The sequence below is a fragment of the Dipodomys spectabilis genome, unplaced genomic scaffold, assembly GCF_019054845.1.
Source record: "Dipodomys spectabilis isolate Male_0828 unplaced genomic scaffold, ASM1905484v1 ptg000089l, whole genome shotgun sequence".
NCBI classification, from domain to species: Eukaryota; Metazoa; Chordata; class Mammalia; order Rodentia; family Heteromyidae; genus Dipodomys; species Dipodomys spectabilis.
This window is the reverse complement of record NW_024870766.1, coordinates 20306248-20378336: the sequence shown is the minus strand read 5'-3', so window position 1 is coordinate 20378336 and position 72089 is coordinate 20306248.

The window sequence follows — 72089 nt, the reverse complement described above, 5'->3', positions numbered from 1 at the left end:
AACTTTTCCCAAAGTTCAGTTGAGCCATGTCATCCTCATAATTCTCTATGCTCAGTTTGAGTATATCATTTGCCTTGGAATTAACCTGATGTTTGGACAAGCCTGTCATACTTTGTGTGGAGCTCTAGAGAGGATGACCTCACTTTAGGTGGAGCCCTGCTTCTGACTTCAGCCTCACCAAGTTTCCTTTTCCTTTCATGGAGCTGGGTGGCCCCTCCTCCCATAACCACCTGTAACTGATTACTACAGTTTTCAGATCCCAGAGCAAGCCTTCTGCGAGAATCTTCCTGAAACCACCAGACTGGGCACATTCTCTCCTTCACAGTAACTATCAAAAGTAGTCATTTGTTATATCAAAACAAAAGCTAAAGTGCATCAGAGTTTAAAAAGCAATGCTGAGTTTATTCAAGAAGACTGCAAGAGGAAAAGAGGTTAGAACTCAGGTTCAGATCAATTCTACTTCATCATCTGTAGCTGAAGAGTTTTGTCTGAGCTGAGGTGGGAAATCAGGCCATCAGAGTTTGCTAATGACATTACCTAAAGGGAAAGTAAATGTTATCTTTCTTTAAGGCAAGAGGTAGTTTGACAACTTCAAGTTAAGGTCCAAATTCAAGTTAGACTCCTCCTATCTTCCCAGGAAGTATAGGAAATAGGGACTCATTCTTTTCTACTTTACATTTCAAAGGGATGCTTCTAAGTACTGGAGAATGGCTATCCTGTATTCTAATGGGGCAACTGACCTGTTAAAATATTTTAAATATCAAAGAGGCAAAAAGAAAACTTTCAATGTTGTCTAAAGGAAATTCTCTATGAAAAGAGTCTGGGACTGAGAAACTGGAAAATGACTATCTAAGATCAATCAATCAGGGTGGGGTAGGAAACATATCTCAATTAATTTGTTACCCTCTGATAAAGTTGCTCCTTTGGCTTCTAATCATATGCAGAAATTTAATTCAAAGTATTGACTATGCCTGGAAGGCCCTGGCAGTCCAGAATTCTCTGATACTGTCCCAGTTACTACTTCCTTGTCCTTCTACGGCCTCTCCTTGTGCCCTATGCCCCTGCCATGCTCATTCTGCTCTTTGACTAATTTATACCCACTGGTCTGCCTTCAAGTGGGCTCCATGAAGGCAAAGACGTTTATCACCTTTCACTTTGGTTTTCTGAGTACACCTGAGCAGGGATAAAGGAGTTTAATTAATGTTTATGGATTGACAATGGGAAAGATTAAATGACCTGCTGAGTGAACTCAAAAACACTATGATCACAATTCTTGGTTGGACAGCCAATCAATATTCTTGTTATAACTTTAAAATGTTCTAGCCTTTTTGATTTTGATTTCATAATTATCCTCACATGAAAATTCAACTTCTTCATATAATTAATCTTTTTTTAAAAATATACTGAAGTCTCATGAAAGTACTAAGTGCTAAGCAAAGTCTGATTCATAAGGGCTGTCTACAGAAAAACCAAGACAAGTACAAACAAATAAGTATTTTTTAATACAGAACAAACATGCATTGTGCAATGTATAAAAGGTCAAAGTCAGAGGCTCAGACAGCCACGTAGATTAAAGGCAAACCATGCAGGGGGGAAAATGCCCTATGAACATAGATTTCAGACAGAATAAATTCTGTGGCACAATATGAAATTAATAATGTCATTTCATTAGGAAGTAATACCTAGATGCCACACTAAGAATCTCCACTAGATGCTATGTTGGGAATGAACTATACAGATTGGGAGGGGGGGGGGAATAAGAGGGAGAAAATAAGGGAAGGTAGCATTGTTCAACAAGAAATGTACTCATGACCTGACTTACGTAACTGTAACCCCCCTATACATCTTTACAATAAAATTTAAATCAAAAAATAATGTTATTATGGATTCACAAAGTCACAACATCCCAGCTATGAAGCTGGATCAAGAAGAAAATAATAGAAAAATAATAGCATGAGCCATTAGTCTAGGTTTTACTGTCAGATGTAAGTCCTACTAAAGACAAAAGTGAAACAACTTATTTCCTAGTTCAAAACAATTCTATAGTCATCAATATAAAACCTTTCTTTTAGAACCTCTTAGAAGATTTAAATACGAATAACAGCTTAGCTAAGAGTACATACTTAAATTATTTGAACTTCATACATAAAATAAATCAAACACTGATTGCTTAGAATACTTATTTTCTGACTCTTTTCCAAATACCCTAAGACCTATAGACTGCATTTTTAATCTCCCAAAAAGATTTTCTGCCTTTCTAGTCTTTTCATCTTTGGAGTGAATTGGTGTTAATAACAAGAAGAGACATGAAGAGAATGAAGACTGATCACTCACTCATCATGTTGGCTCTCAGTGGTAGCTTTGACATTAGCCACCCAGAGAATATCCTGCTACAAATAATCACCGAGGAAAAACTTGAAGGTGGAGGTCAACGTGACACTTAACATGGTTTATTCTCATCAGGAAATAAAAAAAAAGAATATTCTTGATATTTCCCATTTTTCAAAGAGAAAAAAAGAATGAGACCATTATTTTAAATGGCACCATTAAATACTTGGATTTTTGAGCAAACCCACACATATATACATATATGTATATATTTAGTAAGCATTTCATTGCTGCATGTTTTTAGTTTTAGAAAATCTATCTAGATAACATGAATTAAAATAGTAGAAACACATTTGGTACTGAGGAAGTTCCAGGATTGATTAGAATGGAATAATGGAATGTATTATTATAAGTCAATTTTTCCTAAAAAGATTTGAACTCTACTTAAAGTCCTACATACCAAAAACCCTGCAAAGATGTATCATGATGTCAGACGTTTACTATGAATGTGGAGAGAGAGAGAGAGAGAGAGAGAGAGAGAGAGAGAGAGAGAGAGAGAGAGAGAGAGAGAGAGAGAGAGAGAGCATGCTTGGATTGGTAAAACATGCCTATTATCCCAGCACTCAGTAGGCTGGCTGAGGCAGAAAGCCAAGCTGAGGTACACAGTAACAGAGTGTTTTAAAACTAAACAAAGCAAAGAGAGCATACATACACAAGATAGATTTAAGGATGGATAAAGACATGTAGACATAAGAAAAAGGTGAATTATCTGACAAGCTATATTAAAATGTTAATTGTAGAATATTGGTTGAATAGTTATCTTGGTGTTCATTCCCCTAACATCAACTTATCTGACCTTTTCTGCTTGACTCAGACATATACTAGATATTGCAAATAAGGGAAACCATGAAACCTGTGTTTCTTTGGGCCTGGCTTACTTCACTTAATACGATTTTTTCCAAGTCTTTCCATTTCCTAACAAATGGGCAATGCCATTCTTTCTGATGGAGGCATAGAATTCCATTCCGAGATGTACAAGTCATTATGTCAAAAAACGAGCTTTACAACTTTGGTGGGGGGGAGGATTGGGTGAGGGGTGGGGGGAATATGGGAAGGGATGTGAAGGGGAAACAAAGAGGAGGCAACAATGCTTGATAAGAAATGTACTCATTATCTTGTCCATGTAATTGCAACCCCTCTGTACGGTATTCTCTCACACACACACAAAAGAATATAAGTTGAAGTTATATAAATGTTCATCACAAAAGCTTTCCAAATTACTATATGTTTGAAAATATCCAGGACAAAACATATTTTTAAAAAGGCAATGTAACTTGTTGTTGTTGTTGTTTTGTCAGTTATGGGGCTTGAATTCAGGGCCTTGGTGCTGCCCCTGAGCTTTTGCAATAAAGTAGTCTACCATTTTGAGTTACAGCTCCACTTCCAGTTTTCTTGTGGTTAATTAGAGATAAGAAGCTCATGGACTTTCCTGCCCAAACTAGCTTTGAACCATAATTCTCAGATTTCAGCCTCTTGAGTACCTAGGAAAACAAGTGTGTGCCACTGGTGCCTGTTTTATAAGTATTCTTAGAAATGGCAGTAACTGGCAGGTGCATACAGAGGTATGGGGAATTTTAGGAGCATTCTAGACCTCAATCAGGGTAGGTGCTATTTTAGAAGAATGTTTACTTTGTGAAAACTTTTCAAACTAAATATTTATAATGTTTGATTATATCTCTGTGTATGGTAAATAATTCAAAAATATTCAGAAATGAGAAAAGGTTACAAACATTATTCTTTGATAGAAAGTAATAGAATTCCAATCCAAACTAGCTTAAGGAAAATGATAATGACTCACAGTTTGAGGAGTTCTAAGGCACAACTGGGTTGAAACTAATCTATTTTAGATAGCATCACCCAGACTCTGTGTCTTGTGGTTTACTTATCCTGCTTTTTTACTGGGTAAGGGATGCATGCATACACACATAAACATACTTGAATAGGCTTTCTTCTCTTAGCAGGCCAGTAGACCCACATGTAACGTAACTTATATAGCTATAGGGTAGAGGAGTTGTCTATTCTGATATTTGGCAAATAAGTCTCTTAGATGACTTTGAGTCACATATTCTCATTGAAATAATTATCGAGTATGAGGAAGTTCTTTTATTGGCTCTTCTTAATCATCTGCCTGCATTTGTAGCCAGGGCCCTAGAGATAGGCCTGTCAAATTGAATCACAGCAGGTTAAATATAGGCAAGATTCTAATTAATATGACACATGCCAAGAAGAACAGAAAATGTACACACTGGGAGACATTCCTCCTCTATCCCCCACTCCTAGTGACATTGAGGTAAAACTGAAATGATGATAATCCAGGGACAACAAGTCTAAAGAAGAGAAATACATTTTCTGGGATCTGAAACAAAGCCCAATAATATTGTTACTGACCCACAGAAAACAGAAGAGTACTAAACCAATCATGATAGTAACAAGTAGCACATATTATGATGAGACTATAAAAACATATTTTACATTTTGCTGATTTTAATGCTTACCTCTGGTAACTGTTCATGCACATATAAATATATATATAAACATATAATATGTAAAATTTTTCATATCATCAGCAAGTTACTTCAGTTGACAATGCAGATAAAACTGCGACTCGGAATTTGGGAGATAAAGATTTGGTTGTTTCAACTCCATGTCCTAAGAGGTGTGAGGAGGGAGGATAAAGACATTTAAAATAGGTTCCAATTTGGAAAGTCAGTTCAAACTGTAGAGGGATTTATATACCCCAAATGAATGATGGCCAGACTTCAAGACACCCTAATTACCTACAGAAGAAAAACTGGAACAAAATTAATGTCTGTATGAAAATAAATAATGTGGCTTCTTCAAAAGGACAGCAATACATCCTGGGATTTACAAATTAGACAACACTCTGCCAGCTGGGCATGGTGGGAGATGGAGCAGGAGATGCTTTTGCCAGATCAATCCTGTGATGACTGTGGTGATTTATTCTTCACTCTACAAAGAAAGTCAGATGATATTGCCATCCTCCAAAATAGGCCAAACACAAGCCACAGAAATACCTAGATTTATAAAACATGAGACATTGTTATTTTATTGTTCTGAAAATCTACTATTGATTTATACAAAGATAATACAGTAGAATATAACAATTTTCTGATATGCAAGTACTCACTGAAAGTCCTATTAGTGTTCTTCATTACCCATATGTCATTAGAAATGATATCATATTTATCCTTTGGAAATTTATTAAAACTCTAAATTGACTTTTTACTATTACATAGATTTTTTATGTTCTGGATGATCTGTGAATTAGATGGCCATTATCATATTTACTAATATTTAATTATGGCTAATTTTGTTTATCCATACTACAGCTTGAACTCAGCACCTTTCACTCTTTCTTGGGTCTTCTGCTCACAGCTGGTGCTCTAGTGTTTGAGCCGTACCTCCAGTTCCATTTGTTTTTGCTGCTTGATTAGCGATCAGAGTCTCTTAGATTTGTCTGCTTAGGCTATCTTTGAACTGTGATCTTCAGATCTCTGCCTCCTATGTTGTTGGGATTACAGGTGTTTGAGCCACTGATGCTTGGCTAAAAATCATGCTTTGTATTAACAAAATTCCACAAGTTTGAAACCCCATTTATACAATTATTTAAAGATTATAAAAGCTATACTATATATTACATAACTACTATACAACTATAAATTTTTCCCATAGTTTGAAGCACCCTTTTCCATTATGTGTTAAGTATGTATCTTTTTAAAAATGATATTCATGGAAGATTTTCTTTTAAATCCACTGAAAACCACTGTCATTTAACAGATGGCTTAGTATGTTTTGAGCACTATTTAGATTTCTTTTCTTTTTTTTTTGTCAATCATGGGGCTTGAACTCCGGGCTTGGGTGCTGTTCTTGTGCTCTTCAGCTCAAGGCGAGTACTCTACCATTTGAGCTACAGTGCCACTTCTGGTTTTCTAGTGATTTATTGGAGATAAGAGTCTCTTGGACTTTCCTGTCCGAGCTGGCTTTGAACCATGATCCTCAGATCTCAGCTTCCTGAGAAGCTAGGATTACAGGCGTGAGCCACCTGTGCCCGGCTTAGATTTCTTTCCATTATATTTTTATTTATGAATTTTATTTATCCTGAAATGTTTTACTTGTCCTGTTTTCCTTTTTTAATGATACTACTTTAGATTGATAGATTTTTATCTTTTTTCCTATTTGAATGATACCTACTGTTTCCAGCCGTCTTATAATTTCACCTAATTATAAGAAATCATATTAAAATTTTAATTTCCAACTTTCTTCCAAAAGTGGATATGATTTATTATTTTGTCCTCTGTAAGATTTGTTTATATTAGTCTGTACAAAAATATACAGCTTGTTTCTCATTTCTTGCTCCAAATTAGTTTATTCGTCTGTGTTTAATTTCCTCCTCCTTCAGGAATCTTCTATGGAAGTCTTTTAGCCAGGAAATAGCTGCACCATTGTGTCTGTGATTATCTGAAAGTAGATGTCTCTCCAGATCTTCCTTGGATAATCATTTATTCCAGTGGAAATCATGCATTTTCGGTTTTTTAAATCATTAGTTTTAGAATATTTCTGTTTTGTTGCAATTTAGTCTATGGTGAAGATCTTATCTTTGTTCTCCTATGGTCTTTTCTTGGGCTGGTTGATGATACAATTTATCTAAACATGGTTTTTGGATACATTAGTAGGTACAGATCTAATACCACGTTCACTATTCTCAGGACAGAACACGCCAAAAAAAAAATTTCAAAAGAGAATAAATTATGATTTCTTCTAAAATGTAAAAAATTGTATTGTTTCTAGAAACACCATAAGAAAATTCAGCAACAAGATGTTATGTCCAGGTGTCTTGTATTGATAATTGCTAATGTTAGTGTTAGTAATGTGTCTCCTCTGATATAGCACAACTATTTCAGTCTCTTACCAACAAAGACCTGCGATCTTTGGTGTGTGGATGAAAGCCTTTTGTGTAACCAGGAGACCCCTCTAGAATGCTATTCATTGTTAAGCATCGGAATACCAGTGTCTATTCAGACTTTGGTGAGCAGAGTATCCACAGAATATCCCACAGGTTTCTTTTCCACCTGCTGTGTTGGGTTCTGTTGGCGGCAGATATGTGACAAAGATTTCTTGGTAAAACTGTGCATTGAAGTCCTTTACCCATTAAATTTTGAACACTGTAGTTTTTGTGCTGTTTACAAGAGGACATTGTCTAGTATAAGTTTTCTATCATTTTCATGGGGTTGACTGTCAAATATGTTCACTCAGGAATTACTCTGGTGTGTGGAAAAGCAAGACAAGCAATTCTCATCAACCTTCTCTGACAGCCCTTGGGTTACTTGATTTTAAATGTATACTCTGTCTTCAGTTTCTTGCCACATCACTTAAATATGGTGAAAGTTTATTTACTGAAAGTCAGACATGAGATTTTGTGTATTTCAAAATATAATCCACTTACTTTATTTTCCAGATTAATATTCTGATGAAGTTATGCTGACACTAACCCTAACATTTTCATATATATATATATATATACTTATAATTTCAAATTGCTTACTGGAGTTTGATGAAACTTCATATATTTGGATCTTGTTGTAATGTATTAAATGAAGATTAATTTCTATAGATTAGATTTACATTTTCTTTATTCCATGTAGCATAGGAAACTACTATAGAATATATAGATTTTGTATTGATCCACTTAACATTAATAATTTAGGTATTGTAAATTTATACTTCATGGCTGCATGCTTATGGTTACAACTTTCAGTAAGAAAATATTTCCAAGTCAGAGTTTAATAGAAAAAAAGCATTACTTGTTACCTCCCTATTATGGTTTGGACCTAGACTTTTCCCCAAAGTCCATATGTTAAAGCCTTTGTTGTCAGCTGACAGGACCATTGGAAGGAACCCCATCAATGGACTAATTCATTCCTGGGTTCGTAGTCTGATGTGTGACTGGAGATGATGGAAATTTAGGAAGTGGGACACCGTTGAAGACAGTGGATACTGGAGAGTGTGCTTTGGGTGGGGGGGGGGGGGGGACTGTATCTTTTTTTCTGTTCTCCATCTCTCTTCGTCAGTGTTTCCACTCAGGCCCAAAGCAATAGAGCCAGCCAGCCGTAAACGGAAACTTGTAAAACTTGAGCCAAAATGAACATCTCCTCTTTACATTGATTTCCCCCAGATATTTATTTTGTCACAGTGACAGAAGGCTAACTAATACTCATTTCTAGATATGAGTTCGATTTTTAATTATAACCTAGACATTCAATACTTGAGAAGACACCAACTTCAGGCAGTTGTTTTAGGGCCAAATCTCCAATTACACCATCAACAGCCTTCACTACTCTGTGGAGACTCGTAATTAATTGTCAATAATTAACTGCCAAGATTACAGTTTTCTGATCACAAAGACTGAAAAATTCATTCAGTGTAGCTCATAAAGCATTCTGATTTTAGGCAATATATTTCAAAATTTTTAAAAGAGTTCTTTCCTGGTGCATATAAAAGATGCTTTAAAAAGTTAAGAATCCTAATTGTATTGATACTTTTTTTTTGGGGGGGGGGGTCAGGTAGTGGGGCCTGAACTCTGGGCCTGGGCGCTGTCCCTCTGCTCTTCAGCTCAAGGCTAGTACTCTACCACTTGAGCCAACAGCACCACTTCCAGCTTTTTTCTTTCTGCTTTTGTGGTGCTGAGGAATCGAACCCAGGGCCTCAAGGATGCAAGGCAAGCGCTCTACCATTGAGGCACCTTCCCAGCCCCCTGTATTGGTAATTTTTTTTATTTTATTTTTATTTTTTGTGAACGTACTGTACAGAGGGGCAAGATAATGAGTGCATTTCTTAACAAGCATTGCAGCTTCCTCCTTTGTTTACTCTTCACATCCCTTCCAAGCCTCCCTGCCCCCCCCCACCCAATCATCCCCCGCCCCCATCAAAGTTGTAAAGTTCGTTTTCCACATGACAAGTACTTCTCATTGTTGCAACAGGTCAACCTGTATCCTTAAACGACTTGTTTTTCCCCATCTCCTCCACAAATTATACCGACATCAAATACAGTGAAAGCAGAGGTTATACTGTGGGGAGGGACATACAAAGCAACAAAGAAATAATCTTTTAAATGCTTTAGAAACAAATGCATGAAAGAAAAAAAACATTTAAATACATATCTAAGGGTTCATTTTCCTAACATCACATTATCTGACCTTTTCTGATTGACTCAGACAAATACTAGTTATTGCAAATAAGGGAAACCATGGGACCTATGTTTCTTTGGGCTTGGTTTACTTCGCTTAATATAATTTTTTCCAAGCCTTTCCATTTCCTAACAAATGGGGCAATGTCATTCTTTCTGATGGAGGCATAGAATTCCATTGTGTATATATACCACATTTTCTTGATCCATTCATCTACTGAGGGGCATCTGAGTTGGTTCCAGATCTTAGCTATGGTAAATGATGCAGCAATAAACATAGTTGTGCTGGTAGCTTTAGGGTGGTCTTGTTTGTAAACATTTGGGTAAATGCCCAAAAGTGGGATTGCTGGGTCATAGGGGAGCTCTATGTGAAGTCTTTTGAGGAACCTCCATACTGCTTTCCAAAGTGGTTGAACAAGTTTACACTCCCACCAAGAATGAAGTAAGGTTCCCTTCTGTCCACATCCCCTCCAGCATCTGTTGTTGGAGTTCTTGATTTTTGCCATTCTAACTGGGGTGAGGTGGTATCTCAATGTTGTTTTGATTTGATTTCTTTTATGGCTAGGGAGGTTGGGCATTTCTTCATGTGTCTATTGGCCATCCTTCTATCTTCTTCAGAGAAGTTTCTCTTTAATTGTTTAGCCCACTTATTTATTGGGCAGTTGTTTCTTTGAGGGTTTGTTGTTGGGGAGTTTAATTTTTTGAGTTCCAAGTGTATTTTAGATATGAGACCCTTGTCCGTTGTATGGATAGTGAAGATCTTCTCCAAATCCCTGGGCTATCTATAGATCTTGCTAGCTATGTCCTTTGCCATTCAGAAGCTCTGCAACTTCATGCAATCCCATTTATCCAACCTTTCTTTGATTTGTTGTGTTTCCGGGTCTCTATTAAGAAAATTTCGGCCTGAGCCAAGGAGACCTAGGGTTTCTCCTATTCCATCCTGTAATGTTTTCAGAGTGTCTGCTTTGACTCGAAGGTCTTTGATCCATTTGGAGTTGATTCTGGTGCAGGGTGATATATAAGGATCTAGCTTTAGTTTTCTACAAGTAGTTAACCAATTTTGCCAGCACCATTTACTGAAGAAGCTGTCTTTCTTCCATTCTATTTTTTTAGCTCCCTTATCAAAGATTAGATGGCTATAGGTCTGTAGGTTCATTTCTGGGTTTTCAATTCTATTCCATTGGTCCTGAGGTCTGTTCTTATGCCAGTACCAAGCTGTTTTAATTACTATGGCTTTATAGTAGAGTTTGAAATTTGGTATTGATATTCCTCCAGCAGTGTTCTTTCCATTCAGGAGCGGTTTTTTTATTCGGGGTCTTTTATTGTTCCATATGAATTTTTGGATTGCTTCTTCTATTTCCTTGAACAATGGGATTGGAATTTTGATAGGTATCGCATTGAATTTGTAGATAGCCTTGGGAAGTATTGCCGTTTTCACGATGTTAATCTTTCCAATCCAGGAGCATGGGAGGTTTTGCCATTTTCTAAGTTCTGTGTTGATTTCCTTTTTCAAGATTTTAAAGTTTTCATCATAGAGGTCCTTCACTTCTTTGGTTAAGTTAATTCCTAGGTATTTTATTTTTTGTGGGGCTATTACAAATGGAGTTGCTTTCCTAATTTCAGCCACACTTTTCTCATTGTTGGCATACAAAAAAGCCATTGATTTTTGGGGGTTAATTTTATAACCTGCTACTTTGCCAAAGTTTTGAATCAGCTTGAGTAATTTGAGAGTGGAGTCTATGGGATTCTTTAAATACAAGATCATGTCATCTGCAAAGAGGGAGAATTTTATTTCTTCTTTCCCTATTTGGATCTCCTTTATGCCTACATCTTATCTTATTGCGGTGGCTAGGCATTCTAATACTAGGTTGAAGAGAAGTGGAGAGAGTGGACATCCTTGTCTTGTTCCTGAGTTGAGGAAATGGCTTTAGTTTTTCACCATTGAGTATAATGCTGGCTGTAGGTTTGTCATATACAGCCTTTATAGTATTGAAGAATGTTCCATGGATTCCTAATTTTTCCAAAACCTTCATCATAAAGGGATGTTGGATCTTGTCCAATGCTTTTCGTGTATCTATTGAGATAACCATGTGCTTCTTATCCTTGCTCCTGTTGATGTGATGAATAATATTAATTGATTTGCTTATATTGAACCAGCTTTGCATCCCTGAAATGAATCCTGTTTGATTGTGGTGTATGATTTTTTGGATGAATTGTTGAAGTTGATTGGCCAAAATTTTGTTGAGAAGTTTTGCATCAATGTTCATCAAAGAAATGGGTGTATAGTTCTCTTTCTATGATGAGTCCCTGCCTGGTTTTGGGATGGCTTCATAGAATGTATTCGGTAGTGAACTTTCTCTTTCAATTTCTTTGAAGAGTTGGAGGAGTATTGGTGTGAGCTCTGCTTTGAAGGCCTTGTAGAATTCTGCTGTAAAACCATCTGGTCCTGGACTTTTCTTAGCTGGAAGGTCTCTTATTGCTGTTTGTATTTCAATGCTTGATATAGGCATGTTAAGATGGTTTGACTTGAGCGTTCCGGGAAGATGGTGGAGGAGAAGCTGGAATCTGAACAAGCTCTTGCATAGAAAACAGTTTCAGAGTTCCAGTGAACAGTCCCAAGCCAGAGAATCACACCAGGTGTGCCATCACAGGACAGAGAGTTAGTCAAGAGAGGGGAAGCCAAGCAGACACATCTGAGAGCCTGCCAGCAGCTGCCGCGGCAGCGGCAGGGTCCCAGCGGCGACCACCGCCCCGGGGCATACCTGAGACACAGTCCAGGACGAAGGAGCCAGACGCAGCAGGCGAGAGGATTCTACTCAACACCAGCAAGAACCGACAAGGAGCGGACAACTTCATCCTGCACTTTGCAGACCAGAGACGACCCAGGATCCAAGACTCGGCATGAGTAGAAGCCCAACTTCCTCACTCCTTCTCAGGGAGCAGAGGAGGGAAGGCCACCCCTCCCCCCCCAGCACCGGTGATCTCCATCTTGGATACCGACAAAGCTCAGAGGAGCTGCTAGCTCCAGCTCAGGCCTTGGAATAAAACGAGTCATTTAGCAGGTCACAAGAACTTAACGGCGAAGTGACCTCACAGACTCAGTTCCATACAGGGAAAAGTCACCCAGCTCAGGCGCCAGCCATTGGAGTGGCTCTCCTCACAGGTTAACCAGAGCCAGAGGCTGCCCCTCCCTCTAGCAGCCTCCACAATCAATTGAAAAACAGAAACCCTGAGAATGGCTCCAGGACTGGTGCTGTGAGTTTTTTTCACAAAATAGCCCCAGGGAAAAGCTACTGTTTGTTGAAAGGCCTCAACTCTACCCAGAACCTAGCCTCATCACTGCATCCCCCTCTTTTGTGATTCTCAAAGCAGATCACCCTCCCAGTAAACTAACCTGGGAGGGGGATCTCAAAATCTTGGGTAAAGCAGAGCATTTTTCTGCCTGTTCCAACAAACTGACTTAAGAAACCAATCAAGCCACAGGACCTCAAGCTGACCAGAGATTCCAACCAGACTCTGATTACAGACAAAAGGGAGATACAGGACTCTTCCCACCCCTCCCAAAAAAAAAAAAAAATCAAAGAACTTTTTTTTTTCTTCTTCTTCTTCTTTTCTTTTTTTCTTTTTTTTGTTTTGCTTTTTTTTCTCGTTTTTTGTTACCTTATATATATAAAATTTTTTTTTCCTTTTCTAAAACTTTTATTAATCTTTAATTTTTGCCTCTTCTGAAAAAACAATTGTTTTCCTGTAACTTTTTTTTTCTCTCCTCTTATAATTTTTATTTTAGGAATACGTGAATGTGTGTTTTCCTTTCTTTTCTTGTCTTCTTTCTCTTTTTCTTTCATTCTTAATTATCTTTTTGTTTTTTGTCTAGCTCTACTGAATTTCTGATCTTTTCTTCTCACTTTCCTATCCTTTCCACCTTTTCCTCTTTTGTTCTTCTTTATGTGACTTAACTCCTGTCCTGCACATCCTCAGATAAACCCGTAGTTAACTAGTAGACCCTATCCCCCATTGTGTACACACTTAATCCACAAACTTATTACTCAATTCAAAACCTCTGAGACTTAAATTCATTAATAGCAGTACTACCTCTTTATACCTATATAATATTTTAAGCATTTTTTTAAAGTTTTTCACATCTCCTCTATGGCCCTCCCTTTCTCTCAACATATTCACATTCCTCTCTAAATAGATGGTCTTTTAATATCTATAATAACATTAATTTTTACGTTTCTATTTTTTTTCTGGTCTCTTTTCATTCCCCTTTCCCTTTCTTCTTTTTCTCTCTCTCTCAACTTGCATCCTACCCAACCTATTTCCTGCATTGTGATTAGGACATATTTAACTCTCCCTGTGCCTCCCCACACCAATCTATTCCTATTTTTTACCCACATCTCTCCCTAACCCTAATAATTTCTAGTTTTCCAAATTCTTCTCTGCGGTTCGAAGTCCTTTAACATATAGTTGTTTGATGTCGAATAGATGTATCTGTTGAACTAGATTGTATCTGTAGACTATTGACTGTACAAATGCAAACTTTGGTTGATGGTTGCCTTAAGATAGTGTTCTAGCACAAAACTGGTGCTATCTTCATCTCAAATGGGCTGAGTAAGCCAGAAAAACACAAGAAAAATGACAAATTCGGGTATCTCAATTCCAAATCTTGATAATCAGGCCTTAGAACAGATAATGAATAATCCAGAGGAGAGTTCCCAAATAGCTCTACAAACACAGCTGGCAAACATGATAAATGAGAAGTTTGACAACGTACAAAGGACTCTGTATGAGCGTGATAGGGAAAGAGAGGAGACATCCCAGAAGTTTAAACAGGAATATCATAAGCGTGAGGAAGCTACTCAAAAACTGATACAGGATTTGCGTGAACAACTTGAGGATACTCAAAGAGAAAGGGAGGAATGGCGTGAGCAGGCTGAGAACACTCAAAGAGATCTGCAGGAATCCCACGAATGGGAGGAAGCTAATCAAAGAGTAATACAGGAATTGAGAGACCAGGTAGAGAACACACAAAGATCACTAAAGGTATTCATGGAATCCATTAACAAAGAGCTGAAGGAAGTCAGGGAGACCACAAAGGGAATGCTGAATGGAACCCAACAGAAGGAATGGGAGCCCAAAGAAACCATAACCAATCAACTAAGTGATTTGAGGACAAACACTGAACACCAAATTAAGGAAGTAAAGAAATTCATACAAGACCTAAAACAGAGCTTCAACAAAGAACTTGAAGCCATCAAAGTTGACCAACTAGAAGGAAAAGAGATAAAAAACAAAGTAGAGAGTCTTGACAGCAGGTTATACCATGCAGAAGATTGAATCTCAGGGATTGAATACAGCCTAGATATTATAGAGAAAGAACATACAACCATCCAAGACAAGTCCAAGAAATATGATAGATCTATCCAACACCTGGAAGACACCATCAGAAGGCCTAATCTAAGGATAATGGGTGTAGAGGAGCACCTAGAAGCAGAAGTTAATGGTCTAGGAAATTTGTTTAACAGGATCCTAGCAGAGAACTTCCCAAACATGCAAAAAGATAGGCCTGTCCAGATACAAGAAGCCTTTAGAACCCCAAATAGACCAGACCAGAATAGGACATCCCACCGCCACATTATAATCCACACAGGATCAACTCAGAACAAGGAAAAGATCCTTAAAGCTGTGAAGGAGAAAAGGGTAATCACCTATAAAGGGAAACCAATTAGAATCACCTCAGATTTCTAAGCAGAGACAATCAAAGCAAGAAGAGCCTGGAATGATGTATGCCATGCCCTAAAAACAAACAACTATCAACCAAGAATACTGTACCCAGCTAAACTCTCCTTCATAACTGAAGGCCAAATAAAAACCTTCCATAGCAAAGAAAAATTGAAACAATACATCTCCACCAAACCAGCCCTACAAAAGATTCTTAAAGATGTCCTACACATAGAAAACCAACAAGACCACAATAAAGGTCAAGAAACTGCACCCAAACTGAGAATCCAAGAACCATAGGAAGAACCCAGTTTTCGCAGCCCCCAAGAAGGTAGATAACATGGCAGGAACTCCCAAATACCTCTCAGTCCTATCTCTTAATGTTAACGGACTGAACTCTCCAATTAAGCGACATAGACTGTCTAGTTGGATTAAAAAACAAGACCCTTCTATCTGCTGCCTGCAGGAGTCACATCTTACCCGTAAAAAACAAACACATTTTCAATGTTAAAGGCTGGAACAAAATCTACCAAGCAAACGGCCCCCATAAACAGGCGGGAGTTGCAATCCTAATATCAGATAAAATAGACTTCAAATTAAAATTTGTGAGAAGAGATAAAGAAGGTCGCTACATACTCATTAAAGGATCTCTCCTTCAGGAGGATATTACAATTCTAAATATCTATTCGCCAAACAATGGAGCACCCAAATTTATCAAAGAAACACTACTTTCCCTGAAATCCCATATAGATCCAAAGACATTAATTGTTGGGGATTTTAACACACCACTCTCCCCACTAGATAGATCAACGCGGCAAAAACTCAACAGAGAAACCGCAGATCTAAACAGCTGCATAGATCAACTCGACTTAACAGACATTTACCAAACATTTCACCCAGCAGCATCAGAATACACGTTTTTCTCAGCAGCACATGGAACGTTTTCTAAAATAGACCACATTTTAGGCCACAAAGCAAACTTGTCTAAATTCAGAAACATTGAAGTTATACCTTGCATTCTCTCTGGCCACAAGGGAATAAAATTAGAACTCAACACCAAAAGCCACCAAAGAAAGTCCGGTATCACATGGAGGCTGAACAACACACTGCTCAATCATGAGTGGGTCATGGAAGAGATTAGAAAGGAAATTCAAATGTGCATGCTATTCAACAAAAATGAACACACAAAATACCAGCTCCTCTGGGACACAGCAAAGGCAGTACTCAGAGGCAAGTTTATAGCTCTGAGCTCCTACATCAACAAATTGGAGAGATCTGAAACTAACAACTTAATGACACATCTAAACCTCCTTGAAAAAGAGCAGCAAGATAAACCCCAATCCAGTAGACGGAAAGAAATAATCAAAATTAAATCAGAATTAAATGAATTAGAATCCAAAAAAACTATAGAAAGAATCAACAAAACAAAGAGTTGGTTCTTCGAAAAAATTAACAAAATTGACAGACCCTTAGCAAATCTTATCAGAAAAAGAAGAGAACACACCCAAATTAATAAACTCAGAGATGAGAATGGAAACATCACCACGGAAACAACCAAGATTCAGAACATTATAAGGGAATACTTCTCAAAACTTTATGCTAATAAGTTTGAGAACTTGACAGAAATGGACCTCTTCCTAGCAAATATTGACATGCCAAAGCTAAACCAAGATGAGTTAAACTATCTTAACAGGCCCATATCAAGCATTGAAATAGAAACAGCAATAAGAGACCTCCCAGCTAAGAAAAGTCCAGGACCAGATGGTTTTACAGCGGAATTTTACAAGGCCTTCAAAGCAGAGCTCACACCAATTCTCCTCCAACTCTTCAATGAAATTGAAAGAGAAAGCTCACTACCGAACACATTCTATGAATCCATCATAACCCTCATCCCAAAACCAGGCAGGGACTCATCAAAGAAAGAGAACTATAGACCCATTTCATTGTTGAACATTGATGCAAAACTTCTCAACAAAATTTTGGCCAACCGACTTCAACAATTCATCCAAAAAATCATACACCATGATCAAACAGGATTCATTTCAGGGATGCAAAGCTGGTTCAATATACGCAAATCAATTAATATTATTCATCACATCAACAGGAGCAAGAATAAGAACCACATGGTTATCTCAATAGTTGCAGAAAAAGGATTCGACAAGATCCAACACCCCTTTATGATGAAGGTTTTGGAAAAATTAGGAATCCATGGAACATTCCTCAATACAATAAAGGCTGTATATGACAAACCTACAGCCAGCATTATACTCAATGGTGAAAAACTAAAGCCATTTCCTCTTAACTCAGGAACAAGACAAGGATGCCCACTCTCTCCACTTCTCTTCAATCTAGTATTAGAATGCCTAGCTACAGCAATAAGACAAGATGCAGACATAAAGGGGATCCAAATAGGGAAAGAAGAAATAAAACTCTCCCTCTTTGCAGATGACATGATCTTGTATTTAAAGAATCCCATAGACTCCACTCTCAAATTACTCAAGCTGATTCAAAACTTTGGCAAAGTAGCAGGTTATAAAATTAACCCCCAAAAATCAATGGCTTTTCTGTATGCCAACAATGAGAAAAGTGTGGCTGAAATTAGGAAAGCAACTCCATTTGTAATAGCCCCACAAAAAATAAAATACCTAGGAATTAGCTTAACTAAAGAAGTGAAGGACCTCTATGATGAAAACTTTAAATTCTTGAAAAAGGAAATCAACACAGAACTTAAAAAATGGCAAAACCTCCCATGCTCCTGGATTGGAAAGATTAACATCGTGAAAACGGCAATACTTCCCAAGGCTATCTACAAATTCAACGCAATACCTATCAAAATTCCACCCTCATTCTTCAAGGAAATAGAAGAGGCAATCCAAAAATTCATATGGAACAATAAAAGACCCTGAATAGCAAAAACGCTCCTCAACAGAAAGAACACTGCTGGAGGAATATCAATACCAAATTTCAAACTCTACTATAAAGCCATAGCAATCAAAACAGCTTGGTATTGGCATAAGAACAGACCTCAGGACCAATGGAATAGAATTGAAAACCCAGAAATGAACCTACAGACCTATAGCCGTCTAATCTTCAATAAGGGAGCTAAAACAATAGAATGGAAGACAGACAGCCTCTTCAGTAAATGGTGCTGGCCAAACTGGTTATCTACATGTAGAAAACTAAAGCTAGATCCTTATATATCACCCTGCACCAGAATCAACTCCAAATGGATCAAAGACCTTGAACTCAAAGCAGACACTCTGAAAACATTACAGGATGGAATAGGAGAAACCCTGGGTCTCCTTGGCTCAGGCCGAAATTTTCTGAATAGAGACCCGGAAACACAACAAATCAAAGAAAGGTTGGACAAATGGGATTGTATAAGGTTGCAGAGCTTCTGCAGGGCAAATGACATAGCTAGCAAGATCAATAGAAAGCCCACAGATTGGGAGAAGATCTTTACTAGCCATACAATGGACAAGGGTCTCATATCTAAAATATACTTGGAACTCAAAAAATTAAACCACCCAACAACAAATCCTCAAAGAAACAACTGCCCAATAAGTAAGTGGGCGAAAGACTTAAAGAGAAGCTTCTCTGAAGAAGAAAGAAGGATGGCCAATAGACACATGAAGAAATGTTCAACATCCCTAGCCATAAAAGAAATGCAAATCAAAACAACATTGAGATATCACCTCACTCCAGTTAGAACGGCAAAAATCAAGAACTCTAACAACAACAGATGCTGGAGAGGATGTGGACAGAAAGGAACCTTACTTCATTGTTGGTGGGAATGTAAACTTGTTCAACCACTTTGGAAAGCAGTATGGAGGTTCCTCAAAAGACTTCAGGTAGAATTCCCCTATGACCTAACAATCCCACTTTTGGGCATTTACCCTAATGTTTACAAAAAGGCCACACTAAAGCTACCAGCACAACTATGTTTATTGCAGCATTATTTACCATAGCTAAGATATGGAACCAACCCAGATGCCCCTCAGTAGATGAATGGATCAAGAAAATGTGGTATATATACACAATGGAATTCTATGCCTCCATCAGAAAGAATGACATTTCCCCATTTGTTAGGAAATGGAAAGGCTTGGAAAAAATTATATTAAGTGAAGTAAGCCAGGCCCAAAGAAACATAGGTCCCATGGTTTCCCTTATTTGCAATATCTAGTATAGGTATGAGTCAAGCAGAAAAAGTCAGAGAATGTGATGTTAGGAAAACGAGCCCTCAAATATGTATTTTAATGTTTTTGTTTCTTTCATGCATGTGTTTCTAAGGCATTTACAAGATTATTTCTTTGTTGCTTTGTATGTCCCTCCCCCACAGTGTAACCCCCGCTTTCACTATATTTGATGTCAGTATAACATGTGGAGGAAACGGGGACAAACAAGTCGTTTAAGGATTCAGGTGGACCTGTTGTAACAATGAGAAGTACGAAATGTCATGTCAAAACCAGCTTTACAATGTTGGTGTGGGTTTGGGAGGCGGGGTATGATTGGGTGGGGGGGAGGGGGAACGCTGGGAAGGGAGGTGAAGGGTAAACAAAGGAGGAGGCTGCAATGCTTGGTAAGAAATGTATGCATTATCCTGCCCATGTAATTGTAACCCCTCTGTACAGTATGTTCTCAAATAATATTAAATTAAATTAAAAAAAAAAAAAGATGGTTTAACTCATCTTGGTTTAGCTTTGGCAAACAAAACACATCAGGAGCCCATAGCAGACTCCAGTATTTGGGAGAGTGCATCCAGAGCATCTGATCTTCCCAAGAGCACCCACAGGAGCAAACACAAGCAGTCTAGGCTGCTCAACCCTTCCAAAGGCGGGAATCACTACAGCAGAGAGCTGAGAATCCTAAGTAAGTCAGAATAGCAGCTGGAAATAGGCTCCCAACAGAATCCAGATCAGGCACAGACTCTCTCTACCAATACAGAATCAGCAACCAAGCAAAGACAGACACACCAAAACAAGATTGAAGAGCAGTCTCCTGAACCCCCATGCGAAAATCACAGAGAAAAATCACAAGGTTTACCACTACCCAGGACAGCAAGCTCACCTCAAAAGCCAGCAGCCACGCAGGGGAGAGCCCCAGTGGGAGCAAAGCAGGAATGGAAGACAAAAACTACATCCAAGGGTTGCTGGAGGCAATGACTCAAGAAATAAAGCGAGAAATGGATCAGAAATTGAAAGAGCACAAGGATGAACTATCAAAAGATATACAGGATATCAAACAAAAGTTGGATGCAAAAATAGAAGCTGCACAAACCTCAGTAAGAAGTGAGATAAACGCCAAATTAGAGGTAATGCATACTGATCTCACCTCATTGAGAGGTGAGATCAGTACTCTGAGAACCAACATTGAATCCATAAAGGGATCCATTTCCACCATGCAAACCACAATAGAAGCCACGGTCAACAGAGTAAATGAAATGGAAGGTAGAGTGTCAGATACAGAAGACAGAATGCACCAACTGGACCAAAAAGTGACAGATATGGAAAAATCACTCAAATTAAACCAAAGGGAAATTCAAGAGCAAGCAGATAATGCTAAAAAATTTAACCTTCGCATAATCGGAGTGGACGAAGGTGAGGAATTCCAGAGCAAGGGAATGCAACACCTATTTAACAAGATAGTCAATGAAAATTTCCCCACCTCAAAAACGACCATCTTAACTACATCACAAAAGCTTATCGAACACCCAACAAGCAAGATCCCAGGAGAAACACTTCTAGGCACATTATAGTAAAAATGATGGATCTGAATAATAAGGAAACAATCCTGCATGCAGCAAAAATGAAGAAGGAGCTATACTACAACGGGAAAAAAATTAGAATCACTGCAGATCTCTCCACACAAACAATGAATGCAAGAAAAGCCTGGGAAAGCACCATACGAGCCCTGAGAGCCAATAACTGCCAACCCAGACTGATATACCCGGCAAAGCTAGCATTCACATTCGATGGAGAACTGAAAACTTTTAGTAGCAAAGAAAAACTAAATGAATACATAAACATTAAGCCAGCATTACAAAGAATTCTAAGAGGGGGGACACAACCTGAAGAAAGCAACCAGGAACTGGGACCTGCCCCAAACAGGCATTACTCAAAGTCTAACTGAGCAAGCACAGGAGGAAAGGAAAGAAGAAAAACTTAGGAAAACGGAATGGCAGGGACAACAATGCATCTCTCTATACTTTCTCTTAATATAAATGGGCTGAATTCGCCAATTAAAAGAAAACGAACTGAGGACTGGATCAGAAAACAAGACCCATCCATCTGTTGCCTTCAGGAGACCCACCTCTCAGCCAAACATACAAACAAACTCAGAGTGAAGGGGTGGAAAAGGATCTACCAACCAAATTCCCCCAATAAGAAAGCAGGTGTAGCTATCCTGATATCTGACAAAATAAACTTTTCATTAAAATCAGTACAGAAAGACAAGGACGGACACTACATATTAATAAAGGGAACAATCCAAGAGGAGGATATAACCATCATCAACTTATATGCCCCAAATATTGGTGCACCCAGATATGTTAAACAAATGCTCTCAAACTTACCGAATAAAATAGATCCCAATACGATAATACTAGGAGACTTTAACACGCCACTCTCACCAAAGGACAGGTCTACCAACCAGAGGATTGGCAAAGAAGCTACCGAATTAAGTGAGGCCATACTTCAAGCGGAATTAACTGACATCTACCGAGTATTTCACCCTAAAACAACACAGTACCCATTCTTCCCAGCAGCTCATGGAACTTTCTCCAAAATAGACCATATCATAGTTCATGCAAGGAACTTAAGCAAATACAAAGGGATCGACATAATCCCCTGTATCCTATCTGACCACAGTGGAATCAAGCTAGCTCTCAATAACAAAGCATACCGCAGAAATTTCTCTAATACATGCAAATTGAACAGCACACTCCTTAACAAGGCCTGGGTAACAGAAGAGATCAGAGAAGAAATAAAGCACTTCCTACAACTCAATGAAAATGAAAACACCTCACAAAGAAACTTGTGGGACACAGCAAAAGCAGTTCTGAGGGGCAAATTTATTGCCCTCAGTGTCCACATCAAGAGAATGGAGACAGACCAAGTAAATAATCTCATGTTGCAACTAAAACAGCTAGAAAAACAAGAAAAAATGGGACCTAAAGCTACTAGACGAAGCCAGATAACCAAATTGAGAGCAGAGATTAACCAATTAGAAAATCAGAAAACCATAACCAAAATAAACCAAACAAAAAGCTGGTTCTTTGAAAAAATAAACAAAATTGATGGCCCGTTGGCAAGATTAATTAAACATCACTGAAATACAGAAAACAGTCCAAAAATTTATATGGAACAACAAAAGACCTAGAATAGCCAAAACAATTCTAGGGGATAAAGACAATATGGGAGGGCTATCCATGCCGAACTTCAAACTCTACTACAGAGCTATAATCACAAAGACAGCATGGTACTGGCACAAAAACAGACCTGAAGACCAATGGAACAGAATAGAAGATCCAGATATAAATCCACAGGCCTACAGCCAGCTGATATTCGACAAAGGAGCCAAAGACATACAATGGAAGAAACACAGCCTCTTCAACCGCTGGTGCTGGGAAAACTGGGCAGCCACATGCAGAAAACTAAAAGTGGACCCCAGCCTATCACCATGCACCAACATCAACTCAAAATGGATTAAAGACCTTAACATTAAACCTGAATCTCTGAAACTACTACAGGACAGAGTAGGAGAGACACTTGAACTAATAGGCACAGGAAGGAACTTCCTGAACAGAGTCCCAGGGTCACAACAAGTTGGAGAGAGACTCGACAAATGGGACTACCTTAAAATAAAAAGCTTCTGCACAGCTAAATCTATCGCAACTAAGCTAGAAAGACAACCAACTAATTGGGAAAAAATATTTACCAGCAATATATCAGACAAGGGGTTAACATCCTGTATATACAGGGAACTCAAGAAACTAATCCCTCCCAAACCTAACAAACCAATTACTAAATGGGCAAGGGAACTAAAGAGGGACTTCTCAAATGAAGAAATAAAAATGGCAAAGAAACACATGAGGAAATGTTCATCATCCCTGGTGGTGAAGGAAATGCAAATAAAGACAACCCTGAGATACCATCTCACCCCAGTCAGAATGTCCCACATCCACAAATCAGCCAACGACAAATGCTGGAGGGGATGTGGAGAAAGAGGAACCCTATTACACTGCTGGTGGGAATGTACACTTATACAACCACTTTGGAAAGCAGTCTGGAGGGTCCTTAGAAAGCTAAAGATTGACCTCCCTTACGACCCAGTCATACCACTTCTAGGCATCTACCCTGAACAACAGGAACCAATATACAAGGACACGTGCACCTCCATGTTTATTGCAGCACTGTTCGCAATAGCTAGGATATGGAAACAACCTAGGTGCCCCACCACAGATGAATGGATCCAAAAATTGTGGTATCTATACACAATGGAATATTATGCAGCCATTAGAAATGACAAAATAATGGCATTTGCAGGGAAATGGATGGAGCTAGAAGGAATCATGTTGAGCGAGGTAAGCCAAGAACGAAGAGACAAATGGTACATGGTCTCCCTGATAAGTGGATGCTAAATCCAAAAGGTTAGGTGATACGACAAAACTAACAGGACTTAAGAAACAAAGAACTCCCGCTCATCTGGTTGAACCACTACTAAATATCCCCATGCTGCTGATCACAAATATGGTATATAACATGTGAACACTGTTATATATTACAGACTGTGGTAGACAATTTGCTCCAGGGAAGTTAGAATGAACTTGTGACTTTGAAATTATGTAATCATTTAATCACAATCAAAAAAAAAAAGAACCTCGGGGAAGGGAGGGAGGGAGGGGATGGTAGGGGGAAAACAATGGAGGGGGTAACAATGTTCAAAAGGAAGTGTACTCATAACCTCACTCATGTAACTGTAATCCTCTGTATAGTAGCTTTACAATAAAAAAAAAAATAAAAGTCACTTGCCTGAATTTTAATTGTGTTGTTTCTTTTTTTCTGTTAAGTTTTCAGGGCTTAAAAACATATTTTCTCCTAGTCTGAATTCTTTCTTACTCCTTTAGCAATGTGAATTTACAGAGAAAAGTGCTTATATTTAATGAAGTTCAAGTTTTCTTTCCTTAGAATTTTTATAAATGGTTCTTTTCTTGTCATGTCTTAGATCACTTGGTGTAACTTCAGGTCATAAAAGTTTTTCATATGTTTTCTTTCAAAATTTGTAGTTTTATACTTTTCACTTAGACTTATACTCAATGAATTCATTATTAATTTGAGTTAAATACTGTACAAATATGGTACAGCTGAATTAGAACAATGCTCCATACTTCCTTCCAATTTTATCCTATCCTAAAATACTTCTTAAACAGTTTCTTTTTATAAAATTTGCATAAATTGTTCAAAGTGATTTTATTGTGGTATTTTGGCACATCCATAATTTCTTTTATTGTGACAATATGGTACACAGGAGTTACATTACATGGGCAAGATAACAAGTACATTTCTTATCAAGCATTGTTGCCTCCTCTTTGTTTCCACTTCCCATCACTTCCCATACTCCCCTCTCCCCCCACCTAATCCTCCCCCCACCCCACACGAAAGTTTTAAAGTTTGTTTTTCGACATAGCCACTTGTACATCTCATTGTTGCAATAGGTTCACTCGTATCCCTATTTAAATGATTTGTTTTATCCCTTCCCCTCCACAAATTATACCAACATCAAATACAGTGAAAGCATGGGTTATACCGTGCGGGAGGGACATACAAAGCAACGAAGAAATCATCTTATAAATACGTTAGAAACAATTGCATGAAAGGAAAAAAAAAACAAAAAAACATTTGAATACTTATCTTGGGGTTCATTCCCCTAACATCAACTTATCATTCATAAATTTTTTGGTCAACAGCTTTCTCTATTATTCTTTTTAATCCTCCTTTTGAACAGATTTTGTAAGTTTAGCTATATATTTTTCTTTTCTTTCTTTCTTCCTTCCTTTCTTCCATTCATTCTTTCTTTCCTTTCTTTCCCTCCTTTCCCCTCTTCCCTCCCTCCCTTTCTTCCTTCCTGCCTGCCTGCCTGCCTTCCTTCTTGCCTTCTTGCCTGCCTGCCTGCCTTCTTGCCTTCCTTCCTCCCTCCCTCCTCCCTCCTTCCTTCCCTCCTTCCCTCCCTCCCTCGCTTCCTCCCTCCCTCCCTCCCTTCCTTTCTTCCTTCCTTCCTTCCTTCTGCTTGTCCTAGGGCTTAAACTCAAAACCTGGCAGTGCCCCTGAGCTTTTGTGCCCAAGACTATACTCTACCACTTGAGCCACAGCTCTCCTTCCAGGATATTTTGGTGTTTCATTGGGGCTAAGAGTCTCCTGGCCTGACTGGCTGAAAACCGTGACCATCCTTGGTAGCTAGGATTACAGGCTTGAGCCACCATTACACAACTTCCTCAAGCCATTTTTGTAACATGTATAGTACACTGGTTCCTATCACATTTTTTTCTTTACTTACTGTAATCATGCCATATTATGTTTTGGGTCTAGATTTTTGCCTACCAATGAAAATGTGATAAGGAGCTTGACTTATTTCACATAATATGATCATCTCCCATTTCATCTATTTTCCTGGGAATGGCTAAATAAATGTACTACATTCTGATAATTTACTTTACTTATGTGGACATCTGGCCTATTATGATGAGTGCTACAATCAACATGGGTTTCCAGGTATCTTTCTGGTCCAAAAATACTTTTAATACTATGAAAATTTGCTAACATGAAGAATAGATAATAGAAAAAGTGTCTTTTTATTATTGAACATACTAAAATAGGTTTTTAGAACTTGTTTATATCTCAATGGGCAGCATCTAAATTGCTTAAATATAATAAAAAGTACTTGAATTAATAATAATTTTGGTTTTTGATTTTTATAAGAATTTCCCTAATTCCCACTTCTAAATCTACACTTGAAAATCTATGGTTTTCTTGTTATTATGGATTGAATTAGGCTCCAAATCCCCCTCCACCAAAAAATGTTGAAGTGTGACTCTAGAAATGATGTGGAGAGGCAATGAGAAAGGGAAGATATACAACACAAAGGAGCCAGAGAATGCGTGCAGCACCACATCTGGGTTCATTTTGCCCAAAATCTTCTTCCACCATTGACTTAGATGATCAGTTGACTACAGTTGAGTCTCCTTTTCTTCTCGGGAATCAGAGTCCCTAAAAATGATTCCAAAGCAGATCCTAGGGTTAAGTGAAGGCTTCATTTACATCCCCATTAAAGTTGAAGTTTCATGCATGTTCTTCCCCTCAAATCACCATCCTGCCTCTGAGGACACCCTACTGGGGTAACTAACAATTCCCCATTTTGAGCTTCTGAAAATACTTTCCCATTTCTCAGCAAGCTACACAATAGTGTACATCCTCTCAACGTAATCCTTAGCACAGTCATCCAACCTCATCCATAAAATTGCTTCAGACTGGGGATTCAAGGCCCTTGACCCTTTGGTCAGGCTGCCAACACTCTCTTTCTTTTGGATGTATATTCTTGCTTCGTTGTACTTACTTTTGCTTTCATGAATCTAGAATTTGCCCATAGAAAGCAACTCTGTGAAAGATCTTTCTGTGCATCCACCTTGAATTCTTTTTTGGGTGAGGAAGAACTTGTCCTCTTTCTCTCCTGAAAGCAATTCAGAACATGATCTTATTTGGAAATAGAGTCTGCTCTAGTTTTCATATCTGTCTCCATGGAAATTTGTGTTAATGGTCAATGTCCCAGTAATGGACAGGAAACACTTTAGAGACACATTCAAGTCAGAAAGGTTCTGCCCTCATGGATGCTGTTGGTATAAAAGTGGGTTCATTCTGTCTTGCTTTTTCTTTCTCTTTTGTACTTCCATGTGATACCTTTCATCATCATGATAAAGAGCAGTTTATCATGGGCCAGAATCTTAATCTTGGGGATGCTTCAGTCTTCAGAATTAGGAAGAAATACATCTCCCCCTCTTTATAAATAACATGTCCTTAGGTGTTCTGTTACAGGAGCCAAAATCTAGACAAAGACTGGGTAGTTTTAGATGTCTGATAGGACAAGATTATTCTTGAGTGGGATGGAAACAGAAGGTAGATATGAAGATAGAAATTCATGTGAAGATGAAGACCGAGATTAGATCTACTTGATCCTAAGGGAAAGAAAAGCCAAGTTTTTTGTTTTTTGTTTTTTTTTTTTTGGCAAACAAGCAGAGATATGAAGAAACAAGAAAGGAATCTTTTACATACTTCAGTACAAGGTTGGACCTATATCCTTGACTTCAAGATAACAACAGATTTCTGTGTCAGTGTGTGTTATTTTGTCATGGTAACCCTTGGAAACTGAGACACTGGTTGTGTGTGAAGAATGTGAACACTCTTCATGTATTTTATTTTTCATATGGCCTGTAGGAAAATACCTTGTTCATTTTATTGTAGTACAGTCGTATATGGCAAAATATAGTAAACCAGAGCATAATATTTTTGAAGTGTCTGGAAATTGCCTGTATTGTGGATTATATTTTGACATTAAAATTCACAAACAAATCCCACTGAGGAATTCTCTGTTGGCCTGTGGAAGTATATATTACTGGTGCCAATAGCTATTTATTTGCTTATGTTTATAGGGGAAAATTCTAAAGCAATTTATTTCTGTGGCATTTGTTCACACAAAAAAATGGCATCATGAGTAAATTAAATTTCACTGGATCTGTGAGCAAAAATGACTAAATTCTAGACTATTTCTAGAGGAATATCATTCTTCTATAAGAAAAATATTACAACCCGGGTATGAACAAACCTGGTTTCACAGCTCTCTCTGCAGATTTTATTGTCAGCTGACACAGGTCAACTTTAAATACAATGTCATATAGTGTTACTAAGACTAGCAAAATTCTTCATTTTGTGTTTAAGCCTATTCTTCATTCTATCCTTGATTATAGAGATATATACTAGATATAGAGATGTATAGACCTTTATCTCAGATGATTTCTTGTACATAGTAGTCACATGTAATTAGTAAGTTGAAACTCATTTTTTGGATCTCATTTTTGAGTATGGTATGTGTATCTAGTTCAATGTATTGAACATATTCTATAGATTCCATGTCATTTTTATCTAAAATATAACACAGTACAATTAGATAGTGGGACAAAGAAATGCATAATTGTATCAACATATTTGTCTGTCTAATTGCAAGATAAATGCTTGCTTATATTTTAGTTGGCATCCAAGATTTTCTCTCAACTCTGTCCTAGAAGGCTGAGCCCTGCAGAATGCATCATTACCTGTAACTCTCACAGGGAGGGTTAGTGTTGGTTGGGACAATGGAAGGCAACATAACATGTTAAAGAGAAGAAGGAAAGAGAAATGAAGTCTATTCATGCTCTGACTTTTCTCTACTGTGTGTAGAATGCCTAGATGATGAAAGGCAGCCCTGTTTCTACCACAGCAACTCCTCATAGGCTGAGGATGGTATTTTTAATTGTGAAAATACTGTAAAGAGGGGTTACAATTACATGGGCAAGATAATGAGTACAGTTCTTATCAAGCATTGTAGCCTCCTCCTTTGTTTCCCCTTCCCATTCCTTCCCATCTTCCTCCCTGCCCCCCAACCCAATCCTCCTCACCCTTTCCCCGCCCCCACCAAAGTTGTAAAGTTAGTTTTTTGACATAACCTCTTATACATCTCATTGTTGCAATGGGTCCACCTGTATCCCTATTTAAACAATTTGTTTTTCCCCTTCCCCTCCACAAATTACACCAACATCAAATACAGTGAAAGCAGGGGTTTTGCAGTGGGGGAGGGACATACAAAGCAACAAAGAAATCATCTTATAAATGTGTTAGAAACAATCGAATGAAAGAAAAAAACATTTGAATGCATATCTTAGGGTTCATTTCCCTAACATCAACTTATCTGACCTTTTCTGCTTGACTCAGACATATACTAGTTATTGCAAATAAGGAAACCATGGGACCTATGTTTCTTTGGGCCTGGCTTACTTCACTTAATATAATTTTTTCCAAGTCTTTCCATTTCCTAACAAATGGGGCAATGTCATTCTTTCTGATGGAGGTATAGAATTCCATTGTGTATATATACCACATTTTCTTGATCCATTCATCTACTGAAAGGCATCTGGGTTGATTCCATATCTTAGCTATGGTCAATAATCTGCAATAAACATAGTCATGCTGGTAGCTTTAGTGTGGTCTCGCTTGTGAACATTTGGGTAAATGCCCAAAAGTGGGATTGCTGGGTCATAGAGGAGCTATATGTGGAGTCTTTTAAGGAACCTCCATACTGCTTTCCAAAGTGGTTGAACAAGTTTACACTCACACCAACAATGCAGTAAGGTTCCCTTCTGTCCACATCCCCTCCAGCATCTGTTGTTATTAGAGTTCTTGATTATAGCCATTCTAACTGGAGTGAGATGGTATCTCAATGTTGTTTTGATTTGCATTTCTTTTATGGCTAGGGAGGTTGGGCATTTCTTCATGTGTCTATTGGCCATCCTTCTTTCCTCTTCACAGAAGTTTCTCTTTAAGTCTTTAGCCCACTTATTTATTGGGTAGTTGTTTCTTTGAAGATTTGTTGTTGGGGGATTTAATTTTTTCTGTTCCAGGTATATTTTAGATATGAACCCCTTGTCTGTTGTATGGCTAGTGAAGATCTTCTCCCAATCCATGGGCTTTCTATTGATCTTGCTAGCTATGTCCTTTGCCATGCAGAAGCTCTGCAATTTTATGCAATCCCATTTGTCAAAACCTTTCTTTAATTTGTTGTGTTTCTGAGTCTCTATTAAGAAAATTTCAACCTGAGCCAAGGAGACCTAGGGTTTCTCCTATTCCATCCTGTAATGATTTTGGACTGTCTGCTTTGACTCCGAGGTTTTTGATATATTTGGAGTTGATTCTGGTGCAGGGTGATATATAAGGATCTAGCTTTAGTTTTCTACAAGTACTTAACCAGTTTTGGCAGTGGTGCTGGGGGTTTTTTTCCCCTCTTGTCCCTCACTCTTAGATACAGTAATGACCTCAAACTGACATTACCTTTGGCTACCGTGCTCTTGTGTTTGTTACTTTTGTGACTGATATTTAACCCTACATATACTTGTATTTTAAAAAAAAACTTCTCTCAGCTACCTTCATTTGAACCATCAGTTTCTCTCCAGAATCCTTTATCATCTCTTCCCTCCCCTCATAAGTCTTAATTGAAACAGTTTTTAGTGAAGATGCTTTGTTAGCTAACCCATTACATAACATTAAGATGTATCTTGGATGTCTTTTCTAGATTAACCTCTGATCTTTATTTCATATTTATTCTGGTTTTCACATCCTTCCAGAAAAGCTTATAAAAAGAACTTTTGCTTGTTAAAATGGCAAGCAATTTTAAATGTTTAGTGGATTCAGTAAAATAGAAGAAAAGAAAACAAAAAAATAAATTGCATTTTTCTTCCTATTTACAAGAGAACAAATGTTGCTGAGAATAGCTGGATCAATTTATATAATACCCTCTATTCACAGTAATTTATTGAAACACGTGGCTCTAATTACTTGTGACTCCCGAGTGGCCCATTCTTCTAGGTATCTCTTAGCCCTTCTTTCCAAAAGCCTTTTAAAAATTTTGATGGTGTTCATTCCCTCCTCCTGTCAACTGTTTTCTCTCTAACATTAAGTATTACTATTTAGCATGTCCTAATATAAAAAGCATAGTCCTTAGTACTGGAGGCATGACCCATTGGTACAGGGCCTCTCTAGCCAACACAAGGCCTGAGTTCAAACCTCAGTTCCATCAAAAAATAAAATAAAAATCAATGCATAAAAGCATCATCTATAATTAAAAATAGACTTTGATTTTAAATTAATTTCCTATATCACTACTTCATATATAATATATAATATGTATTATATATAATACGTATTATATATAATATATATTATATATAATACATATTATATACTTATATATTTATGAGAGAGAGAAAGAGAGAGAGATTCTAGTAACTGGTACTGCACTCACAGCTTCACAGTAACTAAGGCAAACTCTCTACCACTGAGCTATATTTCCAACCTTTAATATCATTTTGGAGTTATATAATCCTGGGTGATCTCAATACTTTTATTTTGGTTAGTCATGGGGCTTGAACTCAGGGCCTGGGTGCTCAAGGCTAGTGCTCCACCATTTTGAGCCACAGCTGCTCTTCCAGTCTTTTGGTGGTTAATGGGAAGTAATGGACTTTCCTGCCCCCACTAGCCTCATACCGTGAGCCTCAGATCTCAACCTTCTGAGTAACTAGAATTGCAGGTATGAGATACCAGAGCTTAACCTTTTAGTATTTTTAAGTATCTTCCCTAAGTATTCAGATAATAACGTGGATATATTTTATTGTTTAAAATTCTAGATCCAGCTGTTAAAACTCCATCATAACTTTCTTTTTTTCATTTTCCATCATAACTTTCATAAGAATAAATTTTAGAAGCTGGATGCAGTGGCTCACACCTATAATCCTAGCTACTCAGGAGGCTGAGATCTGAGGACCACAATTCAAAGCCAGCCCAGGCAGGAAAGTCCGCAAAACTCTTACCTCCAATAAACCACTGGAAAACCAGAAGTGGTGCTAGGGCTCAAGTGGTAGAGCTGAAGCAGCCTTGAGCTGAAGAGCTGAGGGACAGCATCCAGGCCTAGGGTTCTAGCCCCACGACCAACAAAAAAATAAATAAAAGAAAATGAAAAAAAAAGAATAAATTTTAGAGTGAAAAGAAATATCATTAGGATTTTTGTGAAGTCAATTGCTGTCAACTTTCAATTTTCAATTTAACAAATTAGAATTCCAATCTGGTAAGGTGATAATAATTGTGCTGATAGTTTCTTCATAGCCACTATGGATTGATGAAAGGTAGTTAGAGATGGCTTGTTTAAGAGGTGTTCTGAGACCTTCATGTACTAGGCATCTACTAGCCCTCAGTAAGCCAGTTTTATACTTCACAACAGTAGTATTATCCCAGTTTCCACTCAAATATAGGATCCCTTGACTCACACCACACAAACCATCTAATTCCAGCAATATTCTCCTTAAACTTGCTACTATAGGGGCTATTTCACTTTCCATTTATCTGCACAGCCATTGGAGGCATTGGAAAGAATTGAGAATATCTAGTATTGGAGCAGCAAATTTATGGCAAGCAGGTATACTCCAGGCTAGAGGCACTGAAGTACATACAAAGTGGCGTAAGCAGACACATAAGCTTTTAGAGCTCAAATTCCAGTTGTTTTAAAAAAAATAAAAACAAATTTTAGTTTAAGAAACTGAATGCTACTATTTGCAGACATATAACAAAGCCAGACATGGGCAAAACAATGTGTTTCTAGCCAATCATAATTAAGAAATATTTCATGAATCTATTTAGTTGGCATAAAATCTCTCCATAATGTATCCCATGTTTTAGATTTATTTTTAACTTATATATAAAATGTTTACAAACCAGAGGAGTAAGAAAAATAAACATATGACCACATAAGATGATGCTAAGCGAAAAGAACAGCAAGATGGAGACACACGAAGTTTTATCTTTCTTGCTCTTATTTCTAATGTATTTATAATGTACTATGTGATTTTTTTTTGTTTCTTTCATATGTTCTTCCCCCCTAGTACAATCCTTGTTTTTACTGTATTTGATTCTGGTGCCCTGCATCTTGTATATATACATTTTTCTAATTTGGGGAGGGGGAGGGGAATAACAAAATGCTGAAATAAGGATGCAGGTTGACTCATTGTAACAATGAGATGTACAAGACACTATGTTGAAAACGAACTTTACAACTTTTTTTGGGGGGGGAGGGAATGTTCTCGATAGAAAATGTACTCATTACCTTACTCATGTAACTGTAACCTCTTTGTACAGTATCATTACAATAAAATATATATTAAAAATAAGTTGAAATAACGTATGACCTAGTAACTATACTCCTAGCTATGTAGCCAATGAAACCTAAATGATATCTCCATGGAAATACTATCACATGAACACCTATATAGACTTTTCTAATAATAGAAGCAAAGAATCAAATCACCAATTTCTCTCAATTGATGAATAAATAGCATAATATGATATATACATATATCCATATCCATTCAAGTGTATTATTTTCAACTTCAAAAAGAAAATTATAAATATGCTAAAAACAACAGCAAAAAAGAAAAAAAAAATTTAGTACTTATCTGGGGTTCATTTCACCTAACATCAACTTATCTGACCGTTTCTGCTTGTCTCAGACATATACTCGTTATTGCAAATAAGGGAAACCACGTTGCTTTGTATGTCCCTCTCCCACGGTATAACCCCTGTTTTCACTATATTTGATATTGGTATAATTTGTGGAGGGGAAGGGAAAAAAACCAATTGTTTAAATAGGGATACAGGTGGACCTATTGCAACAATGAGATGTACAAGACATTATGTCGAAAAATGAACTTTACAACTTTGGCACGGGGCGGGGCGGAGTGGGGGGAGGACGGCGGCGGGGGGCGGGGGGGAGGGGGAGCATAGGAGGAGGTTACAATGCTTGATAAGAAATGTACTCACTATCTTGCCCATGTAATTGTAACCCCTCTGTACGGTATTCTCACAATAAAAAAAGAAATATCTTTCTCCCTTCTTCCCCAAAACACTCATAGTATTTAACTGTATTTATAATGTAAACAACACACAACTACTGCTTGTTAGAGTTTGAGAGTAAAATTATGAATGAATAATTGAGTCACATTCAATATATGATTGTATGTTAATTTTTTCTTTTAAATAAAAGTATGACAAATAATACTAAAATTTAAATCTATGCTTTATTTATTATATCAATTTTATATTTTAAGAAAGAAAACAAGAAAGGACCTCCAAAGCTTTCTGACAGAGACTGCAGTGGCACATCTTTGTTTATTTGAGGACACCATCCTCATGGGCTTGGTTTATATTCACAGTACATTTTTCCATTGTTACATATGTTTTAAAAATATAACATTCTTTGGCTAATTTCAATTTATGTAAATATAATTATACAATACATATTTTCTAAAACATAATTTTTACGCTGAATTATGCTTTCAAGGTAATTATATTTTCCTCCTAATCTACATATGTTTAAAAGAGTTGGAAGGTTGCCATGTGACAATAATACAGTTTACTTGAAATAGCTTTGGTAATTGCTCCTTGTATATTCTGGTCATTACTGAGGCAGAATGTTTATAAACAATTAGCAGCCCTGAAAAATATGGTGGTTTTCATTGTTGTTTATTATTACCAGACCTACATAATATTAAAACATCTGGTTTAAATTTAAAGTTTTAATTAGATATTTTACTAAATGATGACAAACATCAATAAATATCTAGATATCTCACTAAATAAATCTTTTAAAAACAGACTTTCTTAACATCTGAACTTTGGGAAAATGGATCTAGAACTAATGTGTTTTCCTAATTTTACCTCATTTTATAAGTTTGATCTATTTTTAATGCAAAATACCTGGAATTATTTTTATTGTTTAAAACAAGCAAGCATAAAACTCATATAAAATATGCTTAGATACAGACTCTATCTATCTAGATGATGTAATAACATCAGACTTTCCTAAATTAAATAGGTAATATAATCTGTAGCTGTGTGACTTCAGATAATATATATTGTACCCTATTTTTCTAGTGTTTTAGATTTCACAACAGATCTGTATACTCTCAGATTTTTCTAAAGTTCTCTTTATATATGCAGTATTAAAAGTAAGTCTGCTGTTTTAAAGATTTGCATGTGAACTATAATCTAAACCATAAAGTAAAAATTAACATAATTATAATCGTTTTTATATTGAGAATTACATTTATAATTCTTAGTTTTCATAAGATTAAGTAGACATTATAAAAAAAAACTATAATACCCCTAGGCTAACATTGTAATTCTTTTCAAATGAAAAGAATACTGAAAATATATGATATAGGAATATAAAAGATACTCTTTTACCAATATAAATTAGATATCAATACCAATGCATTTCAGATTTAGTTACAAAATCCTAAATGCCTTAAAAGATTTACTATGAATGGCAGAATGTGACATATTTCACACTTTTTCTGAAATCCAACAACCTCCTAGCTTGATGGCAATGAACATGAATTTCTGAATTTAAGTAAAACCGTAAATGCTTTTTTTAAGGAAAACAAAATATTCCAATATACTAGTTTTCCTTTCATTCTTTTCAAGTGGCCCTTCATCTTTGCCCTCTGCTCCACATAGGCTCTAGTATGAAATTAAGCATGTATTGTTTGTTTGTTTGTATGTATGTACACAGATCTATGTATGTAGCCCAGGCTGGCTTCACATTTAAAACCCTGCCTCAGACTTCCCAGTGCTAAGATTAGAGGCTTATATTACATACCCAGTTAATAGATTTTTATCATTTCTCCTGCGGGTCTTTAATTATCCATTTTCCAAAACTCTACTTGTCTCCTGGGAATCATGCTGCAATCATGTATTGACCCCTACTTTTTCCTCAGATGTTTTTGTTTTACTTTTTTTTAATAAGCTTTTTTTTTAATTGTGAAAATACCACAGAGAGCTGTTACAATTACATGAGCAAGGTAATGAGTACATTTCTTATCAAGCATTGTTTGTTGCCTCCTCCTTTGTTTCCCCTTTCCTGTAACATAATCTGGAGATGTCTTTCTAAACAAAAATTTTATATATAAATAGATATATCTAGACAGACAGACAGACAGACAGACAGACAGACAGATAGATAGATAGACAGATAGATAGACAGATAGATAGACAGACAGATAAATAGATACCAAAGAAAAGAATAAAGAATGTAATATGCTCTCTACACGGATGCATTCAGGGTAGAGAAAGAGGGCAAACTGTTGCCCAGTTCTAGGTTTCCAAATTAAGATTCTAACTGGGATAGTAGCAGGGATGTTTTACATAGGGCTCTCATCTTCTTCTTAGTATTGCTTATCTCTATTTTATAACTGTAATCCTTATACCTAAAGTAGAAACTGCTCACACACCTCCCTTACCCTCTGTTCAATTTATTTTCATCTGTTTTATAAAGAGAGAAAGTTACATTAATTTTCTTGTTGTGTTTTTGTTGTGTTTTAGTTAGAAACTGAGACAGATTGCCAAGTGTTATTTTGATCCAACAGTATTTCTTGGTCTATAAAAATGTGTGATGCTCATATTAGTACATCCTAAGAAAAAGTGAAAAGTCTGTGTCATTAGAGTCATAAAATGTCCTAATAACTCTGAATATTTGGCTATGCCACCATGTGGACATTAGCAAATGGAAGAGAATGAGACTGGAGACCAGGGAGCTATCCGTTGATTCTTTGCAAATCTGCAAAAGAATAATTTATGTTTGAGAATAGAATAACAAATAAATAGAAGTGCCAGTCTTGCATTATTGGAGAACTATGATTTATTATTCTGCAGTGTCAGCTAATAGCATTACTAAGGTAATATATACCCATACATCTACCTCATGTAAGTATGGATTCATGTTCTGGTTGGGAACTTCCTTCTTGAATGATTTTTAAGTATGTATGGACATCCCAGGTTTTATTGGTATGAATTGCTTTGCAAAATCAAGCAGCTGAAAAACTGGTCCACAAAATATTATATTTTTCTCTGAAGTTTATTTATGAAGAGCCTTGTTTTGGGCTATCAAGTTGCAAAAGTAATAGGCATATTTGCAACAAACTACATACTCAACTACTTTATTTGGGCTGGCATATTAGGGCTGATACTATACATGCATTTTCATTGCCACTGGCATTAGTCTGATTTGCTGGCGCATGGTAGGAGTCAAGTTCTCCAATTCTCCACTGAATCTCAATCTCTCCTGGTTCCAGAACATACTAATTATACTTTCCTTAACACATTTCTTATCGGCAGAATCATTTTATATAATTTTATGAGTCACTGCCATGCTTTGATCAATGAGTATACTCAGTCTCTCAAGGGATCTGGTTAGATAATATAATTACTTTGTTTAAAAGCAACTAAAGTTAGGCCAAGAGGCCCTGGTTATTAAGTGACTACGACACAAAGCTGAATAGATGCCATCTGAAATGGAGTGCAAAGAAATGCAGCTACAAGAGAATTCTTAAGAACATAAATCTTTTATCACCTCATCTAAGGGAACGAGTAAAACAGTTGGCAGGGAAGATTGTGCCAGCTCTTTTTCCTAACTAGTCTATAAAGGAGACTCCTCTACTCCTAAATACACAATAGTTTAAACAAGCAGATAAGATATGTTACCATCTTAAAAGAAATGCTTTTAAAAATAGAACCATAATAACTTCACGCATTTCCTTAACTCAAAGTCTATTTAAGAATCTATTTTTCAAATGGTGACTCTTTAAATCCTCTATAGACTCAATATTTTCTGTCAAGTAATTGTTTCAAAATCTTATAACAGGGCAAGACTAAAGACTAGAATTGGATTCATTATGTTGGCTTATAAAATGGAAAATTTCATAATTATGAATTACCTTTACTTATATTGCACATTTTGGTTTACTCTCGTATGTATCAAATTTCATTTCTTTTCCTTTAAGCAAAACTTCTGGTACTACAGTATTGCATATCAAGGCATTTGTTTTTTTTTTTTTTTTGATTGTGAAAATACTGTACAGAGGGGTTACAATTACATGGACAAGATAGTGAGTACATTTCCTATCAAGCATTGTAGCCTCCTCCTTTGTTTCCCCTTTCCATCCCTTCCCATCCTCTCCCTGTCCCACATCCAATCCCCTGGCCCCACACCAAAGTTGTAAAGTTCGTTTTTGACATGACAACTTGTACTTCTCATTGTTGCAATGAGTCCACTTGTATCCTTATTGAAACGACTTGTTTTTCCCCATCTCCTCCACAAATTATACCGACATCAAATACAGTGAAAGCAGGGGTTATACTGTGGGGGAGGGACATACAAAGCAACAAAGAAATAATCTTATAAATGCGTTAGAAACGAATGCATGAAAGAAAAAAAACATTTAAATACATATCTTAAGGTTCATTTTCCTAACTTCACCTTATCTGACCTTTTTTGCTTGACTCATACATATACTAAATATTGCAAATAAGGGAAACCATGGGACCTATGTTTCTTTGGACCTGGCTTACTTTACTTAATATAATTTTTTCCAAGTCTTTCCATTTCCTAACAAATGGGACAAGCAGGAACCATTTAGAAATCTTGATGTCTGAACTAAAGATATTTTGGAGGTTTTCAACCTATACTTTGTAAGAAAGAACTTTTACAACTTTGGTGGGGGGGGAGGAGGGGGAGGAGGGGTGGGTGGGGGGAGGGAGGATGGGTTGAGAAGGGGAAACAAAGGAGGAGGCTACAATGCTTGATAATAAATGTACTCATTATCTTGCCCATGTAATTGTAACATCTCTGTACAGTTTCACAATAAAAAATTAATTAATTAATTTTTATAATTAATTAATTTTTAAAAATGCATTGGCTCTGATATCACTTAAAGTATTAACAGCATAAAATATTTTTACAAAGATGTCATATTCTGCCCTTACCTGTTGCTTCATTCTGCCCCTCACAAGATTAGCTACTTTGTGCTGGCTAAAATGGCCTTAAAATTACCATTTCACAAATACAATGTACAGATAAATTGTATAACCTCAAGTCAATGGCACGATTGGCAAAAATATAAATCAACTAAATTGCTTATCAGAATGGCTGGAATATTGTATTTAATAAGTGCTAAATATTAAAGCAGCCAAGACATCTAAAGAATAATTTATGTGCTGGGAAGGTGGTTCAGTGGTAGAGTACTTGCTTTGCATGCATGAGGTTTGATTCCTCAGTACCATATAAGCAGAATAAGTTGGATGTGGTGCTATGGATCAAGTGGTAGAGTGCTAGCCCTAAGCTGAAGAGCTGAGGGACAGCACCCAGACTCAGAGTTCAGCCCAATGACCACCACCACCAACAACAACAAAAAGAATAACTTAAGTGAGACCAATAATCTATCTTTTGTAACATGACTCCTTAAAATGCTTGCTTAATCTTAGCACTGTCTAACTCTGATTTATATGCCCAAGAGTGGCATTGCTCAATCATAGGGTAGTTGTATTTTCAATTCTTTGAGGAGTCTCCATACTGATTGCCATATTATCTACACTAATTTACCTTTCCACCAATCTCCCCATACATCCTTGATAGTATTTGTTGTTGTTCATGTTCTTCATGATAGCCATTCCAACTGGAGTGAGATGTAATCTCTATGTCACTTTGATCTACAGTTCCTTTATTGTCAGGGATGTTGAGCATTCCTTCATATATTCATTCGGCATTTGTATTTCCTTTTGTGAGAATTATCTATTTACTTCATTTGCCTATAGTTGGTTCTTTTGGCAGTCTAGTTTTCTCAGCTTCCTATATATTCTGGTTATTAATAACTTGCCAGATATATATAATTGGCAATGGCTTTCTCTCTATAGGCTCTGTCTTCACTCTAGTGACTATTTCCTTTAGTGTACAATAGTATATCAGTTTTATGTAATCCCTTTTGTCACTTCTTTCTGGTAGCACCTTCACATCCATATGCATGGCATCCCTATTTAATATTGCCAAGCTATGGAAATAACTCAGATGACCTATGCATCTGATTAAGAAAATGTGTTGCAAACACACACACACACACACACACACACACACACACACACACACACACACACACACACACAAACACACACAAGCATTATTCAGCCACAAAAAGAATGAAGAAATGTCATTTTCAGAGGAATGGTTAGAACTTGGTGTTAAACAAAGTAAGCCAAATTTTTTTCATATGTGGATGTTAGACCTAAAAGATAAACATATACACAGATACTATATATATACATAATATATATACATATACATATATACATATTATATATATATTATATTTACACATAATATATACATATGTGTATGTGTGTATGTGTATGTGTGACTGGTGCTAGAAAAGACCATGAATAGATAAGAAAGAAGGACTTTTTTGCCAAACAGAAGAATTACAGAATTCAAAGGTGGAGAAGCAAGCAAGAGTTTTATGAGAGTTCTAGTCATTTACATCCATTTTGGGGCATATAATTGCATTTGAAATACAAGATTTAATGCTACAACTTGCCTTAAGAATAAACAACATTTTGAAACACATTTTCTTAAAGGGAATTGGTCAGAATTATTTTAAATTTTAAAATATTACTACTACTTTACTAAGAGTCTGATATCTTTCAAAAATTTTTAGTATCTAGCAATGATAAAGGACTTTTTAGCCCTTTGAAATGTAATTATTTAGATATGATGTAGATATTTCATATCCCAAAGATACATCAGAGTAATAATATCTTTTGTTCTACTTTAAACTCTCAGTAAGAGCGATAATTGTTTCCTATTTTGTGGCTTTGTGCCAAAAGTAATTTTATTACTCAAATGAAGTTAACACATTTTCATTTTTAAATAATGGCAATTTACTTCCTGCTGGTCATTTACAGTTTCTTCTGTTAATGACTGACTTAGGAAAAGTGAGAGATTGCCTAAGGCAGCTTCTCAGCATGTCATTAGCAAGTTGTAAATGAGAGGGACATTTAGACTATCACTTCAATCATATATGCATAGTCATATATGGTTAAAAAGCAAAATTGTTGTAGGTCATGAAAATTCAGGTGATTACAACAGTATTTATAATTCTGATCTAGTTTCTTTTGTTCAACATTGATTTTATGAGTATTGGCTGTGGTGTTGTATGTGCTAGCACTAGCTTATTCATATCATTAACTACTATTCCAGTTTTATAAAATGAAAACATAATCTCTGTGTCTATTTTAACTTGGATAGACAATCCAAAATGTGCCTTTTCCTTCATGCCTTCCAGGGGGCATTCTTTTACACATCTCTTAGTGGATTTGTTCAGGAATTGCTGTTGATAATATATCCAAATGTCCTGATTTTGGCAAGAAAATGTGGTATATATACATAATGGAATTCTATGTCTCCACCAGAAAGAATGATATTGCTCCATTTGTTAGGAAATGGAAAGACTTGGAAAAATATATTATTAAGTGAAGTAAGCCAGGCCCAAAGAAACATAGGTCCCATGGTTTCTCTTATTTGCAATTACTAGTATATGTCTGAGACAAGCAGAAACGGTCAGATAAGTTGATGTTAGGCAAAATGAACCCCAAGATAAGGACTCAAATGTTTTTTTCTTTCTTGTGATTGTTTCTAACATATTTATAAGATGATTTCTTTGTTGCTTTGTATGTCCCTCCCCCAGGTATAACTGTTTTCACTGTATTTGATGTTGGTAAAATTTGTGGAGGGGAAGGGAAAAAACAAATTGTTTAGATGGGATACAGGTGGATCCATTGCAACAATGAGGTGTACAAGACGTTATGTCGAAAAACGAACTTTAGAATTTTGGTCAGGGTGGGGGGTGGGGGGAATGGGAAGGAAGGTGGGGGAGATGGTGGGAAGGGATGGGAAGGGGAAACAAAGGAGGAGGCAACAATGCTTGATAAGAAATGTACTCACTACCTTGTCCATGTAATTGTAACCCCTCTGTAAGGTATTTTTACAAAAATAAAGTATAAAAAAAAGAAAAGAATATACACAGCTTCAGCTGGTGCCAATGGCTCCTGCTTGTAATCCTAGTTACTCAGGAGGCTGAGATCTGAGTATCACAGATCAAAACTAGCCCAAGCAGGAAGACTCTCATCTACAATTAACCACAAAAAGTGTGGAAGTAGAGGTCTGACTCACTAATAAGGCACTAGCCTTAAGCAACAAAGCTAAGGGAAAAGGATATATGTATGTATACATATATGTATATGTACTTTTATTTGTATATAGTATATATTCATATAATATAAATGTAAGTATATTTATATTATATGATATATGCCTTATATATTTATATTAGTGTAAATAAATATATACATAGCAGTAGTAGAAGTTCGTATATGTGTTGCAGATATGTGTCTCCATTTCTTGACTTTTTTTTTCATTGCCCACAAATTCTTATAAGGTAACTTCTTAGCTTCAAGGTGGCACAGTATATCTTTCCCAATCAGATAAGTTTGTTTGTGGACTGTAGTTTAAGAAATCATTACAAGAATCAGTGATCAAATGGTTTACAATTTGTTTTTATAGAATTATTATAGCTTTGCTTTTGAATTTAAATCAACTTTCTCCTCCGCAAATCTGATGTGATTTTGTGTTCAGAATCTGGTAAAGATTTGTGTTTTATTTTATAGAGACCGTCAGTCATGAAGGACTACGGAACAATGTTATTTCTAAAGTATTCTTCTTGTACTAAGCCATGCATTCATAGGTATGCAGATTAGAGTTCAATGCTGCACATTAATCTGTTAATTAATCTTATATCACTAATCTATTATTTATTCTCTTTTTGGGGTCTGGTCTATTATATATTCTTTATCAAAAATATTTTTGTGAAACTTAGTCTTTTGAGTTTCAAAATATTCTTTGAACTACTGCTTTCAGTTGCATAAAATCTATGTGCAAAATCTTTAGAGATGTTTACCAAGACTGCATCATTTCATCTATATATCAATTTAGACCAAGACCAACATGTTTAGGATGCTATCTTCCAATTCATAGACAGGAAATCTACCTTGCTTTGTCTATCAATCCTTATTTTAATAATATTTGATGGTTCTCTAGGAAATGTATTTAGTATTGTATGTATTTGATATTCATGTATGTTTGATGTTTATGGAGATCATTTTTTATTTCATTTTATTTTAATTTTTTGTTGGTTGTAGGGCTTGAACTCAGGCCTGGACACTGTCCCTGAGCTCTTTTGCTCAAGGCTAGTGCCCTACCTCTTTGAGCCACAGTGCCACTTCGGTTTTCTGGGAGTTAACTGGAAATAAAAGTCTCAAGGTCTTTCTGTCTAGTCTGGCTTTGAACTGTGATCCTCAGATCTTAGGCTCCTATGTAGGTAGGATTACAGGCATGAGCCACCTGTGCCAGAAACAGAGGTCATTTTAGATGGCACAAATATATTTATGTTACATATCCTATTGTATACAAGATAGTATAGATGAGTTATTAATCTAATTGCTAGCTTGTAACTGTTTTTACATTCACTGTAATCTTACTGACTTTTGTTCTGTTGAAAAATTTATGAACACAATTGTGTTCTTTGTAAATAATGGCTTTCTATTTATCCTATGAAACTCCCTACAAAATGCATTTTTGCATATTGCCTTCTTCCAATGGCAAGATGTCAAATCTGACAGAAAACTGGCCATGTAAGCATACTTGCCTCATTTCAAATGTAAAAGCAATGATATCTCCATGCACATCATTCTACTAAAATTTTTTTCCGGTGTGAACAGAAAAAATTATGAATGCTTTTTATGTCTACTGATAACTATTTACTATTTTTTCTCCACTATTACACTGAGTTATTTTCATTTTTAAAAATATTAAAATATAACTTCAATTCACAATCCTGTTGCCTCTGATATAACTTCCATTCACAATCCTGCCTCCATCTCCCAGTAGCTGGAAGCATAGGTGTATATTCACATGTCCAGCCAATCTGTCTCTTTTAATGATAGAATTAAGAACTTTTACATTCAGGGGTTATAATGGAGAGATATTTTTGTCAATTTTTGCCAATTTTCTTTTTCTGTCTAAAATTCTATATAATTCTAATATATAATTCTTCCCTAACTCTCAATTCCTTATCTCATTTTCTGGTGGTGATACATGTTTTTTCTATGCTATTACATTTGTGTTTATAGAGTAGAGATCTTATATCTTCTTAATGTATGCTTAGTTGTCACTAGTTCCTTCAGTTTTTGCTTATTGTGGAAGTTCTTTATTTCTTCTTCAATTCTGAAGCATACATTCTGGACATAGTAATAGAGTTTGGCTGAATTGCTTTTCAGGGCTTGAAATGCATCTTTTCATGACCTCATGCCCTATTATAATTTCTGTTGAGAAATCTATAGTTATTCTGACAGGTGTACCTTTATAAGTGGACTGGCACATTTCTCTTGCAGGTTTGAATGTTATTTCTAGGTTCTTTAGTCTTGGCATTTTAATTATAATAGCATATAGGCAAGATTATTTTTCTGGTCATGGTGGGGCTTCTAAATGCCTTCTGACCCTGAATGTCCATATCTTTCTTAGCATTTGAGACATTTTCTAATATTATTTCACTGAATAGGTTTTCTATGCCTTTAATCTTTACCTTGATAACTTATTCACCACTGTGTGTGTGTGACTGTGTGTGACACTGTGTCTATTTTCTATATTCTGAACATATTCCTAGATCAAATAGATAACCTGTCTTAGTATTTCAGTTGTAGTTAAAACAGAGGTACTTTTCTGGTTGTATCTATTTGGAATTCTAAAACCTCAAGTATTTACATTTGGGAGATTTTTGCAATATTTTAATTGAATAATTTTTCTGTGTCTTTAATATGTGTCTCATTTCCCTCTTTTACACCACAGATTCATAAGTTTGGTATTTTTTAATCATGTCCCTGGGCTCACAACTCTCAGTCCTGGCAGAAAACCATACATGGCAGCAATCAGCACTGTTGGCTGAGCAATCTTCCAACCTTGACTTGGATCTCTCCTTCCTGGCAGCAATCAGGAGATGGGGCTCAATCCTTAGAAAAAAGGTAGAACCATGGCCACCACACCCTCCACAGCCTTAGCACCATGTTTCTTAAGAGTCTCAGCAGCTTGTCTTACTATCATCACAACTGCCTCTCATGTTTGCTTCCCTCCTAGACGATGGACAGAGAACAATCACGATCCCTAATTTGTGACGGTTTCTTGTTGTCAGGTCTCCAGGGTATGTCAGACTCCAACAACAGGCTCCCTGTCAAGATAGTGCCAAGCTACAGAGCTCAGAAATAAGAGGAGTGACAAAATGATTTCTTCTCAAATATGAGCTTGACATGAGGAAGGAATCACTGTCACACCAAATCCCCATATTGGTTTTAAGGCTGACAAGAACAGCAGGCTTATTCTCTAGCTAGAACTGGCAGTCTGTTGTCTTCAGAGTTGGTGGCTTACTTTGTAGTTTGGATTTAGGCTTCTACTTTCCCCTGGCTCACAGGGGGAAGCAGCAGCAGCTTCCTATTATTCTCATATATCGTGTGTGTGTGTGTGTGTGTGTGTGTGTGTGTGTGTGTTCCAATCCTGGGGCTTGAACTCAGGGGTCTGTGCACTTTTCCTGATCTTTTCTGCTCAAGACTAGTACTCTACCATTGAGCCACAGCACCACTTCCAGCTCTTTGGTAATTAATTAGAGATAATAATCTTAACAAACTTTCCTGCCTACACTGGTTTTGAACCTGTCACCTGAGTAGCTAGGATTACAGTCCTGAACCACAAATGTCTGCCTAGGCTATCTTTTTCTCTGTGCTTCTCAGCTGTCTTGACAACTCTTTCATGATTCCTGGTCCTTCCTTCCTTCCTTTCTTTCTTTCTTTCTTTCTTTCTTTCTTTCTTTCTTTCTTTCTTTCTTTCTTTCTTTCTTTCTTTTTCTTTCTCTCTCTCTCTCTCTCTCTCTCTCTCTCTCTCTCTCTCTCTCTCTCTCTCTCTCTCTCTCTCCTTTCCTCCCTCCCTTCCTTCCTTCCTTCCTTTCTTTCTTATTCTCCTTTTGAAATGTAGTCTGTCCTTTGCTAATTGGCTTCTCATTTATGGAGTCACATGGAGCAAATTTCTAAACTATTCACTTATTGCAGAAGCCCCTAATGTAATTTGTTGATAGTAGAAGATGATTACTTTTACTCTTGCCCTGATATTCATAGTAGCTATGAACATTTAGAGGGTAAAAAGGATTTTTCAGAGATGTGTGTGATGGTACACACTTCTAGTCTTAGCTACTCAGAAGATAGAAACAAGAAGGTTGCTGTTGAAAGGCAGCCTGTTCATTGTTAGTGAGACTTTAGAAACAAGCCCAGAATAGGAAGTAATATGGTAAATGGTAAGAAAGGGTCATTATCTTGGCATAGACAAAAAGTATCTGACATATTCCAAATAAAAAAGTATTTGGAATAACACAAGATTTGTCATCAACATAGACTCAGATTTCTCCATGTTGATATACACTGATGAGTCTACAAAACTCTGGGAAACAGAAAAGTTAGATACGCTGAGTATAAACATATAGAAGAATCCTTTGATGATCCAAATAACTAAGGCAAGGCATAAGTCAAAGTGATGTGATTCATCCCAGAAACAGAATAGCAAAATTTTTTAGAAAGGCAAATTCAGTATCCAAATGGAAAAGACCTTGCTTTTCTTGGACTAGGGTAAAGTATCATGTAGAAATCTAGTGAGGTAGGCAGATTCCAAGAAAAGAAGCAAAGCTCTGCTTCCCTGAAAACCTGCTAGTCAAACAGATCAGAATGCCTCAGTTAAAAATTCTGACCAATTCTGAGGACTGGACATGAATGAGCCATATGACTGCTTGCTGCTAAAATTTTTATTTCTACCAGTGTTTTTCAATAGAAAAATCCAAGAGACTTTGAAGAAGTAGTCAAATCTAGGACTGAGGCAGGAAAGACATCATGAGCCTGAAGCAGCTGGTAGTTTCAGAATATAATATATAAGAATATAATAGGGCTGGGAAGGTGGCTCAGTGGTAGAGCGCTTGCCTTGCATGCTTGAGGCCCTGGGTTCATTCCTCAGCACCACATAAGCGAAAGAAAAAAGCCGGAAGTGGCGCTGGGGCTCAAGTGGTAGAGCACTAGCCTTGAGATGAAGAGCTGAGGGACAGCGCCCAGGCCCAGAGTTCAGGCCCCATGACCGGACCAAAAAAAATTAAAAAAAAAAAAAAAAAAGAATATAATATATCGAAAAGTGTTAACAATCAATGTACATAGGTAAGGAGAGGAGACCCATATAAGAGAGCTTCCAATCTCTAAACTATGTAAAATTCAAGCTGTATGTTAAATAAGGCATTACTGGATTAAAACTGAGATTAAAATAAATGGTACATGAGCCTGCTCTGATATTAACAAAACTTCAACACATAAGCTGGTGTGGAGAAAAGACAAAGTATTCACGCAGAAGAATTATAAATAAATTTGTAGATTTTTTTCACTCACAGATGTGGATGATCACTCCCTACATTGCATGTATGAACTACTGATAATGCTAGAGTGTCAATGCAAAGAGGAAGATGGAGGGGACCGAGGGAAAAACCTGACAAAAGGGAGTGACTGCGGAAAACCCAGTGACAGCTTCAACAATGACAAGCTAGGTCATAGATTGCATCTTTAACATATGTGATGAAAATGACACATTCCCTTTCTTTTTTAATTTTTTCATAAACAACCTTAGTCAGACCATGAGAAACACAACACCAGAATATAACACCAAGTGTGTAATTATTATGTTGTAATAATAATAAAGAGAATAAGTGTCTAATATGAAACTCTATTATGTACATATTTTTTCAAGAGTCAACATGACCATAACAGCCATATATTTCAAGATCATTTTTATTAGAATATTGTTAAGTTCTATTTTTAAAGTATTAAAAATGGAATATTGTGACTTTTTAACATATAATTTAGTAGAAGTGAAAAATACAACTTAATAGCTTTTCTAAGGCTTCTGAAAGCACTAAATAATAATTTAGTAAAAGCAGATTGTTTTAGGAAGATGTTGATTGTGTAGTGTGGTGTGCTAGATGTCATGTTTCTTTTTAAAATCAAAATAATGAACTTATTAAATCAGTATTGATAACTTTGGAAGCATGTATAATCTTTGACTTATATAAATAATTTCTATCAGAGTTAGTTTTGAGCATTGCTACCATAAAAGAAAAAAAATACATCATACATTAAATTGACACTGAATATTTAATTAAAATTAAAACATCCCTTCTTTAAAAGCAGATATTTTGAACCAACATCTAAGTGATATCATGCTTACTTTAACACTTGAATATTTCTGTCATGAGTTCCAAGGGTCTGCCAATCCATTTTTGAAGCAGTGAGTCTCCTTTCATAATAAGAGGAACATCCTTCAGATCTTTCCTCAATAAAGATTTACATAATGTTTTTTGGCCTTGTCTCTTCTGTAGCAGCTGCATTTTATCCTCAAAATATCCAACTGGAATCACATTAGCATAACAACAATTATCATACAGAACTATAGTACTTTCATATACCAATTACAGTACAATCTTGAAGATTGGCCTTGTCTAAGACTTTCTGCATAAAAAGTAAAACAGATTTAGAGCAACAACTTTATATTGCCTTCCTAAGATAAAATAGTGGGACTGAGGCCATAGGATTAAAATACTAGGAGGGATTTTGAAGCTGTTAGCAATGTCTAATGCACTGAACTTCAGAAGAATTTAGAGAGAGGTGTTTAGAGAAAGGGAAGTTATATAAGTAGGTGAAGAAGAAACTTAGTCATAGATCTTAAAAGAGGTTTCACTAAATAAAAGATAATGATAGTAATATAGTTTGTAAATTCATAAAAGCATAGAGGATTTGCTAAGTAATTATATATTTCTTTGGTAATGGTCTAAATTTCATGCAGAACAAAGCTTTTTTCACTATAAACACTAGTTTTTATCTTCTTCAAATCACCATTACCATTTCATTTAAAATACTTCAAAGTTCTTCCAAATTATGAAGAACAATAAATTGTATTAGATGTTCATTCTACTATTTCTTGATTGATGACTAGGAGGATATGATCATTTATCTTGACTCACTAGCTTTACTATATATATTGAATAATTTTCACTTTGTATCTCTTTTCTGCCTTGATTTTATAACATTTTTTCTTGGAAAGAAATTTTACCTGGGATTGAATACACAATTTGTTGTTGAATTTTTCATTGTTGTAATATTCTAAATATATTTATTAAATGAATAATTATGTTTCCATTATTCTGATGATCTGGGATGATGTCAAATACTTGACATAAATCATGTTTTAAACTCCAAGTGTGAAACTTGGAGTTTCACATGTTTGTATGTTGATGCATTTTTAGAAATAATATATGTGGCACTGGGAAGGTCGCTCAGTGGTAGAGTGCTTGCCTTGCATGCCTGAGGCCCTGGGTTCGATTCCTCAGCATCACATAAGCGGAAAAATCTGGAAGTGGCACTGTGGTTCAAGAGCTAGCCTTGAGCTGAAAAGCTGAGGGACAGTGCCCAGGCCCAGAGTTCAGGCCCCACGACCGACAAAGAAAAATGGAATAATATATGCGGTATTCACCAAATCACTAAGAAATTATAAGATAGTGTAGTAAACATAAATTTATAATATAAAATCATGTTCACCCTAAAAGTATAACTCAGTGTTTCTATTTCCTCAAATGATTTCTATTGTATCATATCAGCACTAATTTACAAATTACTTTATGAAATACCCTATTCTTGGGTTTTTGCCTAATACAGTTGATGAAACATAAGGTAATCAAGAATATCTTCTTGCCTATAGCATCTTGAAAGCAATCATCACTATAATTTGTTCATATTGTGACCCTGTCCAGGAGAATATGTTGGTGAAAATGAAGAAAATCGTATATATGAAATAAAATTTTCATGTCAAATCTGTGAGATGGATTTATATATAAGGAGAATGAATAAGTCATTCGTTCTTAAAGAATTACTAATTCTCATTAGTATTTAAAGAGAATTGTGATTTATCTTTAACCTGACAACTTTTTTGTTAGCTCTCTTAATTTTATTTCTATTTTCCTATTATATTTAAATAGTTGTATAAGGGGATTTTGGTGTAACATGTCCATTGATGTGTCTACAAAGCACATGTACATGTAATGTATCAAAAAAACTCATCAGAGTCCCTTCTGTTATTCTCACCCCTCCCGTCTATCTCATTGCCACCTGTCTCCTCAAATATTCCAGTTCTATTTTCACGTAATTTGTAAGTGTTGCTTTTAGCTTCCAGACCCCGGTCAAGACACATTTCAGCTTCCTTGTATTTCGTTTGATAAACTGTTAGTAGTTAAAGAAGTTATACACTCTACCATATATATAATAAAACTGAATAAAGTATGATACATACAGTGTATCAGATACATGCATTTTATAGTACATTATATACATACTATGCTATATGTACACAAATGTATGTAATATTTATATATTGTATACATCATGCGTATAATGTATACTTCATATATAATATCATATATACATGATATAAGTATATATACAGATATTTTATATATACATATCTGCATATGTGTGTTATATACATGTTTGTTATATAGATATATACACTTATGTGTGTTGTATATACATATATAAAAATACACTTTATACATATGTATAATTATACATACTGTGATATATGTGTGTATTTCAAACACATATATATGTATATACACATATATAAATCCCTATGTGTCATTTCACATATCTAACTTCCACATATGATAGAAAACATGTGTCCTTTGATCCTTTGTCTTTCTAAGCCTGGCTTACTTCATTCAATATGATTTTTTTTCTAGTTTCATCCATTTTCCTGCAAATAACATAATTTCATTCTTCCTGATGCATAAATAAAATTCTTATATATATGTATATTTATAATATTATCTTGATTCGTTACCATCAGAGTTTTTTTCATAGCTTGGCTGTTATGAGTGCATTGAATTGAACATAAGAATGGATGTTCTTTTAATGTCCCTGTCTTGCAATCTTTCAGATACATTCCCAACTATGGCATAACTGGATCATAGGGTAGTTCTGTTTTTAGATTCTGAGGAATACTCATACTACCCCTGAGGAGTATTGTTTTGAGTGCTTCTTTAAAGGTCTTGAGAAATCAGCCATGGATCCATCATATCCTGGGCTATTCTTTGCTGGGAGATTCTTTATTACTGCTTCAATCTTGTTGCTTTTTATAGATTTATTTCATTGTTCTTTTTCTGTGTGTTCAGTTTTGGCAGTTGGAGGCTATCTAGAAATGCATCCATTCATCTCTACTAAATTTTCCAATATATGAGCAAAGGATTGTGAAGTAATTTCCTCATGATCTTCAGAGGTGCAGTTGTATCTGTTGCTATCCATATTTTCATGCAGGGAGCCGGGACAAACGCCATTATAAGATGGCGCCCACTTCCTTTCAGCTTAGAGGTAAACGACTCCATATTAGGCAAGTGCTTGGCGGGGCTGCGGGTCCCTAGCTTTGCGCATGCACCATCATTGTAAATCCTGAGCCAATCCCGTGGCACCTGGTGACGGTAGAAGGCGGACAGCCAATCCTGAAGCGACCCGTGTTCCAAACCCTATATAAGCGGCTGCATTTCCTTGCTCGCTCTCTTGCGCTCAAGCTCTCCCTTCAACTAAAAGGCTCTCCAATAAAGTGTGATCTGAGAAGACTCCTGGTGTGGTGGTCGTTCTTCCTCGCTGGCCGAGAAGGCGTTCACCGCATTTTCATCCTTAATCTTGAGTGTTTTTTGCTTAGATTAGATAAACATTTATCCATTTTCTCTTATATTTTTGAAAAAAATCAACTTTTTATTTTGTGATGGTATAATTATTTAGTATCTATTATTTATGTCAATTTTTACTTTTTTCTGTCTACTGGTTTGAGGTTTGGCTTGTTCTTTTCTTAAGGGAGGGGATGCAAGGAAGGGGGTTCATCTTGGGGCTTGAACTCAGGGATTGGGCTCTGTCCCTGAGCTTTCAATGCTCAAGGCTAGCACTCTAACACTTGAGCCACAGCTCCACTTCTAGCTGTTTTGGTAAGTTAGTGGTGAAGAGACTCACAGGCTTTCCTGCCCTGGGGTTGGCTTGGAACTGAAATCCTCAAGTTTCAGCCTCCTGATTAGTAGGATTATAGGTACGAGCCACCCGCACCCTGCTTGTTCTTTTTTTTTTTTTTTTAAAGTGCTTAGGTGCATCTTTAGGGCATTCATTTGAGATCCCTCTGTTAAATTGGTTTAGGTATTCATAGTTATGAACTTTCCTCTTAGAACTGCTGTTGTTGTATCTAAAAGGTATGTTGGACTTTTTATTCCATTGAATCCTAAGCACTTCGTTTTCCCATTTTGTCTCTTTAATATCCTACTCCTCAATTCAGCAAAGTGTTGTACAATCTCCATGAGTTTGAAGGTGGGACAGATGTCCTGATGGTCAAGTGGGTTATAGGAATGTTTGGCATCTTTTAATTTTCCCACCTAGAGTGGTTGGAGCTTGGGAATTCAGTGCTGCTGCTATGTGTCATACTTGCCCATACTGCAGATTGGTGCCTGCTACTAGCTCCTTTCTTCTCCTGGCTCTGCAATTTCATTGTTCTTCCTTTTGTGTTGAGCTGGCATGGTGAGCTCAAGTAATGACTTAGTGTTTCACACTGAACTCAAAGGGCACCAATACAGGTCAATGCTGACTTTTCCTCAATCCAGACTTGTAGTTTTCTACAGTGTTCTGAAGACATGTTGGTTGCATGGGTCAGATCAAAAGGGGGGTAATTAAAAAGAGAAAACAAGAAAGGAACAGAGACATCCATCTTGATACTAAAGCTGCTGATGCCACATCTAGGCCCCATTTGAGTAAGGTATTTTTCTTTCTTTCTTTTCCTCTATTAGAGTTTTAATTTGATTCAATAATTTTTGTTTCCACTGGTCTCTATCTGTAGTTTACCTACTCCTTTATCTGAGGCTGTATTCCGTGTGTTACCGCTGTACCTTTTAGTCGACAGAGACACTGAAATGAGGCTGTCAGCCACAATTTTTCTCTCTGATTTTATTTTTTTATTTTTAGTAAATATTTCTAGAACAATTTAATTTTTTTTCTGTTTTGAGTAAGCCAAGAATGAATAGAAAACAATTTTTATTTGTGCCTTAAACATAGGTTGTTTCCCTCATCTGTTGCAACTAGAATATGCCAAATCTACAAGTAAAGAACACTGGATGGTAAAAGACAAAAAAAATACACTTTAGTGAGATAATATTTTTAGGAGAGGATTACAGAGTCTCAAAGCACAATAGCTATGTGCATATGATCATATAAAATTATATTTATCAAAAGTAATGCCAAGAAATGGAAATGAGGTTTTTTTTTTCCCTTTTGTTGCTGTTTTTGTTTTCTGTACCTTTTACCTTGTTTGTTAGTTTATCTGTTTGGGGAGGGTAAGTGGGAAGCACAGAAATAATAGGACAAAGGGCGAACCAATTGAACAATGATACTCACTAGACACTACGTTGAAAATGAACTGTATAACTTGTTAGGGATGGAAGGGTAAAACTGGGAGAGAGTGAGGGAAGGAATGACACTGTTCAAAAGAATTGTACTCTTAACCTGACCTATGTAACTTTAACACATCTGTAATCACATTTATAATAACAAATTAAAAATGGAAAAAGAAAAAGGGATGCATCAGCTCTAAGGTTAAAAGAGCAGGGTCATAAGAACCTATTATTTAGAAAATCTTAAGAATATATAGAAATAGGGAGGCCTGATGATAGGGTGATTGTTTCTCCATTACCACTTTGTATATTCATTTGAGGACACCCATGCTCTATGTGAACTATCCATCTGACCTGTGTGTAAAGGGAATACCCAAGGATTTCTCCTTTTTAGTTCTAGCCACTGGTCTGGACTTTGAATCCTTTAGGTATCCTGCTTCTCCAGGTGTCAGTGGCTCACATGTATAATGCTAGATATTCAGGATGTTGAGATCTGAGAATTGCTGTTCAAAGGCAGCCTAGATGGAAAACAACCAGAAAAGAGAATGTTGGACTGGTGTAATTCAAGTAGTAAAGTGCCAGTCACCAGTAAAAAAGCTGAAAAAGAGAATAAGTTTAAGACCCAGTATTGGCCCCTCCCAACAAAAATAATCCTACCATTTATATTTATTAATTTCTACTACTCTTTTGAGTGAATGATTCATAAAAGTACAAATTTACTACTTCCACAATCCCTAGAAATATAAATTTTAATATATGTAATTTAGAATAACTCTACATGTAACCTTTTAATTAACTGTGGAAATAACTTCTATTTAAAGAATATGTTTTAAATGAATGTCAAAATAAATTATTTCTTGAAATATATGTCAAAAACTTCCAAAATATTAGGTTTCCAACAGAACTTATTATGCTTTGCAATTAACTCAAAAAGGAATTTGCCTTCTCGAAATTTTTGGCAACAGCTCAGTGAAGTAATTCTCTGAATAAATTGTAATTAGTCTTATTATTTGCTTCAAATATATAGTTTATAATGGTTAAGTCAACTTAAATAAACTAAAGTTATACTATTAAAATCAATTACATTTTTATACTACTCTATGAAACATTTTGAGAAGCTGGTTTACTAATTTAGCCATTTATATACAACAGTAAATGTGCTTATTTAGTTTATAAACTAGCTGTTTTAAAAATAGCATGATAACTGGGTGGAGGTGTCCCATGCCTATAATCCTAGCTATTCAAGAGGCTAAGGATCATGGTTCAAAGCCAGCCTAGGCAGGAAAGTCCATGAAACATTTATCTCCAATTGATCATAGAAAAAATTGGAAATGGAGCTGTGACTCAGGTGAGCAAAACAAGCTCAGGGACAGCACTAAGTTCAACCCCTAGGACCTGAAAAAAAAATAGCATGATACCAGGAGTTTTGAGGACTTTGGGGAATATTAATTTAATTTTTATTATCTGTAGTTGTACAAAAGATGGTATTATTGAATCATATGATAGTTCTCTCCTTAGTTTTTTGAGAAAATATTATGCTAATTCCCAGAGTCATTACATTACATTACATCGGACCAACAATTTATAAATTACTTTTTTCCCATGCATTCTCATTAGTATTTGTTTAGTTCTTTATGATGGTCATTCTGGTTGGAGTGAGATAAAATCTTAATGTCGTTGTGATTTTTAACACTTTTATAACCAAGAATGTTGATCATTGGTTTCTTCATGCATGTATTAGCCATTTGTATGTTTTTTTCTTTCAAGAATTGTTTGTTCAGTTTATTTGTCCATTTATTAGTTGAGTCATTGGTTCTTTTAGTTTTGCGAACTCTCTGTTTATTTTGGCTGCTAATTTTTGTCAGTAGTAGTTTCAAATTTCGGTTGTCACTTTAAGGTCTTTGATCCACATTGAATTAACATTATTACAGAGCAAGAGACAAAAAATATACTTTTAGTCTTCTGCATGTGGATATTGAGATTTCCTAGAACCATTTGTTGAAAAGGCTGTCTTTTCTCCAATGTATATTTTAGGCACCTTTACAGAAATCAGCTGGCAGTAAGTATGTGGGCTTAGTTTGGAGACTCTTGTTCTGTACAATTAATCTACATTTTTGTCTTTGTGCCAGCACCATGCTGTTTCTTTTGCTATGGCTCTGTATTACGGTTTGAAATAAAGTGTAATGATATGTACAGAATTGTTCTTCTGGCTCAGTATCTCTTTGACTACTTGAAGCTTTTGCGCTTCCCTATGAGCTTTAGCACTGATTTTTTTTTTCTCTCTATCTCTGGGAAGAATGTCAGTTAGAATTTTAATAAAATTTGCACTAAAGATACAGATTGCTTTTGGTAGTATAGCCATTTTCATGAAACTAATTATTTACAAATCCATGAGTGTGTTTCCACAATTGGGTATCATCAATTTCTTTCTTCGAGGGTTTATTTTCATTGTTAAAATCTCTTACTTCCTTAGTTAATTTCTAGGTTTTTCACTCATTTTTGAGGTTATAATGAATAGTATTAATTTTTGATTCAAACTCCTAGTCTATTATTTCTGTATAAAAGTTGTGATATTTTTGTATATTAGCTATTTTACTTAATGTATTTATGAGATTCAAGAGTTTTTGGTTCATTCTTAAGATTTTTTGGGTATAAGGTGCTATCATCTGAAAGCAGAGTAATTGACTTCTTTCTTTCCTATTTTATATTTCTTCCTTTTATTGGTTGGCCTAGAAATTTCAGCACTATATTGAATGAGGTGCACAGAGTGGACATCCTTGTCTCATTCCTGATTTTAGAGGAAATGGTTTCAGATTTTCTAAATATACTACAATGTTGGCAATAGGCTTTTGATATATCATCTTCTATTATGTCCTACCTTGAACAGCAATAATAACAAAGCACAGCAAATTCATAGGCCAATACCAAGCAGAGCAAGACAAAACAAAAGTCAGTCCATCATTTCTGCTGAGAAAGATGTGGATACAGACCTTACTCCTTGTCTAAGAGTCTAGTATTCTCCTCTAATCTTTAGAGGTATTGCCTCAAATTTCTTCTTGAGGGAGGAATCTATTCTGGAATTACAGACCTTGTCTACCCTTTCACAGCCAGTCTGTCAACCTTCTGATGATCTGAATTGTCTGGTTGTAGACTAGAGCAATATTCCATGGCTGGTCAAGGCACTGGACCAGGAGCAGCTGCTGGAGAGAAGGGGGGCAGCTCTTGAGAAATACCTGAGATTCGCAGACATTTTTACTGGCTGTGTTGATTCTGATGGATATGAAGAGTTTCAAGAGGTGTCATGCTGCAAGTGGGGGTGAGAAATGGGGCATCAAAGCACAGCCAGTGGTCAAGAATCACTCTTGAAGCCACTCTTGAAGCTCACACCTTGCCCTGACCAGGACTCCACCTCTCTCACCAGTCTGCTGCCAAGGAGACAGCCAGTGAGCCAGCTTGGGGAAGGTATGTGTGCCCTTCCTTAGTCCTCTGAAAGTCATTCATGACAGAAGCACTCATGTGTATACACTGGATTGTGCTGGAACTGCTGTAAAATGGGTTATTGCAAAGCCCATCAGCCCAGCTTGCTCGATTCCATGTGGGAAGTATGGCTGAGTGGCTTCACTTACCTGCCTTCCTGAGGTCTGTTTGTGGACCTTTAATCAGCCCCCTAATCCAAGTACAGTGGGCGACTCTACTCGCATCCATATGCACAGCATAATCACTTACAACTAATAGTTTGAGAAATATATGCCATGTTTACAAAGAAGAAAAGGTTGGCATTTTAAAGACACTTTTGTTATTTTTTTCAAATCTGTAAGAAAAGTAAACAAATAGACAAAAGAGAAATAAAGCATGAATCAATAAGAAATATGAATGACTAACGAATCTGATCAATCTTCCATCCCACAAATAATTCCAGAAATGCAAATGTGTCTTTTAATTTAAACAACTGTGCTATTGAGATACAATTTACATGCCTTGAAATTCAATATAAAGTCACAACATTGCATTCTAATTGAACAAGTCATTGAGTTCTGAGACTCATGTTATTACCATCACAATCAAGATGCTGAGCCATTATACCACCTCCAAAGTCTCTTGGAGCTCTTTGTAATAATTTCCTTCCCAAACCAGCCCTTATTTCTGGAAATCACTAATATGCCTTGCACAGTGCTTTGCATTTCTAACATTCTAGAAAATTTAGACTCCAGAATTCCTGTTTATATGATATTTTTGTACATTACTTGTATATTATGAAGAATTGAAGATTGTGTTTTATCCTTTTAAACTCACATATTACTTTTTTTTCCGTTTGTCCATCATGGGGCTTGAACTTTGTGCCTGGGTGCTGTCCCTGAGCTCTTCAGCTCAAGGCTAGTGCTCTAACACTTGAGCCACAGTACCACTTCTGGCCTTTTCTGTTTATATGGTGCTGAGGAATCAAACCCAGGGTCTCATGCATGCAAGGCAAGCACTCTACCACTGAGCCACCTTTCCAGCCCCACATATTATTTTTTAAATTTGTATATGCAGGTGTAGAGATCAGTAGATTAGTCTTTTTTAAACACTGATTAATAGTCCTTTGCATATGCAAAACATATTAAAAAAAGACTACTGAGTGCTAACAAATGTCAGTTTATGGAAATAAGTGTTTCAGCTACTGTATACTTTGACAAACATGGAATAATATACAGTGTAGTAATTACTGTGCATCAATGAAGTTTTTGGCATATTTGATATAAAAGTATTAAAATTCCAAAAAGAGTCATATGCACATATACTTTTGTCTCATATTACATTTTTACCAATGTACGAAATGTATCATGATGATCTATGCTACTTATTTTACATTTCATTTGATGGCTAAACTGAGTATCTCTTCCTATCATTTTTAAATGAAAAGTTTGTTTGGGTTACTAAATAAGTCATCGAAAAGTGTCATCCATTTTAAACTGTTCAGTTGTATAAATCACTATTAAGTTTGTACACCAATAGAAAAATAAAGAAGTGGTTCTTGAAACCATTATAATGTTGATGCAGTCAACCAAAATCTTTTTCAAGTTTAGGCGTGCTGTTGATTTGGTTAGCTGCATAATTCACACCAGTAAAAATCACATTTTACATGTTTAAAAATCATAGGATATTCAATTAAAAAATAATATCTTTTATCACGTAGATATTGCTATTTTGGATAGGGATTTTTTCTAGTGACATAAACAATGATTTGATTCCATGAATATTTAGTATACACTATTCTTGCTTAGCAGGATTCCTGCCTTTAAGTTCTAAAAGTATGCTGCCGTTTTATAAAAGGAATGAAAACTTTGGAGAATAACCTTTTCAACTCACTCTGAGTGCTTCAGTCATGACATAGTAGAAATCCAAGTGATTGCAGTGGTAAGGGATATACCTGCAAACAGCAACCCACAGCCTGGGGGATTTTTACCCATAAACATGGAAATATCCCACTGATGGAAATATGCTAGGTAGCTGGTCTGCACAGTGCATTTTTAAATTGCCATCTAAAATCCAGACTACCTGGCACTGAATAGTCTATTTATTACTCCATAGATGATTATGTTCCCCACATTTGGAAAGTTATAAAAGGGGAGATATTTTGTTCCTAGAAGACAGACCCCCAGTGTACACCCAGCAATGACATCCTAGTAGCATGCCTCTCCCTGGCATTATTGTGAGGATCAAGGGAGTTGTAACATCTATTCTAAAATTGATCATTGGCCCATGTTCATATTCCCAATGAAAATCTTCCATAATCCCTGAAGTGTGATGTTGTTCAAGTTTTATAAACCGTCCAGGACAAGGCTCCGATGTAGTGACTCAAATGGGATTTACCTGACATAAAGTTGTGCAATTACTTTTTCACTTGAAAGTACTTTAGGGGGTGATTCTACTTCAGGTTTTTAAAACTTGGATTTTCACCATTTGAGAAATCTCAAAAAGAAAAAAAAAAGCAGTGCTACCTTCTTGTTCTTCAAATTATTATCCTTAAATTATCTGATCTATATAATGAGTGCTGCCTAATTTCTGCTCTTATCATCTGTGGAACTTTGTTTTTCTATCTTAATTGACTTATTGGGGTTTGATGGCCATAAGCATGGAAAATTTATGGTTATAGTACCAATGGAACTTGGTTACAAGATAAACTTTAGAAGGTATTTTTTAAAAGTATACTGTAGAAGATTTTTAAGCATTCTTTGAAATACATATGGCAAGCTTTAAATGCCCAGAATTCTCAGTCAATTTTCATAGAGTTACCTAAGGAGACTGAGGTTTTCGTATTTTTTTTAAAAAAGAAAATGTCCAGGTCCCCTTAGACCAATTAAATTAGTATATCTTGGATAGGACTAGAATATCAATGGTTTTAAAACTCTCTAGGTGATCCCAACATGCAGGCAATGTTGAGGCTCTGATATATGAATATATATATATATATGTATATATATATATATATATAAAGTTTTCACAAATTCCCTTCTGAAACATAACATGAAAGGCACAAGATAAACAGTGATGCATCTGACCACATGAAAATCATCAGGTTTTATATGATAAAATATTCTGAAATATATTCTAATCATCCATAGAATTAATTTTAAAAATATTTAAGGGAGTGGATTACTTCTTGATGGAGTAGGCTTGTGTAAAGTGATACTACTCTACATGATGCTGGGCTCCCTCTGTACACACTGGATTTTATATCACTTTTGTGCCATGTTATAACACAGCCAAAGAGCCTTGGACAGGACCAATGCCATGGTGTTTTTACTCTTCAGTCAGAATAGCAAAAGATAAGACTGTTCACTGTGCAAATTACCCACCTCAGATACTTCATTATAGCAATATAATTAGTAGAAAAATAGACAAAAAGACAACAGATATATGAAAAATAGAAAAAGGGCAATTTAATAACACCTCAGATCAAATAAATAGAAAATTTACAAAAGAAATTTAAATGTCTAATGAGCAATACATTGCATTAACAATCAAGAAAATATAAATTTAAATGAAATAATTTTTTCAATAAGTCAAGGTAAATACCAAATATACCTAAGAGTATAAAGAATTCATTTCATTTTGCTTACTTTATTTTGTTTTTGTGTCAGTATTAGGGATTGAACTTGCTCATGGCTAGCGCCCTACCATTGAGTCATAACTCCAGTCTAGAATTTGGCTGAATGATTAGAAATAGAGTTTCACAGACTTTTGTTTCTCTCTGGACTAGCTTCAAACTAAAATCCTCATATTTCAAACAATGTTCAATAGCCAGCTTATAGGTGGCCATCCAGAAGGTATCCAGAAGATAAAGTATTTTAAAGACAAATGTAGCACTTTCCAACAATGTTAAAAGTACAGCCCAGTAATTCATGTGGATAAAAAAAAACCACATATGTGAAATGGTATTTCCTGAAATAATACATGAAGTGGAAGTCTTTACCTTTTGTAGGAGTTTGTCAGTGGTGTAGGGTTTTGAGAGCAATCATCAACACATAGGGAAAACTTCTTGGGATAGTATAAGCCTGTGAAGGAAGAGGGTGACAGACTCCATATTCAACTCTGCAATTTTTAAAAACGAAATTGACACTAGTTTGGAAACGAACTATGTAACTTGATGGTAGAGGGAAGAAGGGAGGGGTAAGCGGGAGAAAATGAGGGAGGGGGTAACCGTGTTTAAAAAGAAGTGTACTCATTACCTAAGTAGCTGTAACCCCCATGCTCATTGCCATTACAATAAATATATTTAAATAAAATAAAAAGGAAATTGAATGATTGTGTGTGTCCCTGTGAATCTATACAGATTGTGGCCAAGATGGAAACTGAGATCGAATATTCTCTCCTTGGGTGCTCTATAACATACAAGTAAGACTTGAATGGAAGCTAACAGAAATGTCCAGTGGTGGAAGCTGCTAGCAGTGAGCAGAACTTGAGGGCACACCAAACATGATGACTGAGATAAGCTTTTCCTCTCATTGGAAGTGTTCACTCAAGTAAGAAAACTTCCAGGATCCATATTTCCTAGGTCCATTTGCAGAGTCCAGACACAGAGAGATGGGGGTGGGGATGAAAAGCAAGGCATTGTCTCCTCTGCCTTCCATTTGAAATGCCTTGGCCATGATATCCCTGAAAATAACTGAAAGAAATACGTATAGTGAACTATTGGATTAGATATGTTGAAGTCTTAAACTCAATACTGAATTTGATTTTAATTAAATCAATATACTCAGAAATGTAAAGGGAGAAGGAAGGTAAAAATCATTTAATGTTAATTATTAACTTAATTGTGACTCTTAATGAGATAGCTTGTAAATAGGAGGATTATGCTTCTACATTTGTGGAAAATGGTCTTGTGATTCACACACCAAATAATTAATAGTGGCTGTTTCCTGCAGGGAGCAAGGTTGATGAAGGTAGCATACTAAAGGGAAAATTTCAAGTTTTTAGATTGCAGGATCACTCTGTTGTTATTATGTTTTATATTATATATTAGTGTTACAATTGTAGTTTAGTAAGAAAATAACTACAAATTCAATTGTTCAAAACTACTAAACACCTAGAGAAGGGATGGAATAAAGTCTGTCTCATTTTCGGAAACAATTGTGTTCCTTTCCATTTACATATCCAGATACTGGTGTAGTAAAATGTATGTAATATCCTAAATGTTAAAGTCCTAAAGTGAATACATGTGCTTCTATAGTTCATAAAAGGTAACTTCTTGTTATCACTCTGTCATGAAGGGCTACTTCTCAATTATATGTGGTAATGGGACAAAAATCATACAGATAATTAAAGCCACAAATAACCCTCTAGTATAATTTTAGACAGTATTTCTAGTGTTTTTGATCTGTCTCTGCTCTTGGCAATGTTATTAGCCATTGTAAGCACTAACTGGTTTGAGTTTTAACAGCCTCTCGGTCATCTTCCTCTCACACTTTGATGAACCTGTGGACATGAAATGAAATGACAAAACAATGTCATCTGGAGCAGAAGGAAAGGGCTGCTAATCCACTTCCATGGGGTCAGGCTATGAAACTCTGAAGTCAAATAGAAACTGTTAATTATCCTGAAAATGCAACAGTATGCAGATGTCAATAGCCCACTTACATTTTATTACTTGAATGGTTCTCCATTCTCAGCTTCCAGATAGCTGTTGTCAATTATGGCATCTTACTGTGTGGGGATGTTTTATTGATGACAAACTTGATAAATGGACAATATTTTATTATTGTTGATGTCTTCTATCCATTCAGTGTAATCAGTTCTGACTCATCTAAAAACCAACTGTGGACTGTTGAGCTGTGAGTGACATATTCAGGGAAATGAAAACTGTTTTGACAATCAGGTGGTGCTGAGTCTTTCTCTTCTAGAGGTAGCAGCTGCTCTCTTATTGTATTGTATTGCATTGACTCCCTGGATTTGACTTCAATGTACTAACTCATCTACCCTCACAGGCCTGTCAATAACCTCTCAATGTTTGCTTTTATTTCTTGTCCTTTCTTTCTCATTTTCTTTTCTCATGTAAGAAAAATATTTGAATTCTTTTTCTGTTGTTTTTGTCCTTCAGTTCCTCAGAGAAATATAGGTAAGTTTCTCCCTCTAATTCTCCTGGGTGCTCATAAAAAGGCCACTCTGCTTCCATTTGTGGGGCTTACTTTGAAAATTTCCAGCCAACCACTTTTTAGTATGCTCTCAAGTAAACAAGTGAGCTCATTGCCAATAAATTTCATTTTTCATGATTACACTCCCTTCAGGATTAACTCAAAAGTCTTTTGCTTACATAGGCTAGAGCTGAAATTTAAGATATAGGCTTTATCTTATTTCTTTGGTTGTTTGCAAAACCTCACATGTAATGTGAACTGCTTTCTTATCACCTCTATTTGAAGGATAATATTATTTTAGTTCAAGAGACCAACAAATCACATTACAATTCTCTGTCTCCATCCACCTGCCTACTAGGCTTTAAAAATAAACTATTTGAATAAAATTGTTGATTCTTAGGAAATTTATTTTTTACCAATTCTATCCAAAATGAAATATTCTGATAAGATGTGGCTTATCTTATTAAGAAGCAGAGTGGCTTGCCTTATTAAGAGGCAGAGTTGTCCTCTTAATGGTGTAGTCCTTTTAAGCTTAATTTTATATTGAGTCATCTTGTATGATTACCTGAAGTATAAAATGCAAAAAAATAATATGGTGAACAACATATTGGTGTAAACAACATTTGGTATAACCAGCATGTTGACAGAGTAACCTCTGAGAAGGCAAATGTACTACTTTATTTATCCAATGGAGAAAGCTATTTTCCTACTGCATAAAACCAACAGGACTTACCACTTCTCTTCTAAATCCAGGATTATAAATAACACTAAATTTATCTCAAATAGTAAACTGTGTCTTAATTTAGAGGTAATAAGTGGTTGGTATCAAATATTGATCAATATTTAAATTTTCATTTACAACATGTTAACTCTTATTTGTGTTTGGAGACACACACACACACATACACACACACACACACACACAGTCTCAGAAAAAAATAAATCTTCAAAAGATCTTCTGTTTTTTTAAACCTGATATCTTTTCATGCTCTTACCTGGAGAGTTCTGAGAGTCTCACATCCAAAACTTTTTCATTTCCTTTGTAATATTGACTTGGCACCTTCCTTGGCCATAATTGCTTTTTCGTTGCCTAGATTGAAATTCCAATTTTGACATTCACTTACACGGATATTTTTATTGGCTCACAAAATCTCCACTATTGAGTGTGCACTCTTTATAGCTCACATAACAAGAGAAAGTTCCTCAAATACGTAAAGAGATAACTCATGTTAACTGAGGGAACAGATAAGTGCCTTGCATGAGAAAACATAAATGTTAGGTTAGATTTGAAAATCTTCCCAAGACAATTGCAGTAGCCGTAAATTCTAAGATAAAAATTACATTGTGGCATAAGAAGGTGCCACTGAGGGGAAAGAGATCCATTTCAATATTGAAAGAAACAGATCTAGTGCTGTGTTCCTAATATTTTAAATAATAACTGAAAATTTCTTAGGAAAACTAAGAGAAAGCTTGAGCATCAAAAACTTTAAAAATGTTTCTTTGGGTCTGGATTACTTCACTTAATATAATTTTTTCCAAGTCTTTCCATTTCCTAACAAATGGGGCAAGGCCATTCTTTCTGATGGAGGCATAGAATTCCATTGTGTATATATACCACATTTGCTTGATCCATTCATCTTCTGAGGGGCTTATGGGTTGGTTCCATATCTTAGCTATGGTAAATAATGCTTATTTGCAATAACTAGTATATGTCTGAGACAAGCAGAAATAGTCAGATAAGTTGATGTTAAGCAAAATGAACCCCAAGATAAGGACTGAAATGGTTTTGCTTTCTTGCTATTGTTTCTAACACATTATAAGGTACTGTGATTTCTTGGTTGCTTTGTATGTCCCTCCCCCATGGGATAACCCCTGTTTTCACTGTATTTGATGTTGGTATAATTTGGGGAGAGGAAGGGAAAACAAATTGTTTAAATAGGGTTACAGGTGGACCCACTGCAGTAATGAGATGTACAAGACGTTATGTGGGAAAACAAACTTTACAACTTGAGTCGGGGGCAGGGGATGGGAAGGGATGGGAAGGGGAAACAAAGGAGGAGGTAACAGTGTTTGATAAGAAATATACTCATTACCTTGCTCATGTAATTGTAACCCCTCTGTATGGTATTTTCACAATAAAAAAGTATTAATAATAAAAAAGCAAAAAATAAAATAAAATCACATGGCACATTTAAAACAGTAACAATAAAGACAGACCTCTTGTGTCCAAAAAAATTTAAAAATGTTCTTCACAAGTATTAAAATTTTTAGGTAGATAACAATAAGTTTAATGGTACTAAAAATAATCAGCCTTCTACTTGAAGTTAGTAGAAAACAAAACTAATGGATTACCAAAATCTACTACAAAATACAATAGAAGATCAGCAAAGTGTGCTTTAGTAACTGAGCTTAAGTAAGCAAAACCTCAGAAAATGTAGGGGCAAAAAAGCTTCTTGCCAAAGAAGTACATATAGTTCAGTCCAATTGGATCTATATACATCTAATCTGTTGTAACAATCTTCCAATTTTTATAGAAGCCACAGATGATACTTGATAATTTGGTATATTAATAAGGAAATTCAAGATTGAAATAATTTTTAAACAATTGAGTTTGTGTTAGCTACTGTCTCTTGGGCATGATATAAAAAGAGCAAAAGGATTATAGCTGGGCACCAGTGGCTCATGCCTGTAATTCTAGCTACTCAGGAGGGTAAGATCTAAGAATTATGGTTCAAAGCCAGCCCTGGCAGGAAAGTCCATGAAACTTTTACTTCTAATTAACTGCCAAAAGGCCAGATTTCTGGCTGGAGCTGTGGTTCGTATGGTAGAGAGCTAGCCTTGAGCTTTGCACCTAAGCCCTCTGAGTTCAAGCCTCAGGACCAGAACAACAACAAAATGATTGTGGTGATTTTGTTTTTGTTTTTGCCGGTCTTGGGGCTTGTACTCTGAGCTTGGGTGCTGTCCCTGAGCTTCTTTTGCTTAAGGCTAGCACTCTACCATTTATGTATGCCTCAGCTCCATTTCTAACTTTTTTGAGTAGTTTATTGGATATAAGCATCTCACAGACTTTCCTGCCCAGTATGGTTTCAAACCTCAATCTTCAGATCTCAGCTTCCTAAGTAGCTAGGATTACAGGCGTGAGTCACTGGTGCCTAGAGATTTGTTTGTTTGTTGTTGTTGTTGTTTGTTTGTGTAAAGACAATCTAGAATCCAAAGAAAAAAAGTACGTTCCAGCTATAAATGAATTTGAATGAAAGCAAGTCTGACATGAAATTGCTGCCTAATATTTCCCATTTCGGATTTTCTTTTCAGGCCTGCCTTATTTTCCTTGTAAATTTGATTGACTGTTTTCTCCTTTGAACCTTGAGCTCTCTGGACTGCTGTTTAACTGAGCTCTGTTGAGACTGATCACATATTGGTCTATCACATCTTATATGTGCTGCTTAATAGTCTCATCTCAGGCCTGAAATCTAATCATTGGTTTTTGTTGTTGTTGTTGTTATCTTGATAAAGAGACACAGGGGTTTGAGATCATTCCAATGATTTCTCTTCTAAGGCCTATGTCTATGATTGGGATAATTGTTGACCCAAGAGACATAATAATATTTAATATCATTGTTATTGTTACATTAGATGTGAATAAAACTTTCAGAATTTCTTGACTTTAGCTGAGTACCATCAAGGATAACTTTCATAAATGGACATAATGTGTCATTTGCTTTATTTGTATTTTCTTTTTCTGGATATGTTCTTATATTATTTAGTGTTTAGAAGAGTTGTTTCAGTACTTTCTATTCATAGGAGAAGGATTGCTCCTAACAACATAGTTTCCCCTAAACCAGTCAAAAATTGGAAAGAATAGTCATAAAATATTGATACTTTGAGATCCCAATCTAATACTCAAGAATTTCTTCTTGGAGCTAAATTAATATGGAAATGAGGAAATGAATATGAGTGCCCGTAGTATAACTTCTGGCTTATAGTAACTGTTCAGAAGGTGCAATTTGAATTAATATGAATCTGTATGACCGTGAACATCTCTCACTATCTGTGTAGTCCGTAGTTTCTTAAATTATTTCCATGCATGCCAGTGCCTGATACCTTTCCTTGTTATTCCCAGTGCTTGTCTTTGCTCTCAGATATGTCGGGCCTTGCAAATGCAAAGACCCTAACTCTCTGGGTTGCATTAGTAAAAGCCTAACTATCCTGAAAAATGCTTAAGAAGGCTTAAAAATGCTGAATCACTGAGACCCAACATCTCCCATAATCCCTGAGTTTAATTTCCATCCTGTTTTTTGATGACAGGAGGGATTGAACTCAAGGTCTCAAAGTCACGTGAGCCAGGCCTCCATGATTCATGTAGCTTATTTTGGTGTTGGGCTTCCCTTTAGGCCCAGGTGTGATCTTCTTACCTGAGTTTCCCTAGGTCACTGGAGATGGCAGGTGGGCACCACTGCTTCTTCCTTAGCTAGGTTAACAGACACATGGTACCATGTCTTTTGGCCTAGGTTGGCCTTGAACCAGGATCTGCAGTTCTTCACCTCTCAAGAAACTAGGATTATTCAACCACAGAAACCAACTTGAATTTAATTTCCCAGGGCTACAAAATCCCCAGACCTAAAGTCTGTGTCCCTGGTGCACTCTTGCAGGTGTTGGGCATCAAGCCTCATTTTGCCTTCACTTTGTTTTTCACTTGGTGATTTGCAGCTTTTGGCCAGTTTAGGGTGGGGGGTGGAAATAGTCGTTTTATGAACTGCTGCTTTGACTAGAACATTTGAGGTTTTGTGCTTTGTGTTGTTAGCTCCAGTTTGTAAATTAAGAGCAGTTGAAATAAGAATAAAAGAAAGCAGTTGTCTTTAGAAATTTCTGTTGCAGTTTGCATGAAAATGGAAAGGGTTAATTCTGTTTTGCAACTTTCTAGATTTATCTCCAGATGCTTTTTTGTCTTTCGACAGACACTTGATATATTTTTATGTTGTCTGGTTTTTGTTTATATGAATGGGAAGTTTTTGGCGCCTTTTCTCTCTATTTGGTTTCTTTTCTTTTCTGCTGTGATAGCCTATTATTCAAAATTCCTGGAGAATTGCCATTTAGCTAATGCAGACCGAATATAGACACCAAAAGAATCAGCTCAGACTATTGGTCTAACAGATAAAAGGCATTAAACAACAAAACAAACAAAATCTTTATTTCTTACTGCCACAGATTTAATTAAAGACATAGAAGGCATGTATATCTTCAGGTTTAGCTGCATAACCATATGGCCTTAGCTTACTTAATTTCTCATAAATAAGATTAATTTTACTGCCTGTTTATAGGCTTGCTGGATTTATATTACTATATTGCCTTGTTTCATAGGTCTAAGTACTCATCTTAAAATTTATTAAAAATAATATATTTTAGTTCATTAATGTACTTTATTGATCATTAGTATAAAAAACACTTTTGGAGATGTGTGATCTAATAATTTTGAAATAAATATCTGGGAGGATAAAAAGTATCTGAAGCCAGGTACTAGTGGCCCCCAACTGTAATTGTAGTTACTCAAGAGACTGAGATCTAAGGATCGCTGTTTGAAGCCAGTGTGGGTAGCAAAGTCCATGAAACTCGTATCTCAAATAAACTACTCAGAAAAAGCCAGAAGTGGCACTGTGCCTCAAGTGGTAGAGTGCTATCTTTGAGCACAAAGAGGCTCAGGGATGGAGCCCAGGCCCTGAGTTCAAACCACAGAACTGGCAAAAAATAAAAAAAAGAAAGAAAAGAAAAGAAAAAAAATATCTGAAAAAGAAGACTTAAAATATATTTGAACCTAATATAGAGTCTGCAATTTGCAAGAAGCCAATTCATTTGGTATTTGACTTATAGTCACAATGTGTAATTGTGACTATTTTTAAAATACAATAAACTTTAATATTAAATTTACAAGAATATCTGGCTCTCACATTGTTTGAGTGTATTTAAGTTACACACACACACATATAAACATACAATCTCTCTCTATGCAAAACAGCATTTAATAGATCCTTATATATCACCTTGTACCAGAATCAACTCCAAATATATCAAAGACCTCGGAATCAAAGCAGACACTCTGAAAACATTACAGGACAGAATAGGAGAAACCCTAGGTCTCCTTGGCCAAAATTTTCTTAATAGAGACCCAGAAATACAACAAATCAAAGAGAGGTTGGACAAATGGGATTGCATGAAGTTGCAGAGCTTCTGCATGGCAAAGGACATAGCTAGCAAGATCAATAGAAAGCCCAAGGATTGGGAGAAGATCTTCACTAGCTATACAATGGACAAGGATCTCATATCTAAAATATACCTGGAACTCAAAAAATTAAATCCCCCAACAACGAATCTTCAAAGAAACAACTTCCCAATAAATAAGTAGGCTAAAGACTTAAAGAGAAACTTCTCTGAAGAGGAAAGAAGGATGGCCAATAGACACATGAAGAAATGCTCAACCTCTCTAGCCATAAAAAAAATGCAAATCAAAACAGCATTGAGAAACCACCTCATCCCAGTTAGAATGGCTATAATCAAGAACTCTAATAACAATAGATGCTGAAGGGCGTGTGGACAGCAGGGAACCCTACTGCATTGTTGGTGGGAGTATAAACTTGTTCAACCACTTTGGAAAGTAGTATGGAGGATCCTCAAAAGACTCCAGATAGAGCTCCCCTATGACCCAGCAATCCCACTTTTGGGCATTTACCCAAGTGATCACAAACCAGACCACACTAAACCTACCAGCATGACTATGTTTATTGCAGCATTATTTACCATAGCTAAGAAATGGAACCAACCCAGGTGCCCCTCAGTAGATGAATGGATCAAGAAAATATGGTATATATACACAATGGAATTCTATACCTCCATCAGAAAGAATGACATTGCCCATTTGTTAGGAAATGGAAAGGCTTGGAAAAAAATATATTAATTGAAGTAAGCCAGGCCCAAAGAAACATAGGTCCCATGGTTTCCCTTATTTGCAATAACTAGTATTTGTCTGAGTCAAGCAGAAAAGGTCAGATAAGTTGATGTTAGGGAAATGAACCCTAAGATATGTATTCAAATGTTATTTTTTCTTTCATGCGATTGTTTCTAACACATTTATAAGATTATTTCTTTGTTGCTTTGTATGTCCCTACCCCACAGTATAACCCCTGCTTTCACTGTATTTGATGCTGGTATAATTTGTGGAGGGGAAGGGAAAAAACAAATCGTTTAAATGGGGATATAGGTGGACCCATTGCAACAATGAAATGTACAAGTCGTTAGTTGAAAACAAACTTTACAACTTTAGGGGGAGGAGGAGGATTGGGTGGGGAGGCGGGGTGGGGGGGGGAGGATGGGAAGGGATGGGAAGGGGATAAAAGGAGGAGGCTACAATGCTTGATAGGAAATGTACTCATTATCTTGCCCATGTAATTGTAACCCCTCTGTACGGTATTTTCACAATAAAAAGAAAGAAAGAAAAACAGCATTTACTAAGTCACTGGGTGGAAATTTTGTAAAGTTCATAAAAAAATTGTGTGTGGTTGCTTAGAGAGCATGGTGAACATTGTTTTTATTGATTTATTCTGTCTTGAAAGAAAATTAGACTCTAAACATGAATCTATGAAAAGATTTGGAAAAAATTATATTAAGTGTAGTAATCCAGGCCCAAAGAAACATAGGTCCCATGGTTTCCCTTATTTGCAGTACCTACTATATGTCTAGGACAAGCTGAAATGGTCAAAAGCTATGTATGTATGACCATATAAGATGATGCTAAGTGAAATGAACCCCAAGATAGGAACACAAGAGGTTTTATCTTTCTTGCTGTAGTTTCTAATGTATTTATAATACATTGTGTGATTTTTTTTTTGTTTCTTTTGTATGTTCTTCCCCCATGGTATAACTCCTGTTTTCACTGTATTTGATTCCAGTGCTCTGCTTCTTGTTTATACATTTTTCTAATTTGGGGAGAAGCAAAATAACAAAATGCTGAAATAAGGATACAGGTTTTTCCACTGTAACAATGAGATGTACAAGACACTATGTTGAAAACAACCTTTACAACTTGGGGTCGGGGTGGGAGGAGTTGGGGAGATGTGGAGGGAAGGGATAGTAGGGGAAAAACAAAGGAAGAGGTAACAATGCTGGATAAGAAATGTACTCATTACTCATATAACTGTCACCCCTCTATACAGTATCTTTACAATAAAAAATATATACTAAAAAAGATTTTTAAATGGTTGTTGTGATAATATAACTAGTTTTCTTGTTAATTCACTTAAAGAGGTCATTAAAAATTTTCTACTAAAACATTATAGAAAAGAATGCAATGTCACCTTCATTTTTGGAGTAAATAAGAATACTTAAAAACAGTGAACCACTGGAAATACTTTAAATGTGAATCAGAAGTGCATTTGACATATTTGATGATAATATGTATGAGTATCGAAGTATACCTGTATTGTGACATTTTCTCTATATATGGATTTTCTGAACTAAGAGGTTACAAAATTGTGTAGTTATACCTTAACACATAATTACAGGAACAATTTAAATGCCTCTTCAAGATATTCATTAAAGGTTCTTTTTCATTATCTTTAAGTAGTAGTACAAAGGGGGTTGAGTTCAACAGATTAAATTTATGAGCACAATGTATCTTTTTTTTTTTTTGGTCGGTGGTGGGGCATGAACTCTGGGTTTGGGCACTGTCCCTGCGCTCTTCAGCTCAAGGTGAGCGCTCTACCGCTTGAGCCACAGCGCCACTTCCAAGCACAATGTATCTTGATCAATGTTATTCATTCCTTCCATCATTTTCCCTCACTCTCCCATATCCACACAT